Source organism: Cavia porcellus, unplaced genomic scaffold, assembly GCF_034190915.1.
Source record: "Cavia porcellus strain 051 isolate PalLab524CR breed Dunkin Hartley unplaced genomic scaffold, mCavPor4.1 scaffold_1, whole genome shotgun sequence".
Classification (NCBI taxonomy): domain Eukaryota; kingdom Metazoa; phylum Chordata; class Mammalia; order Rodentia; family Caviidae; genus Cavia; species Cavia porcellus.
In genome coordinates, this window is record NW_026947484.1 from 174901855 (window position 1) to 174973943 (window position 72089).

A 72089-nucleotide genomic window follows, 5' to 3' on the forward strand; every position below is an offset into this window, starting at 1 on the left:
GTCTTTATTTGGTGCCCACTGCTCCAGAGGCTCCTCTGTCCATACAGCAGGATACAGCAACCATCCAAACTGCAGTGTATCCTTACTCACTTTGGTAGATGAGAAAAGAGGTGCTGCCGGGGCAACACAAGATGCTGTGCTAAGATGTGTCTGAAAGAACAGCAAACATGAAGGCGAAGTTTCTGAATTAATGAATCTGTGGTAGGAGCCAACATTTACTAAACAGAGTTTAACAGGACAGAGAAGTCTTGATAACAGACCCATACGTTTGTTCTGAGAAATAAAAGAGATAATGTGTTGAAGTGCTGTGAAAAATATTAAAAAGGCAGCATACATATCACATATTTTTATAATGTTACATAAAAACAATATTAAAATTCTAATACAATAATTTACAAAATCATTTTTGTACCATGTCTCTGTTATTAGTGTAAGAACTTAAATTTTAAAACAGTGCAGGTTTTTTTTTTGTCTACTATTCAAGAGTAAAGAAAAAACCTAGATATGCAGTGGCAAGACGGTCTCTTGTACAAATTCAAACTGATTCAGAGCATCTTCTGGGATCCAAGCTTAAGAATCTTCTGAGGTCAACTCTGGGTACATGTGGGAAGAATACAGTGATCCATTAAGTGTTTTATTGGGCAGGAACAGAGTATGATGGCATTTTCTCTAATACGTTTGAAGTTCTTGACTGTGGTATTTGTGTGTAAGTACTCTGAGCATGAGATAACATGGGGGAATTGTTTAAAAAAAAACAATGTCTTTCACCTGCAATCACAATTCATTTTCAGTTTTTAATAAAATAGCATACAGAAGAAACACATTTCTGTTACATATGTAATTGTAGAACCAGCTTGCCTCCCTGGTTAGCAGCTGTGGTGTGGCAGACTGCAGCTGTCCCAGGGCAAGAACCACCAGCAACTCCTGAGATCCTCCTCATGTTGGAACTTAGGACACTGGAAAATCAAGCAACCAGCTCACCCCTCTGCTAAGCAGTAGTGAGCCTACTGCACACGGGCTGAGAATCAAACATCCCACCTCTCCTCCTCCCCTGTTAGCAAATGGGAGCCAGAGATCTGAGCATCTCTTGGGAGTTTGACCATAGGCAGTATACCAAATAAGTGGGATTCCCTTCTACCATCTCTTTGAAAGCAAATATTTTTATCATTTTCTTTGCTTTATTCTGTTTAATGGTATTGCTCTATTCAATACTCTGTTTTGATAAGTTCTATAATGTTCTGTATTTCATTTTATTTTGATATACCTGATTGAAAGAACAACTATTGTGAAGATAACGAGATATACTTGTGATACCTATTAGTGTTATCCCGGTAACCTACTGTGAAGTTCTGTACCAATTTCACTGCACTGTCTCAATTGGCTTTGTTCTGTCTTGTTCTGTTGTATTTTATTACCTTCAAAATAAGAAAACGTTTTTAAAAATTATGTTAATAAATGGGCTTGTGTTTGACAAGTCTTTTGTGAATTCAACAAGCTCAATACCATATAGTTCAGATTCATGATCATTCATGAAAAAGCACAGAAACTTTTGTAATCTGTCAGACATTATAAAGTTGGCTCAGTGATATTCTTAAAGTGTTGATTTATGCATATTAAAATATTTTAATTGTGAAAATAAATACACATATATGATAAATATTTAAACAATATACTAAAAAAAGAGGTCTCATTCCCAACCCAGACAATACTTCCATACTCCTGTGCCTGTTTAAGTTTGTTCTGGACTTTTTAAACAAAATCTATTCATATACAAATATATTTATACATACATACATATATACACACATGTGCAAAGAGACAGGTAAAAATATGTCCTTTCAGCCAAAAATAGGAACATAATGCATACATGGTTCAGTAATCCATTTTTAAACACTCACTACCAGTACATTTGCATCTTTAGCTGTTTTTTTATTTACTTTTTCTTAATTTTCTGTTTACTTTTACATTAATACAAACTATTTGCTGCTATGTAGAATCCAATTTAGACATTAATTTAAAAAAATATGGATACAATATAAAAGAGGCTTATACAAATGACCACCCTTTTCATACAAAGCAATATACAAATATGAAAATTCAATTCTAATGTGGTGCTGAAGGACACAAGACCTAAGCAACCCAAATTGCTAGTAGATACAAATTGCTTCATTATTGTATTGATTACTCAACATTTAAAGCTTTGTATTTCAACCTAAACATGTAGATCACTTATAATTTTTTTCAAGGAATATTTTCGCTGGGTGTGGAGGCACATGTCTGTACTTCTAGCACTCAGGAAACTGAGGCAGGAGGATTACCACAAATTCAAAGTCAGCATGTGCTACACAGCGACTTTAAGGCCAGCCTGACTATATAGTTAAGATCTACTTTTTGAAAATTTTTCTGTAAAGTATTTGGTCCCACATTACATTTCTTATTTCTATCCACTGCTTCTATATGAAAGTCCACTTTCAATTTCAAATGTATAACATGGTGTGACTTCTCACCATGAAGTAAAACTTGTTACAGGTTTCCTAATATTCTTTAAGTTTACAATACATGTTTCTAACATTAAACACAACAGTTTTCCATTATCAGATTTCCACAACTGATTTCATTCATGAGTTTTTTCAATGAGTTTTCATGTGCTTGATAAGTGATGCATTTTGTTTGAAGGTTTTCCCACATTCATTACATTCATAGGGTTTCTCTCCTGTGTGGGATCTCTGATGTATAACGAGTTGTGACATTGCATTGAAAGTTTTTCCACATTCATTGCATTCATACGGTTTCTCACCTGTGTGAGTTCTTTCATGTACAATGAGATGTGACTTTTGGCTAAAAGCTTTCCCACATTCATTACATTCATATGGTTTCTCCCCGGTATGAACTCTCTGATGTTGAGTAAGACCTTCAATTTGTTTAAAGGCCTTCCCACACTGATTACATTCGAAGGGATTTTCACCAGTATGGGTTCTCATATGGTAAGTAAGAGATGAGCTATGTCCAAAGGCTTTTCCACATTCATCACATTTATAAGGTTTCTCTTTTGTATGAGTTCTTTGATGTATAATGAGGTGTGACTTTTTGCTGAATGTTTTCCCACACTCATCACATTCGAAAGGTTTCTCACCTGTATGAATTCGCATATGTTTTGTCAGGGATGAACTATACTTAAAACCTTTGCCACATTCATTACATTCATATGGTATTTCACCTGTATGAGTTCTCACATGTTCAGTAAGAGATGAGTTATACCTAAAAGATTTTCCACATTCCTTACATTCATAAGGCTTTTCACCTGTATGAGATCTCACATGTTGGATAAGGTTTGAGCTGTGTCTAAAAGTTTTTCCACATTCAGTACATTCATAGGGCTTTTCCCCAGTATGAATTCTTAGGTGGTCAGTAAGGGCATGTTTATGACCATGGGCTTTGCCACATTGAACACATTCATATGGCTTTTCTCCAGTGTGAGTTCTCTGATGTACAACAAGGTGAGACTTCTGGCTAAAGGCAATTCCACATTCATTGCATTCATAGGGTTTCTCTCCTGTATGTGTTCTGTGGTGGTCAATAAGTCCTTGTTTATGGCTGAGAACCTTGCCACATTGATCACACTCATAGGGTTTCACAGAAGCTTAAGTTTTTTCAGTCTTAGTAGATGATGTCTCATGTTTCTCTCCCATTTGGATTTTGTCTTTCTTAGTACAGGATGAATGATGATCATATAATTTCTTTTGTTTCTTGCCAGTTTGAGTTTTGTCACACTTATCAGAAGTATGGTTGGATAATTTATCAAGTTTCTTTCCAGTTTGATTTTTGTCTTTCTTTGTATCAGATAAGCTATGCTTTAATGCCTTCTTGTGTTCTTTAGCAATATCAGGTTTGTTTCTTGCAGAGTTTTTTACATGACCAAGTGAGTCTACATTCTGTTTCAAATCCTTTCCATGTGAATCAAATTTAAACTTTTTCTGTGAAGGACTAAGTTTTGTACTCACATTTTTTTTCTCCAATGAAATACACTCACCGCCTTTCTTCTTAGTTGGAGTTTTCTGGAATGCACATTCCCTAATGTGTTTGTCTTGAGATTTCTCATTATTCTTTAGCTGGTCATCTTGATGAACTTCTAAAATAGAATTTAATGATATATTCTCATGAATTTTCAAACATTCATATAACTTCTTTATAAGATTTAGAAATAATTTGCTACTAGGTGGAAAGAACTATCATGAAGAAATGTCTATATCATCTTAGATTTGAGGAGACAAATGTTGCAGTAAAGCCAAGAAATAAAAATTGTTAACAGTGATTAGAATCAGGTTTGACTGCTTAAAAATATGACCCTGAAACCTTGGATCAAAGATGAAATAAACACAAGGACTACTATAGTTCGTATCTAGATCTCCCCATAAAACCTGAGGTGGTCATACGTAGGACTTTTCAGAGACTGGATCTGGAGCTAGATGTGGAGTGTGTGATGCTGTGATCAAGGGTGTTTGATTACTAAATTAATCTACTTACTGGTTTTCCATAGTTCTAGGTATGGATGGGGATGTAACTCAGCAGCACAAGTACCTGCCTGGCAAGTGCAAGGTCCTAAATTCAATTCCCAGTACCAAAAAGTCTGCATAGCTCTGGGTGTGGATAATGGAAAGCCCTAAGCTGGATGTGAGTACTATCCACCCTAAGGCCATGTAGCCTGGATAGAATATAGGGAGCAGAAAGAGGTCTGCTGCTTTTCTGCTTCACTCTTTGCTGCCTTCTACCCAGCATGAACTGTTTGTCCTCTGTGATGGCCCTCTGCCATGCCACCCTGCCTTGAAGCCAGCCAACCAAGACCTGAAACTACTACAAATTGTGAGCTATAATAAACTTTCCTCGTCTAACTTTGGGTATCCAGTATTTTTGTCTCAGCACTGAGGAAAGTAACTAAGCCAAGAATATTAATCAGAGAATAAATGAAGCTAAAAGACCTTGGGAATATAGCCAATATATTCTGAATCTCTCCTCAACCATAGATGCCCAGATCTAAAAAATACCAGTTTATGCATAATATTTAGTGCCCATGGCTTGTACTATATTACTCTACCTCTCCATATTCAGTTGTAAACACATCTGGTTCAATCCAATATATCCAATGAGACTCTTCCTCTCAAAAATGTAGCAGACTCTGATTAGGCACAGTAGCAAGAATTTGTAATCCCAGCTACTTGGGAGGGTGATAGAGAAGCATTACAAGCTTGAGACAAGCATGGGAAACTTAATGAGAAATTATGTCAAACTAAGAATTTAAAACACCTGGGGGTTTAACTAGTGGTAGAGTGTTTGCCTAGCATGTATGAGGTCCAATTCTCAATATCACCAAAATAAATTTAACTTCATTGGGTTTCCACTCACTGCTTAAATTTTAAAAATTATACACGACAAGCACTAGTAAAGCCACAAATTCACTATATGACCAAAAACTCCTCAGGGCAAAGAATGAAGCACATACACATAGAGAAGCAGAAATATAACATTTTATATGCTTAAATACACCACTTGTACTTTAATTCCCAGTGGCCTCCTAGTTCCCTGTTCCAGTTCTTTGTAAGATCTGGTTAAAATATCTCCCCTTAGATTATAAGAGAAACACTGTAGAGAGGCTACACTGACTCCATTTTGTCCCAGGTACATCCAATCAACAATGTTTTGGGAAAAAGTGCAGGCCTTGAAACATTCCCCGCACCCCAGTGTAAAACCATGAGGTCCTATAAGGACAAGAAGCAAACAAGTAATATAATCTAAGATTGTGCAATTTGAGTTTCTTTGTTCTTTATCTCAAGAAAAGCTGCTTGTCGCAAATAGATTGGAAAGTTATAACACTTTTGGGCCATGTAAAACTACACAGCTGGGAGGAAGGAAAACCTTGTGGCTTTAGTAAGTAAAGGAGTACAGCTCAAGATCAAGCTCAGAGGTAAAAAAGGTTGAGCAACACTCAGAAAGATAATGGGTTGACCCCCTAATCTAAAAACTAAAGGAGCTAGTGGAACCCAAAACATACAAAGCATCCAGAGAAGGAGAAAAGTGAGAAATTGTCTAAAAAAGGCAGGCAGAGGACATTGTTAATAGTGTATCATGATTTAAAAGTCACAGTAGTCTTATCACTCTGTTTAGTTTGAATTTATTTTGTTCCAGTCTGTCTACTCATATTAGATTTGAGGGCACAGACAGTTATCCCAAAAATAGAAGGTTATACCATGGTAACTATCCTTAATTTCCTATTAACTTAAACTGAAACCCTGTATTACTTACATTGTCTTATTATGACTGATCTTATTTGAAGCTGGTTTGTTAGACTGCTGTTTGCCTTGACTGTTTTTATCCTAATTTGGTATGCTTGATAGTATCAAGTGTAAGAATAGAGGCAACTACTCTGAAGATGACAAGATGTAAAAGATACTCATTCTGGTTTGATTATTAACTGCTTGCAAAGTCCTACAATGTCTCCAAAGTTGTGTTTTTATTAAAATAGCCATGTAACGCTAAGTTCAATTATATTATGTCTGATGATGTAGACAATTCTATTGAAAATAAAAAGAGAAAGCATAGTAATTACTATAAATCACCTAATATTGTGGTCTTATATGTCTTTTTCATTTCATTTTTTTCTAGGAATTTGTTTTGTTAGCTTGTTATGATCTGTTTTCCCTATATTACAGAAAGGAAAGATATATATGTAGAAATTCACACATGGGGAGAATTTTTAAACTATTTACAGGAACAGATTATATAATACAAGATGTAATGAACAGATACTCTGAAGAAGAAGAGACTAAGAAACCCAATGCTAATCCTGTAGCATTATGATATAAAATCTAGCAATACTATTATTCACTGTTCAGAGTGCTATTAGTCTAGTTTCTTATGTTCAATTTCAGCATACGTAAAGATGAGGACACCTTCTACAAACAGAATGAGAGACATTATGGCAGTCATTATTGACTTCCCCAATGTCAGGTCTTGACGACCTAAAAGGCCTTCATCATCCTATAATGATTTGATTAGTTCTATTATTTTCATTATGTATTCACTGTGTGTGAAGATGGGGACAACTATTTGGAAGAAAACTAGAGACAATAAGATAGACAGTGAAGATCTGCAGTGGAGTTGCTTTGAAATCTGTGTTTCTTTAAATTGTTTCCTTATGATCTGTTTTGTTCTATTTTGTTATATTTAATCTTATCCTCTTTAAAATAAAAAAAAATCAAAAAAAGTAAAAAAATTTAAAAAATCAATAAAAGCTGCCTGTTTATGCTGGCCAGGCAGCAGCCATTAGTATGTATGACATTTTATTTTCCTTTTGTTTGCAAAACTCCAACAATACACCCATGACCTAATCAGAATTCCTGTTTAAAAATGCTAACTAAAGTAAACCAGAAAAGAAAAGGTGAGTCTACTAAGGAAACTAATATATGACTGAGGAAATAAACAGAAAAAGGTGTTCCACTGCTGCTTATTCCAATGCTACTGCATTGTTGTGAAGAAGAAGAAGAAGAAGAAGAAGAAGAAGAAGAAGAAGAAGAAGAAGAAGAAGAAGAAGAAAAGGAGGAAGAGGAAGAAGAAGAATAAGAAGAATAAAAGAGGAAGAAGAAGGAGAGGAAGAGGCAGAAAAAGAAGAGGAAGAAGAAGATGCAGTAGTAGTAGCAGCAGCAGCAGTACCCTACAATTCCTCAGTTCTCTGATGACTTTACAAAATGATACAATTCACAGAAAAGAGCTCAGCAAACAAACCCCACAGCATCTGGATTTACAGTGCACATGCACTCCAACAGTTTGTCATGGAACAGTTTGTTCTCGTCTAGTCATGACCACTGCTGATTCTAAATGCTAAGTCTATCCCCACCTCAAAGTAGCTGCACACATTCTTACCCTATACATTACAGAATTACATATTTTGAATCATATTCTCAACACTATCTCCCTTCTCTAAGACCATCACCCATATTCACAGGTATAGGCAGACATATTCACAATGTATGATCCAACTTCTGGTTGAAAGCAGTTATTGAACAGTGGTAAATACCAGTCCTTAAGTGGTTCAATAATATTTTTCTTCTAAGAAATTGGGGCTGAAGGGACTGGGGATTTAGCTCAGTGGCATAAGCGCCTGCCTTGTAAGCAGGCAGTTGTGAGTTGGATCCCTGGTACCAATAAAAAAAAAGGAAGAAATTGGGGCTGAAATAACACTTGTGCTAGCTAAACATGGATATCATATGTGTAAACCTATAAATTTAAGAACTAAGGCTGCCATTTGGGGGTGGTCTTTTTTCAGTTACATGTATAGAAAAGCAGATAAAGCTTCAAAGTGAGAATTAAAAACACTAAAAGAGTCCCCACAATCTGAAAAAGCAAAGGAAAAAAAAGTGAACAGCCACTCTTGTGGTAAAGGGAAAATAGGAAAAAGTACAAATTGGACTTGATGAACAGACAGTCAGGAAATACTATCACTTTAATGATGAACATTTAAGAGATCAGCTTCTATGGAGTAGAAGGTGTTAGTAGAAGGTGTGAGTAGAAGGTGTTTAGGAGGTTTTGTGAGATGTAGCACCCTAGGAGAAAAAGTGTAACAGAATCTCCTCCTAAGTATCATGACAAGGCCAGGTTCTCCAACGCCACGGATGATGGGGAAGATGAGGGCAAATTCTTTTGAGGGTAAAAGGATCAAAACTCAAAGCCGCTCTCCCGCCCGGGGCCCAACTACCACCGCTGGGGACTGGAAGGTGAGCATCAAGCCGAGCAGAGGCCGGCCCTGCTGCCATCTCTCCCGCCCAGGGCCCAACTACCACCACTGGGGACCGAAAGGTGCGCATCCAGCCGAGCAGCGCCGGCCCTGCTGCCGCCTCTCCTGCCCGGGGCCCATACTAAGACCACTGGGGACTGGAAACCTGCGCATCCAGCCGAGCGGAGGCCAGCCCTGCTGCTGCCTATCCCGCCCAGGACCCATACCACCACCGCTGGGGACTGGAAGGTGTGCATTCAGCTGAGCAGAGGCCGGTCCTGCTGCCACCTCTCCTGCCCAGGGCCCAACTACCACCACTGGGGGCCGGAAGGTGCGCATCCAGCTGAGCGGAGGTGACTCCATCCGGCCCTGAAACTGTGCAAATTGAGGAAGCTTTAGGTCTACCTGAGAGGAGCCTGGCAAGCCTCTTTTAATCCAAGGGCTCCGCTGCCCAAGGAGGGAGCTACTATAAGAGGAATCCCAAGAGCACAGGATGTCAGAGTCAATTTACAACACAACCAGGGGAAACTCTGAAACAACACTTGAAACACAGTAATATAGGAAAATGACAAAACAAAAGACCAAAATGCAATCTCAAACACCCAACCGATCCCCCCAAGAAAGCCTAGGAGCCATGTACATAGAAGAAAATAGATGCCATATACCTGAAATACCTGAAACAATAGTAATAGAAATAAAGAAGCAGCTCCGGGAAGCTTTGAAAGAATTCAAACTAGAAATAATATATCAGGTAAAAGAAGAAATAATAAAAGAAATGAAGGAGATGCTGAACATATCTAAAGAAGACACAGATAAAAAATTGGAGGAACTAAACAAAAGGATAGAGTCTCTGGATGAAAAATATAAGAAACAAACAGAATATATAAAACAGATGCAAAGAGATATACAGGAAATCAAAAGCAACACTGAAAGTTGTAAAAGCCACCTCAATGAATGCAAAGAGAATTTCGGATCTCGAAGACAAGATTGCAGCCAGTGAACAGGAACGGAAAGATCTTTTAAAAATAACAAGAAATCAAGAAATAACAATACAACACCTGCAAGATGATGCAAAGAAAAACAACATCAGGTTGATAGGGATAAATGAAAAAGGAGACAATACAAAGGATATCAAGAGGATATTTAGAGAAGTAATTGCTGAAAACTTTCCAAACATGAAATTGGAAACTGACATCAGGATCAATGAGGCATATAGAACCACAAATAGCCATAGCCAAAATAAAACTACACCCAGACATATAATAATCACCATTCCAGAAATCGAACAAAAGAATAGAATATTAAAAGCTGTCAGAGATAAAAGACAGATCACCTATAAAGGAAAACCCATCAGAATAACAGCAGACTTCTCAACACAAACAATAAAGGCAAGAAGAGCATGGAGTGAAGTATTTCAGACCCTAAAGGAAAATGATTTCCAACCTAGACTGATGTACCCTGAAAAACTGTCCTTCAAAATTGATGGAGAAAGAAGATACTTCCACGACAAAGAACAGCTGAAGAAATTCATGATCACCAAGCCAATCCTGTGAAGAATACTGAAAGACAGTCTAGATACACTTAAGAAAAAACCACTTAACAAAGCAGACAATTAAATAGAACAGAAAGATAAAGGTGCAACAGCAGAAATATAACATGTCACTAATAAACCAATATATAACACTTATAACCATTAATGTAAATGGTCTCAATGCACTAATTAAAAGAAATACACTGGCAGAATGGATCAAGAAACAAAATCCAACCATATGCTGTCTACAAGAAACCCATCTAACCCAAAAGGATACTCACAGACTGAAAGTCAAAGGATGGAAAACAATACTTCATGCAACAGGAACCCCCCAAAAAAGCGAGGGTAGCTATTCTGTTTGCAGACAATGTGAACTTCAAACCAATAATGATCAGAAGAGACAAAGCAGGTCACTACATACTGGTTATGGGAAAACTTCAAGAGGAAGAGATAACTATCTTAAATATATATGCACCAAATTCCAAAGCACCCAGTTATATAAAACAAGTAATATCAGAAATGAAAAACCAAATTAGCAGTAATACAATTATAACAGGAGATTTTAACACACCATTGACACCAATGGACAGACAAACAGGACAGAAAATCAGCAAAGAGATAAAAGAACTGAATTACACCTGTGAACAAATGGAATTGATAGACATATACAGAGTATTCCGCCCAACAACAACAGAATACACCTTTTTCTTAGCAGTACAAGGGTCATTCTCTAAAATAGACCATATATTAACTCATAGAACATATTTAAAGAAATGCAAAAGAGTTGAAATCATCCCCTGCATGTTATCAGGTCATAGCGCTATGAAATTAGTAATTAATGATAAAAGATACTGCAAAAATCCCATAAAAACATGGAAATTGAATAACACACACTTGAGTAATCAGTGGGTCACAGAGGAAATTAAACAATACCTACAAACTAATGAAAACACATATACAACTTACCGGAATCTGTGGGTTGCAATGAAAGCTGTCCTTAGAGGGAAATTTATTGCACTGAGTTCCCACATCAGGAAAACAGAACAAATACAAATAAATAACCTGATGCTACACCTCAAACAGTAGAAAAAGAAGAGCAAGTCAAGCCCAAAGCCAAAAGAAGAGAGGAAATTATAAAAGTCAGAGCAGAAATCAATGCAATAGAGACTAAGAAAACAATACAAAGAATCAATGAATCAAAGAGTTAGTTCTTTGAAAGAATAAATAAAATTGATAAGCCCCTAGCTAACCTTATTTTAAAAAGGGAAGAAAAAGCTCAAATTCATGCAATAAGGAATGAAAAAGGTGAAATCACTACAGACCCAAGAGAAATACAGAAGATCATCAACACCTATATCAAAAACCTCTACTCTCAAAGGTTAGATAACACAGAAGAAATAGACAGATTTCTAGAAGCATATGAAGTACCAAAGCTAGGTCAAGAAGAAGTAAAACTGCTGAATAACCCAATTTCTATTCATGAAACCGAAAATGTAATTAAGTCATTACGTACAAAGAAGAGCCCAGGCCCAGATGGATTCACTGCAGAATTCTACAAGAAATACAACGAGGACCTAATGCCGACACTCCTCAAACTCTTCAATGAAATTGAAAGGGAAGCATTCCTTCCTAAGTCATTCCTGGAAGCAAATATTACTTACTCTAGTACCAAAACCTGAGAAAGACCCAACTGAAAAAGAGAACTACAGACCAGTCTCCCTAATGAACACAGATGCAAAGATCCTCAATAAAATATTGGCAAATAGGATGCAGCAATTCATCAAGAAGATTATACACCATGACCAAGTGGGATTCATTCCAGGTATGCAGGGATGGTTCAACATACGTAAATCAATAAATGTAATCCACCATATCAATAGAGTCAAAAGTAAGAATCACATGATCATTTCTATAGATGTAGAAAAAGCTTTTGATAAGGTACAACATTCATTTATGATAAGAATGTTACAGAAAATTGGAATAGATGGTTTTTACCTCAACATAATAAAGGCCATCTATGACAAATCAACAGCCACTATCATACTAAATGGCCAATAATTGAAGGCCTTTACTTTAAAATCAGGCACAAGACAAGGATGTCCCCTGTCACCGCTCCTATTTAATATAGTACTGGAAATACTAGCCAGAGCAATTAGACATGAAAGAAAAATAAAAGGTATAAAGATAGGAAAACAAGAAGTTAAATTATCTCTATTTGCAGATGATATGATACTCTACATAGAAGACCCTCAAAACTCCATTGAAAGACTCCTAGATATAATAAATAAATTCAGGAATGTGTGATCCGGCCTGCAGATCAACAAGTTCAGAACTTCTGGAGGGGAAACGGGGATTAAATAAAAGACTTCGGGGAGACAAAAGAGACGAAGGCAAGTTGATGTGATCCAATCAAGCCTCCGGTTTATTCGGAAAATGATCACACCTTTTATAGGCTAAGGGCGGGAGCTGGGACAGGAAGAGGTTAAACAGATGAATACAACAGGGTCACCGTCACATCCGGATACGTGACGTAAGCAGGAGAGGATTATGGTTAATGTAGGCAGACGCAGTGCCCATAGGAGAGACATCGAGGCAGCAATGCCTGTCACTCGGCTCCCTACATCTCCTCCCTTTTTATATTATTTAATTAAGAGTATGGCAGGCCCTGTGAGGACAGTGTCTGTCTTAGGTCAAGGACCTCATTGCATGAACCCAACCAGGCCTTACCCGTCATGGGCTTGCATAACAGCAGTTGGTCCTGTGCCTGTCTTAGGTGGCCGTTGGAATTAACATGCATGTCCTAGTTGCCCGTCTCTGAATGCCTGTCCATTGCTCCAGGGAGTTAGGCCGCATCATCATATGGGCCACTTGTGGGAATTCCTTCCCAGTAGGTTTGTTGATCTGCCATCTCCAGCTGATGATAGTGTACCTGAATGGGCTTTGCCATAAATGCGTCTATCCGGTTATTAATGAACATCATAATCCTCTGAAAAATACAAGAACTCACAGAAATGAGAAACAATAGGTCAGCTAGGGGACCCAAAAGGGGCGCTAGTAAGGGAAAAACTCCCCCCCCCCAAATCAAGGAGAAGGAGTTGACAGCCATTTGTTGGTGTCTCTGTATGAAGTCATTCTCCTACATCTTGGAGGATGCCTTGCATAACACTGGATGCAGTCTATTTGGCTGGTGTATGTTCCTCCAGACTGAGAAGCGCCTCTTCTGCAGTCATGGGGTTCTGTGCATGGCTGTCAGCAGTTGTAGTCTGTTTGGCAGGAGTTGAAATTCACCATGGGTGTGGTGTGGCTCTAGAAGGCTGACTAGGCAGCATAAGGCTCCAGGGAGATGTGTCACCTGTAAGAGAACACAGGGGATTGTGCCTCAGGAAATAACATTATTCCTGGGCGTTACATGGGGTCTTTGAAGAACTGTCTACTTGCTTTACGAGGCGTTCAGGTAGCCATCTAGCTTCTCTATCTTGTTGAGAGTAAACACACACTGAACCTCGTCCCCAGATAAGGACTGGATCAGGGCCATTCCACACATTGGTTAGTGGGTCTCTCCATAAAACAGATGCAAACCGTGTTTGAGTCTGAGTATGCCAAAACCGAGATGCTGCAGAGCAGCCTGAAGCATCCAGGGTCAGAAAATTTAAAATAAAAAGAGCATGTGAAAGGACATTTCTAGGGGACCCCTGGGTGGGGTACCATGTCTCCCTTTTTATTTTATCTATGGTGAATTTAAGAGAACGATGCGCACGTTCAACAATGCCTTGTTCCTGAGGATTATAAGGTATACCTGTGGTGTGGAGGATATTAAGGCTCTTGCAAAATTGAGCAAAGGAGGTACTGGTATAGCCAGGGCCATTATCGGTCTTGAGCTGTTGAGGACATCCCAGAACTGAGAAGGCTGACAGCATATGGGCTATAATGTGTCTAGCAGCTTCTCCAGTCTGGAGAGTGGCAAAAATGAAGCCACTATAAGTGTCAATAATGTGTTCTTTTTGGAGAGACTGATAAATGGACCCACATGAGAGGAGCTTGTTGCCAGAATACTGCTGTGGGGCAAAGCTTTGTATTAAAAATGAGAAACCGTAAAGGCTCATTGTAGTCCATAAAGGAAACAGTTTGCTGAGCAATAGCCTCTTCTACTTTAATGAGCGCTCTCCTGGCATCAGGTGTAAGCTCTCGGGGGGAAGTTGGATCTATGTCTCCCTGAAGCAGCGCATAAAGGGGCTGTAAATCACGTTTTGTTAGTTTTAAAAATGGTATGAGCCAATTAATGTCTCCCAATAGTTTTTGGAAGTCATGAAGTATTCTGAGGCCATCAAGCCTCAGTTGGGGCCTTGAAGAGAGTATTTGAGTGCCACGTAATTGAAAACCCAAGTATGTATATGGATCAGTAAGTTGTACTTTATCAGGGGCTATTTGAAGTCCAGACTCTTGTAAGGCAACCTGTAAGTCCTGGTTTTTTTGTAGAGGACTGAATTTGATTTTTTCTTTTGCATTCACGAGCCGTGTGGCCACTTTGGCCACATTTGAAACAAATGGCATCTTTTTTAGAACGAGAAAGGGATTGTGTTACTATGCAACCTTGTTGTGTTGCAGCCATGGCTAGGCCTTGATAAACTGGCCCAATATCTGTACATAAGCGTATATAACCCGAGAAGTCCTCTTTTTTGCGATGTGGTCCAATTGCAGCCTGACAATCTGAGGTTGCATTTTCATAAGCCAATTGTTTAATCAGGGCAGAGTTTGTTTTTGTGGAGCCGAAAAGACGCTCTGCCGCCTGTAAGAGGCGATCGACAAAGTCCGACAAGGGCTCCTCAGGCTTTTGTTTTATTTGGGTGAGAGATAAAGTAGGCTCACCTCCTGAGGGGAGCCGTTTCAATGCTCTAATGGCTGCCATATTAATCTGGGCAAAGAGGTCCGAATCGAACTGCATTTGGGTCTCTTTTGTGGCAAAATCTCCTGTTCCTGTAAGCATAGCGAGGGTCCAGGGGTTTGGCCGTGTGGCGTTGTCTCTGGCTATGTCCTCGCATTGATCAAAAAATTCAGATCTCCATAATAGATAATTGCCTCCGGAGAGGGTGGCTTTTGCTAAGTCTTTCCACTCATTAGGAATAATCCAACCCTGAGTCAAAGAATCTAGAACTGCAATGGTGTATGCGGCAGTCGGACCATATTGAGAGACTGCGGCCTTTAACTCTTTTAAGGCTGCCATGGTGAGAGGTGTACGTATCCTAACAGCTTGTGGTTAAGTGCCCTCTTCAACATCCCGTGGGGGAGTAAAGGCCTCTGTGACTGGGAAAGCCATTTTAGGCTGGCTGCCAGAGGCAGGCACCATTTTAAGCGCACTACAAGGTGTGCTGGAGGCAGGCTCCATCTCAGGGACACTATAAAACTGTGTAGCTCGGAGGGCCTGCAATTGAATTGAAAGATTTTGGCATTCTTTTTCTAGCTGTATCTGTTTTAAAAGATCTGCTTTTCTTTGCTCTAACTCCACTAATGTGCTAGAAGGTTGAGAGCAGATGCTGAGTGCATCATCATAGTCAGGGGACGGCCTAATAGTGGCTGGTGCTGCAACAGGGTTAGGGTGATATCTAGAGGCTTGTTGTGCTGGTTGTTCCCAGTTGACCTCCTGAGAATCAGAAAGGCTGGGGTCTAAAGGCTTATATGAATACCCAATTGGCCATGGAGGCACAGGGAGTGGCGGGCTGCCATCCTGGGACCTGCTGATCATGTCAACAGGTGGAAGTGGTGGCAGATCACCATGTACGATGACCTCTAACAGGCCATCATTCTCTGCATCTGAGAAATCAGAGGCTTCAGATTTTTCTGAGGATGGTTTTGAGGTAGATTTAATGGAGTCGCGCAAGGCAGCCTCACCTAGTGTAACTGTCTCCTCAACCTGAGGGTCTGCATGCCTCTGGGAAAGCAGCTCAGAGATTAAATTCCAATATGTAAAGGTGGTCACAGGAACCTTTTCTGGACCGAAAACTCTACAATAATCTTTTAAAGCATCTCTTACCCTATTCCACCTCTTGGTATCTATAGAACCCTCTAGGGGGAACCAAGGGCAAACCTTATGAATAAATTGAAAATACTGCAATAATTCTTTTGTTCCAACCCTTATCTCTCTTGTCTTTAATGCCTTTATAAGACCTCCGACAAACACTTTGTGTTCGCTCAATACTTGACCCATGTCTGGGAAGGGAAATGGGGTTGCCGTTCACTCACGTCGGGCAGGATGTCGGGTAGTCGTCTGCGCAGGTCTCGGTACTTAATTTAATGTCCTGTTGCTTTAAGCTTTAATCCTTGATTCAGTTTGCTCACTCCTCAGCCGAGGTCTCTGGTTCAATTCGCTTTCACTTTCAGTTTAAGCTAGCTGTCTCTCGAACGGCTCCCTTGTTAACTTCTCCGTGCCAGGAGCTCCCACGCTGGGCGCCACTTTATCCGGCCTGCAGATCAACCTATTCAGAACTCCTGGAGGGGAAACGGGGATTAAATAAAAGACATAGGGGAGAGAAAAGAGATGAAGGCAAGTTGATGTGATCCAATCAAGCCACTGGTTTATTCGGAAAATGATCACACATTTTATAGGTTAAGGGCGGGAGCTGGGACAGGAAGAGGTTAATCAGATGAATACAACAGGGTCATCGTCACATCCGGATATGTGACATAAGCAGGAGAGGATTATGGTTAATGTAGGCAGATGCAGTGCCCATAGGAGAGACATCGAGGCAGCAATGCCTGTCACTCGGCTCCCTACAAATGTGGTTGGATACCAAATCAATACTCAAAAATCAATAGTATTCTTATATAATAACAACAAAATCACAGAGAGAGAAATAAGAGAAGCCACACCCTTCACACTAGCAACCAAGAAAATGAAATATTTAGAAATTACTCTCACGAAAGAAGTGAAAGACCTATACAGGGAAAATTATAATACGTTGAAAAATGAAATTGAAGATGATCTCAGGAAACGGAAAGACATCCCTTGCTCATGGATAGGAAGAATAAATATTGTGAAAATGGCCATTCTCCCAAAACTGTTTTACAGATTCAATGCAATCCCAATAAAAATACCATCAACATACCACATAGATCTCGAGAAATAAATCCTAAAATTCATCTGGAACCAGAAGAGACCTAGAATAGCAAGGACAGTTCTAAGCAGCAAAGGAAAGGCAGGAGGCATCACAATCCCTGACTTGAAGTTATACTACAAAGCAACTGTAGTAAAATCAACATGGTACTGGAATCAAAACAGAGCCGAAGACCAATGAGATAGATTGGAAGACACAACCACAACTACAAACACACTCAACCACCTCATCTTTGATAAAGGGGCCAAACAGGTTCACTGGAAAAATGACAGTCTCTTTAATAAATGGTGTTGGAAAAACTGGCTCTCCATATGCTGAAAACTAAAACTAGACCCATGCCTGTCACCATATACTAAAATAAAATCTAAATGTATCAAAGATCTAAATATTAAAACAGAAACACTAAATCTATTGGAAGACAAATTGGGTAAAAACCTTGAAGACATAGGAGTAGGTAGAGAATTCATGAACAAGACTCAAACCACATGGGAAATACTTCCCAGAGTCAATAACTGGGATCACATCTTATTAAAAAGTTTCTATACATCGAAAGAAATCTCTAACATAGTGAAAAGAAAACCCACAAACTGGGAAAAAATCCTAGTGAACTGTCCCTCAGACAAAGGACTTCTGTCTAAAACATACAAAGAATTAAAATAAATCAGACCCCCAAAATTCAAAGACCCCATCCAAAAATTGGCATCAGAGATGAATAAACAATTTTCAGATGAAGAAATACAAACGGCAAATAAATATATGAAAAAATGTTCAGCATCACTAGTCATTAGAGAAATGCAAATTAAAAGCACACTGAGATTTCATCTCACTCCTGAAAGAATGGCCAAGATCAAGAAAACCACCAATAACAAATGTTGGAGAGGCTGTGGGGAAAAAGGAACTCTCCTGCACTGTTGGTGGGAGTATAGACTGGTGCAACCATTGTGGAGATCAGTCTGGAGATTTCTTAGAAAGCTGGGACTGGCACCATTTGACCCAGCTATTCCACTCCTAGGCATATTCCCAGAAGAACTGAAAGCATCATACCACAATGATATATGTGCACCCATGTTTATAGCAGCACAATTTGTAATAGCCAGATCTTGGAAACAACCTAAGTGTTGATCAACGGAGGAATGGATAAAAAAGTTGTGGTATTTTTATACAATGGAGTACTACTCAGCTATAAAGAATGATCACATTGAGACATTTATAAATAAATGGATGCAGCTCGAGACCATACTTATAAGTGAAATAAATCAAACTCACTGGTATAAATACCGAATAGTTTCCCTAGTGTAAGAAACGATAAGAATACATGAAAGTACATGGTAATCATGATTCCCTGTCACACTGGTTTGAAGCCATATAATGTTTTCACTCATTACTTGGAATGGTTTTAATTTGGGTGTTTTTATATTATTGTCTGTGATACTACAAATGACTATTTTGAAGAGAATAAGAGCGTAATAGCTAGCGCTGATTTAATATCATCCTGTTTTGAAGCCCCATCAAGTTTTTGTTCATTTGTTTCCATTGGTTCTAACATGTGGTACCTTACTATATGTTAATGTATGTGATAGTATAAGCAAGTTTGTTATAGACAAAGAGATAATATAGAAATTCATATTTGGTTTCTGCTAGCTGGTTCTAAATTCCCTGCAACAATTTCATTCTCTTGAATGGTCTCACACTGTCTTGATAAATTTGATGCTATAGTATACGAAGTTAGACTCAAATATTTCAAGGAAAGAGTCACTATGGTAACTACTATTAATGTCAAGCTATCTGGGGGTGAAACACAATGATGGTTAAATTTTTCGATTCTGACCGGTGTTGTTATGTTGACACGTTCTTTTTTTTTTATCTCAGTCTCCCCACCTTTTTCTTCCCTTTTTTTTAAAAAAATTAATTTATTTCTTAGTATCTTTTAACTAAGGGAAAATTAAATTAAAAATATTGCGATAGATTATAGTAAATTTTTTTGTTTCCCTATTAACCTGATTTGAACCCCTGTAGTGTTCTCCATATCTTGTTCTGACTGATTTTATTATATTCTGTTTCGCTTAATAGCATCAAGTTTGAGGGTACAGGCAACCATTTGGAAGGCAACCAGATATTCTATGATGCCCATTATTATTTCACTATTATCTTCTTTGGAATCCTGTAAGCTCTCCAATGTGGTTTTATTGGTCTTATGTACAGTTTTGTTCAATTCTTTTATACTAGCTGATATAGGCTACTCTTTTTAGGATAACAAGAGGCATAATGGTAACCATTGTTGATCACCTAGTAATCCCCCCCTTATTTTTTTTATTTTTTATCTTATTTTTTATTTATTTATTTTTTTTTCTTCATTTTATGCTATGTCCATCCTCCTGATCTAAATGACTCTGTTTTGCTTTGTCACATTGGGTTTTTCTTTGGTCTGTCTTGTTTTGTTTTTTGTTTTTTGGCCTTTTTTTCAATCTTTTTTCTTTTCCTCTTCAAAGAAAAAGTTAAAAAAAATTGTGGAAGTAATGGAAACTAAAATGCGCGATTGTTAGTGTAAAAAAGAGGAAGGAAAGTGATCTCAAGGATATAACTGCAAGTTTATTTAAATGTGTAGGAAAGGGAACCATATTGCTGAGTTTTTCTTGGATCATTGAACAGAACTGACTGCAATATCACTGTATTAATCTCCACTTTGTATGCTTTAATTTTGTAATCTGGACAGCTGTTTGTGAGTTGATAATGTGTGATCTATTAACTGGTGAACTCTTACTGTATGTTTTTTTCTCTTGAAATTCTGTGTTGCTTCTAGCCTTTTACTGTCTTGCTTCGTTTAGTTTTGTTTTTCTCTTTAAATAAAAAAAAAAAAACTCAAAGCCTTCTTGACATGTTAAAAGAATCTCTTATGATGGGTTGGGCCAGTCACAGCTGACATCTTCCCTTATCAAAAAAAGGTAGAATGCACTAAAAGAAAAATTCACATGAGGGAAAGGAAGAAAATCTGAACTAGAGAACTGATACAATAACAGGGTCACACTGGAGAGAGTAGAGTCTGGCAGTGCATTTGATTAGGGTTAGAAGCTTCTCTTGAATTTGAGATAGCAAGTGAAACATGGATTTTAAGCTAAAACAACTTTTACTTCAGAAACTAAAGTGTGGAACTCACTAGGCCCAGAAAATCATTGGAGTGAACAGAATATTCCTTTCTTAAAGTATCTCCAAAAAGTACATAAAAACCTGAACCCAGGAAAAGTTAGCAGTGATAAAGATGTCACTATGCTTTTTTCCATTGTAACACCATGCGTCAGGAAGAAAAGTCATGGTGGCCAAAACTGTAGTCATTAACAGCTGGCTCAGAAACTCCACTGGAACCTGTTGATTTGTCATTTAAAGGATAGGTCTCTCTTGTCTCAGGAAGTTCATGGGAATTTAGACAAATCAAGATCCAAGAAAATTTTAAAAGACGTGGTAGATCATATGAACATTTGTGTGATGTGAGAACTGATAAAAAACAAAACAAAAAGCAAGTGAGGAGAGTATGGTAACCTGTAGGACACAGAATAGAAGATGAGAGTAGACATTGATAAAACAGGAAAGGTGAAAGGAAACTCTTAATTCATAAATAAAGATAAAGTTTTCAATTTCTAACACCTTAACAAATACACTGTTCTAAAAGCTGTTTGATTGTTCTATAAGCAGAGCAAACAGGAGTCTATAAAGGAATTAGAGATGTTCATTATAAGTCACCAGTGTAGAATCAAGAGTTTACATTTGCATAATAAAGATCTTTTTAAGATAGACAGAAAAAAAGAACAGATAGTAAAAGACAAAACCTTAGGGACACTTCAGCCGAGTGAAAAGGAGGAAAAGATCATGAATAAGTAGTAAAGAAGCACTTAAGAGACAGGATACAGGCAGGGGATTTAGCTCAGCGGCACAAGCACCTGCTGGACAAACACAAGGTCCTGCATTCAATCCCCAGTAAGAAGGAGAGAGAGAGAGAGAGAGAGAGAGAGAGAGAGAGAGAGAGAGAGAGAGAGAGAGAGGATATGATATATTTAAAGTGGTGTAATTAGGTGGACAAGAAGCGCAGGTATGCACCAGAAGGTAAGTAGTGGTAACTTTAGTCAGAAATGTAGACAGAAGCATGGATTCTGCAGAACTTGACTCTAAGGGATAAGGAGAAAATGAACATGGCAGTGTGTTATAGACCATAGGCCTGGAGCATTTCAGAGTCAGAGGAGACAGATAGAAAGTCAGCAAGGGCAGAAGCATCATGCCAAGATACATGGAAATAAGACAGACCTAAGCATGTCTGAATATATACAGACATAACCTGATGCCTTGAGAAACTGAAATGTGGTTAGAGGAAAACTACGCATATAAAGAAAAGAGAATTTTCAAAATACCCACTGCTTTAGATAAGGTAAATAGGAATAAGATTACGAGAAGTGCTAAGAGGTCATCTGCAAGCTGAGCAATGGAGCACATGGTAAAGGAAATAATACTACATGGAGAAATCAGGCATCTGAAGGGCTGGTACTGAAGGTATAGAGCTCTGATTTCCACCTTTTTCCCTGTCACAATCTGAATGGTATAATGAATTGTATTATTGTACCCTATGGAAGGAAAATCCCTTCCAGTTCCTCCCTAATGCATGACCATTTGAATTACAGCACCCCTCTCCATGGAAAGATTATACACTCCTAGCCTGTTGAACTCAGTGGTGGCCAGATGCCTTTTGCTGACCAATAAAATGAGAGCTGGAAGGGATTTCAACCCTGTTATAAGCAGTGACTTCAAAAGCTATCATGTGGTTGGTTACATCACTCCCTTTTCCCTCTGCTATGAGACCAAAATTTGCCAAGGAGGAAATACTTTTCCAGCTTAGGTCCTCAGTAAACTGAGGAATTTGAGATTGTTCCTTAAAAAGCAAAATTGAGTCTAAGCTGACTGATAGGAATTATATAATCAAACTCCCATAATCAACACTGGCTTGCTAGTAGAGTTGACCCCACATGAGAACCTCTTATATGCCAATTCATAGAACGAAGAGATACTAGAATCTCCAAGCTTGGGAAATCTTTGTACTTTGAATTCTTCTTTCCCTATGAGATTATTATATCTTTCCACTGCTATTTCCTGGGTAAGAAAAACTTGTCTGTGGTCTTTAAGAAGAATTTAAGAATAAATAATTCTTTGAAGAATTTCAGATATCACCAAGAAACCAAAAACTTACTTCCACTGGCTCCTGTTTGCTTGGGTCTTGCTAGTTTACTTGGATGGGTTTGACTGGGTCTTTTCCTCTTCCCTGACCATGGCTTTTCGCCTTTTTCTAACTTGCTGATCATGTCTGGTTTGGGAGCTTGATACCCTGTTCATAGGAAATGGTAGAAATTTAGTGTTAGAACAATAATCTCAGAAATCAAGTCCTACTGTTTGCACTTCAGGGTCTTTTAAGAATACATAGCTCCTGAAGTTTCACAATGTAGAAGCTCATGTCCTTCAACTGAGTAGACCTTCTATTTGGAGACAGTGGTACAAATATCCTGTCCTGTACCCAAAAGAGATTAAACCTCTCTGACCCCTAAAAATCGAAGCCAAACTCATTAAAGACTTCAGGAAGAAATCAACATAATGAACACAGTTTGAACTGCAAGGGACTGTCCTTACCCGTTGAGGCTAGGTTGGTATAGTTCTCCAGCATCACATCCTTGTACAAGTCCCTTTGAGCAGGATCCAGTTTCTCCCATTCCTTCTGAGTAAAGGCCATAGTCACATCTTTGAGCGTCACTGATCCCTGTAATAACATAGTCCTGTTCAGTTTTACCCATATTCTATGAATGATTTGGACAAGATAATTTGTCTGTATCTTGACCACTCACTGCTGACTACATGGTTTATAGCAGTGGTGTGTATCAGTGGCACACACACTGCCACTAGCTGTTTGTTATCACCAAACACTCTAAAAGGTTTGCCATTGTTGGTCTATAGGATACCTATCCTCTGCCTAATGAAGTACTTTTTAAAAGAAATAAAAACTAACATATTTTCCTATTATAAATGTATTTATTTAAAAGAATAAAATCATATGAATATTAGAAGAAAGAAAGAAAGAAAGAAACAAAGAAAGAAAGAAAGAAAGACAGAAAGAAAGAAAGAGAGAGAAAGAAAGGAGGGAGGGAGAGGTGAAAGGGAGGGACAAAGTCTTTATCTTCTCTTCTATAACAATAGATAACTAAAGGCTATGAAGCAGTATCTACACTACAGAGTTTTAATGTAAAAGAATCAAGACTTTTGATTTTTATAATCAGTTGAAAAATAATTTTGCTTAGAAGCAAAAGTAAAACATCTTAGGAATGAACAGATACAGAAATTACACTACCTACATGCTTTAGATGTGAAGAAAGAGTGAGAGAGGAAAGGGGAGAGAAGCAGGGAAAGAGGAAAAAGGAAATCTTTAAAAGAAAAATTCAATCAGAATAAAATCTCAATTTAAGAAAGACTAAATATATGACAAAGCTCCGAATAGTAGTAAAGCCAGTATCATGTCTAGTTCAATCTAAGTACCTTAATAATCTGCTTATGGAACTGTCATAACAATATTGTTAAAATCAAGAAATATTATATAAAAAAAATAAAAAAGAATGTTACTGGGAGGAGTTGGAGGCAGAGGGGAAACTAAAGCATGATGAAGCTTTATAATAATGCAAGTGAGTGGAGGAGCTATTGGAGAATTTTGATACCAATAATACAGATTTAAATATGTTTATTTGACACTTAAAGATAATCTCTTACCCTTGCAGGCCACCAATCATGCATGCATCACTAATCCCTGTCAACCTCTTTAGCCATTTCTGTCACCTGTTTGTTTTAACTAAAATTAACCTGAGGACCCTGCTTCTTTGGAGTAGTCTCAAGTGGAAGTTGTCTTTTTGAATTTCCCATGATCTATGTACTTCAGGATCTGAAGATGAGGTAAATGATTACCTGAACTATTTCTCAAATCATCTTCAAAATCCCTTTAGAGTTATCACCAGACTTTAACCACTAGTTTCTCTTGATTCAATGACTTAATGTGAGTCATCATGTGGCTGTATTCATAGATTCAAGATTTATTACAGCAAAAGAATTCAGAACAAAATCAGCTAATCATCACACGATGAATTCCAGACAAAATCAGCACAAGCATTCCAGGGACCCCTCCCATTGGAGTCATATGGGATATGTTTCATTCTTCCAGAAGTGAGTTTTGGCAATACATCTAAAATGTAGTCTAAAGGCAACAGTTAAGCTAGACTTTCAGCCTGATTGGCTAAGGACTGAAAAGGACCAATTCAACAAAGCCAGCATCTCTACAGGTGACCTCCTGAGAGCACTGAACAAGGCTTTGGTTTTACTTTTATGTTGTTTCTACAGGAAAATGTCTCACTGCTGAGCAACACCAACTGAAATGATTACAGAACAGAAGCAGAGCAGTGGTTAGAGGGAATGGGAATCTCCAGCAGGACTTTCCAGGGCCATTCTACTCTGCTGACATCATAGTACAACTGTCTCTGTACATAACTATGATCATAACCACCAGCTTTCACAGGGAGCTTAGCTGTACTGTTAACCCATAGTTGCCCACTTTCACCCCAAGAGGTAGTTTCTTTCTCACTACTACTTATCCCGAGGAAATGAACCTTTCATTTGTCCAGAATGATCACCTCAAATCATCTCTTTAAGCAAATCTGAAACTACTACTTTGCCACTCTCAGCTAATGAATTTGTTTTATATTTCAAAAAGAAAATAAATTCAAACAAGAAGTACCTTGCTGTGCTATCACCAATTCCAAACCCTCATGAAGTATACCTTCCCTTCTGTTGAAATGAAAAGAATTTTTCCTTCTTCTCTCACCTAAGTCTAGTTTCTCTATTTGCACTCTCCATCCCAGCCCCAGCTGCATTCTCAAGAGGTAATTCCCTGCAATTACCTCTTTCTCTTTTATATCATCTACTTCTCCCTTTTCCTGGGATCACTTCCAGTGATGTTGAAAGTTGCGTTAATGTTATTAATTTAAAGAAAACCCTCTCTTGACTTCATTCCCCATTTAATGTGCATTGCTTTCCTTCCTTTACCAGCAAAACTCTCCATAATCATTATCTTTTCTATTTCTACCTTAGTATCTTTAACTCAATCCAATGGGATTTTATTTTCATCACCCCCCTGACAGAACTCTAATCCACTGAAATAATCTTTGAGCTACATCTTAGCAAAGTCAAGTTCTCCACGGTCATATTTTGGAACTCATAAGAGCATATGATGATTACTTTCATTATCCTGAAAAGCATTCTTCTCCAAGATTCTCTGATACCGTACCTGCACAGTTTTCCTCCTATCTCAGTGACCATACCTCATTCTCCTTCTGGCTTTTGTCCTCTGAATGCAAAAGTGACTCAGGTTTCATCCTTATACCTCTTTTGTTCCCCTATCTGCCTTCTCTTTCTACATGATGTGAGTCAATCTTGAACTATCATCTTTATCCTGCAAAATTTCAAATACAGTTCCCTAGCCCAGGCCACTCTTACGTTCTATATCATATATCTAATGGCTAGTCAACATCTCTACTTGGATATATACTGAGCAATTTGACTGGGTAAAACAGAATCACTTCATGAACCCTTCTCATTTCCTTTTACCACTCTGGTCTTCAACACTACTAACGTTTCTCAGAACATAGAATCATCATCCATCCCATTCCTGAGTCCAGAAGTCTAGATATAAAGCCTGATTCCCCTCTTCCTTTATGATCCATATCAATTATCAGTAAGTCCTACAAGCTTATACCCAGATGGATTCTGAAACTGATTTCATCTTTCCGCTACAACCTACTCTAAACCATTGTCAACTATTCCTTCTAACTACTGTTGTAAGCTTCTAACTGATTTTCTTGTACCTACTTTGACCTTTTGCAGTCCATCTTTCTCAGAGTGGGCATGGTGTTTTTTTTTTTTTTAAATATCAATCACACCAGAGGGCCTCTGCTTAAATTCCATAGTTTCTCAATACTTTCTCACTGTAATTATAGTAAAATTCAAAGTCTGATGCTAGTCACTAAGATCTGATAATCTTATCATTTTGACCTCACATCTTTCTACTTTCCCTCTGAATATGATCCAACAACATTAATCCTCCCCGTTTCTTACGCACACCAAGTTCACTCCTACCTCAAGCCCTTAGAACCTGGTATTCCTTCTACCTTCAACACTATTTCTTCAAAATTCTGCATGGCAATCTCCTTGTCGTCATTTATGTTGAGCCTAATTGTCATTTCTTTACAAAGGTTTTCCAAGACTAACTTTGCTAAAATCATACACTCCCTAATTCTAATAACTCTCTACGTTATTTCTTTTACTTTCTTCATAGTACTTACTACTGCTTGGAATTATCTTGTTTATTTTTGATTGTCCCTATTGTGAGACTGCAAAAATATAGAGGGAGAGATTATGGCTCTGTTCCTAGTGTATCCAGCACTTAAAACACTCCTTGGCACCAAATAAGTATTCATTTTACAGTATGTTCCTACAGGTTTCCAAACATTGACATCCAAATGTTCATCAACCACTAACCTTTGCAAACTTCCAGTACTTTATGGAACCCTACTACTATTTCCCAAATAGTTTTATCACAGATCAATCATTAATCTCCAGAACCCTTCAATCACTGATCCCTAACAAATCTTCCATCACTAAACACTGCAATCCCTAAATCCCCAGTCCCTTCAGGATCCTAAATCACAGAACAGTAGAGGACCTTTAATCATCAGCTCCTACTAAACCACCTCATCACTAAAAGCTCAGTGAACACCACCTAATTATCACTGATCATCTTTTCTCCCCAAATGACTTACAATTCTCTGCTATATCCACAGACATCTCAAAACTGACTCCCTAGGTTACACAAGCCACTATCCCACCCTATACCCAGGCTCCCCCATACCCATCTGAGCACACTAATCCCTGACTCTCAGCGACTCCCAATCAGACTTCCACAAACAGTACTGTCACTGACCCGCCAAGGCCTCAACCTCTGGTCTGGTCCTCTCCAGCTCTCCTTGTCCAGCCCCTTGAACTCCTCAACACTGCCCCCTTCCACAGTCCAGTCTCTAATCTCCACAGGTACCTGCAATCGCAGATTGCCACTGACATTCTAAATCCCTAAGCCTCACAGATCTTCCAACCTCTAACACATCACGAATGCCACTTCGGATCCCCCAGGTGTCCCAATCCTGACCTGTCAGTGCTTCAGCCATCACTATCTGCGCAGATCCCTCAAAATCAGCAGTCCATCCCTGACTCCACACACCCCTACCCTGGCACCGGCCCAAATCCCTCGGAACCCTGACCTCCCCAAAGACTCTCCCTCGGCGACAGCAATTCCCAAATGTTACCTTCACAAGCTACGGAAACCTGCCAATTACTGACCATCTGAGATTCAAACTGCCCCGACCCATTACTGCACTCACCGCGCCGCTGCACTCGGATTCAGATGCAGCCATCTCGGGCAGATGCCCGGCCTCGACCTTGTTGGCCGTTCCCACACTTCTGGTCCACAATCGCTGGCTCTGTCAGGATCCTGTTGCAACTGGAGGCCGATATGGCGCCCACCACCAGAGCGACCGCGGTCGTGCCGCAGCTGCAATGGCGGCTCCCACGGTGCCTGTGGGTGCGGCCATCTTGGGAGAGCTTTGCCGTACAGCTGGGGTGAGAGGAGCACTGGGAGCGGCTTCTGAGGCGGAGAGGAGTCCCTGAGGTGGTTTAGGAGCAGCGCCACACAAGCCAGCGGCGCCTGCTCAAGTTCTCGCTGCCTCAGCCTTGGCTCCTGTGTTTCGCCTTAATAATTCTGTTTAAAGAATCTAAAGTTGTTTTTCTTCATTAAGTCAGTACAGCGGGAAAACTCCGGAATCTCTGTACCTAGTGTGGACTTCAGAGAGCAATAATGATAAAAGAATTGGAGAGAAAAAGCCAGATCAGACAAACAATATTATTTTATAGGGAGAGGTTGTTAATCTATGGCATATTTGATAAATCCAGCAGCAGGTCAAGTGAATACACCACTCCTCCGTTAGAGCCCTGGTTTGGTGGGGGAGATTTCAACAGGATAACCAAGCAGCTGGAGCAAAAATAATTTACTGATATGCTCTTTCACATGTGCACTGCATTCACTGAACAATTATTTAGTAAGCTTTTAATCAAGCATGTGCTGTTGGGGTGCTGCTAGGTGCTGGCGCAGGCAGGGAGACTCAGGCAGCCTGTGTTCCCTTGCTGTGGGGCATACAGATTTTCCTGCCTGCTTTGCACCTTCTACTAGGGTGAATGAAGAGGTTAGTGGTTGCATCTACTGACTCTGTCCTCAGTCTTTTAATCTGACTGTAATTCTCACTCCTTATTCACTGAGCTCGTAAGACTCTCGTAGATGGTCTGTCTTAAGGACAGTTTCTGCCTAGTTCCCTAGTTCCTGATTTTTATGTGGTCCCAAAGATCACAGTGATGTTTTCTATTTATTTTAAAATAATCACAACGTTTTTTCCTAGTCTTCTGGCATCAGTCTAGGACCCTACAAACTGTGTTATAAATGAAATATCATAGTAAGACTTCTAATATGGCCCCCATTCTCCCTGTCCTCTGGTATTACATACCTTTTCAACAGCCCCCATTTCTTTGGTGCAGAAGAAAGCTGTGACTTGAGGAAATATCACGTCAGAGCTATAATCAGATAAACCTTTAAGAGACTTGAACTTGCTCAAAGTCACAGATTCCAAGTGTGGGAGAGTGTATGGAGGAGGCCACATTCAAGGACTGGAGTGCAGCCTCTGGCAGCTGAGTGGGTTTTTCCTGCACCTAGCAAAGCAACAAAGGATTGAGTCCTACAACTGCAAGGAAATATTATCTGCCAATGAACTGAGACAGACGGGAGCATAGCTTTCTCTAAGGAAATCTCTAGAGTAAAATACAACCCAACCAACATCTTGATTTCAATTTTGTGCAAAACGGAGCAGAGAACCCAGCAGTCTTTGCGAGCATTTACCAGAGAATGTACAGAATAAATAGATAGATACAATATAAGGAGGTTTATGATGAGGATTGTGGGGTCTGAAAAGTCCTACAATTTTTCATCTGCTATCTGGAGAACAAGGAAACCAAGTGGTATAATTCAGTGTCTGAAGGCCTTTGTGGAGGATGGAGGAGGACTGGTGTAAGTCCCAGAGTCCAAAGGCTTCAGTGTCAGAGAAAAAAAAATCAAAGTCCTAGTTTGAGAAAAAGAAAGAATTCACTCTTCCTCTGCCTTTTTTTCCTATCAGGCCCTCAAACAGATTAAATGATTCCCACTCACCATGGTAATTAAATACATGGACATTGTGTTCTCTCAGACACCTTCACAGTTACATCTAGAATTGTTTTACCAGTTCTACGGGTGTCCTTTAGTTTAATATACTGACACATAGTCAGGTGTGATGGTGCATGCCTGTAATCCCAGCACTCAGAAGGCTGAGGCTAGAAGATCGCCCTGAATTTGAGGCCAGCCCAGGTTACATAGTGAGTTTACGATCAGCCTGAACTGCATATTGAAACCTTGTCTCAAAAAGACAAAATAAGTAAATAAAATAAAATAAAAAATAAATTGGCACAAAAATTTAGCCTTATGCCAGCCATACCATGCTCAGACATTGAGTTTGTGGAAACTGTGAGCTAAGTTTGTGTTGCCTCAACTCCCTGGAATGGGTGATTATTTGCTATAGAGTATCACCATCGTTCTGGGCTTGGGCAATTGATTCTTCTGCTCACATAGAAGCCTGACTCTGTTTCTGATACTTAGCCCTGATCATATCTAAAGGCCACATGTTTAAAAAGAGGCTTCTGTTCTCTGTTTCCTTTCAGACAGGCCAGACTCTCCAGTCTTTTCTTCTTTTAACATCAATTTTCTCTTACAAGTCTAAACAGATTCCAATGTTTTTATAAATAAAATGTCATTCTAAATCTTAAGTTTTCAATGCTACTTTGAGTGTAGTAATTGACTGGCATCTGCAGACAGCCTTTAGCAGAAGAAAGGATATGGAGAAAGAAGTGGGTAGAAAGCCACAGAAAGGGTAAAGATGTTCCTTGCATTGAAGAAGAGGAAAAGCGAGGAGGACTAAAGTTGGAAAGCATAAATGAGGAGCAAAAAGAAGTGGTGGGAATAAACATAAGATGGTGACCAGAAACTTCAGTTTACTGAAGAGATTCAATCGTTAAAACAGGACAGAGTCAATCAATACATTCCTAGTTCGGGATAAAAAGAGAAGCTCTTGTGGTTTAATTGATTTGTAAAGACCATATGGATCAATATGTGGGTTGTATATTTATGTGTAAATTTTCGTATATAAGACATTTTCAAGTGAGTGAAAAATTATCAAACAAATGCCAGGAAAGCTGTATATTCTTTTTATAAAGTCTGTCACTTTGTCTGATCTCAGCCGACTCTACCAGTAATTCTAGGTACCTGAATTTCTAATTGTGGCACTGGACCATGAAGAAATTTTTTTCAGAGGAGGATGGGGTGGCGGGTGGAGATAGGCTCTCACTGAGTGGCCTAGGCTGGCCTTACACTTGTGACCCTTTTGCCTCTGCCTCCCAAGTGTTGGAATGTCAGGTATATAAGACCATGTGGAGGATTTCAAAGCCTAGGCAGAGCTCAAAGTTAGAAATTCCTATGACTACAAGGCTTTCTACATCTTGAGGACAGAGAAGGCTGACATCTGCATGCTGCAGCCTTCAAACAGACTCCAAGCATCTGTGTATTCCAAACAGCAGCAATCAGGTCACATGCAGCTCAGAAAACCCCCGAATGACCAACTTGACATAAGTCAGTTCTATGGATCCCGAACAGTCTGTCCCCAGCAAGATCCTGGAGTGTGGGCTAAAGGCACTGTCACCAAGAATTATGGTTTCCTTAGTTTTCATTTACCCCTCCTGCTCTCTCAGCACACTTCTCTCAGAGGAATGGACAAAACTAATTGTTCATCTGCTGGGAAGGTTTTTGTTTCTGTTTCTCATAAGCAGTGATAGTCAAACTTCTCATATAATGTTGTTTCCTCCCAATGGACAATGACATCTTCTGACCATGCCAGGCTTAAGGCAAGTTTTCAGCATCTCAGGACCGAGTTTAGAGAAAAAACAGAAGTCAAGTCCAGCTCTTATTGTGACTTTCACTTCTCAGGGTGAGTGGGTTTCTTACTGTGCACTGCACACTCACCTTCATCTGACTATGTTGATGAATTCTTTCTTTCCAATAAATACCAAGAGAACTACTTGACAAGTGTTTAAACGAGAAAAATAAATCCACAAACATGGTTCAGGTTCACAAACCTGGACTTACACTCCCTGTTCCTCTATACAGTGAATAGGATGCAGATACACATTGTTGTTTCTGGGGCTGGACTCACACATCTGAAGCAGTTACTTTTTCCTCTGGTTGTCCGCTAGGAGTCTCCGTAACTCCTCCAGATGGCCTGTGTTCCTTCTAACAGCCCTCTTTCCATCTGAAAAGCAAAAAAATTTTGTATGAATTGTCAAAGATGAAGTCTCACTGGCTTTCCTTCCTCTGCCAGCCAGAGAAAGGTTTGTTTTGTTTTGTGAGGTTTTCAGTGTAACTTGAAATTAAACCCAGGGCCTTCACACTGAACTATATGCCCAGCCCTGTTTTGTTTTTTTATTTTGAGACAAGGTCTCACTGAGTTATCCAGGCCTCAAACTTTTGATCCTCTTGCCCTAGGCTCCCAAGACTGCTGGGATTACAGACACAGATCATTAGCCTAGGGAGAAAAGCTTTCTGTTTCTAAGGGTGCCATGGACTTTTTGGCCCACTGGGTTAACGATTTTAGAGTTAAATTGATTAGTAACCTCAGTAACATCTGCTAAATCTCTTTTCCTGGGTCACATAAGATAACTGGGGGAACCAAACAGGGACTAGATAAGACAAAGACAACGTTTTGACAGCTGTCGCGTGGGGCAATTGAGGTTACCACATGCAGTGGCCTCAGGGATCTCAGCTGAGTAACTTTGGATCGTGTGACTGAGTTTTCATCAAAATAACATGCCAGAGGACTTGGCTGCCACTTTCAGACTTGGAAAGTGAATTTCCCATGTACAATAGACTCTACTGAAGAAACTTCATTATTATTAAATATAACCTACCAAGGACTGAAAATTATACATGCCATATTAGTTCATCCACAAAAAAAAAATAAAAACTAAAGAGTGTTTCTTAAAGCAGCTGGCACAACATACTTTGTGTAATACAGATTATGAGTAAGGTAATGTCCCAAAAATTATCAGGGAGACCCTGTTCTTGGCTACTTCTTGCTAATATGTGAACAGAGGACTGGCAGTGAGGACACTGTTCTCTCACATACTTCCTCTCTCACACATTTCCTTTCTCTGTCACCCAGTCCTACCTCACAACCAGAGCAGAACTTTGGGCCCACTTTCCAGAATGATATGAACTTCTGTGACTTTTATTCTCTATCTCTTTTATATGGGGGCAGAAAGTGAGGTGAGAAATGTGTAGAACACAGAGAAAAACAGATTTCAAAGCACAGGAAGTGCATTGAGCTAAAATTTCAACCCTAGAAAGGCTATAAAGACTAACAGAACCTCAGAATATCCACTATCAATGGAAAAGTGAAAGGTTTTACTCATCAGTTATAGCCAGCATACTTCAGTTTCTTAGTTGCCTAGGTAAGAGTGCCTGTTACAATTCCTGTTACTATTGTTTCCTAGAAACAGTTGGTTCTGTCAATGTAAGAACCAATCAAAGACAGCCAGTTAACCTGCCCCTTGCTTGAAATCCCATAAAAATCTCCCTTCCTGAGCCTTCGATGTCTAATATTATAGGAATGATCCCAATCAGTACCTGTTAATGTGAAATCAATCTGCCTCCAAATCCTCAGTGTTGTTCCAGTGTTTTTGCTTGCCATTGCGATAGGAAATAAAAGAATAGTGGAAATAACATACGTTTGTATTTCTTGATAAAATATATATTTGGATCCATTCTCTTTTTTAAAATTTTATTTAAGAATAAAAAAGAAAAAAAAAAGAAAAAGGGTACAAGTTATACAGAATTTCAGAAAAAAATAAACAGTAGGAAATCACTAGTTAATAGATTACATATTGTCATCTTAGAAATAGTTGTTCAAGTTACAAAATTAAAGCATATAGAGTGGACATTCAAACAATGAGACTGCAAACAGTTCTGTTCAATGATTTGGATCCATTTTTACTCTATGCTGCCTGAAAGATGAATAATAAAATTCATGTCAACTTCCTGAGACCCTAGGGGATGGTTGCAAGATGATCATTCAGAATATTTGAAATACTTCTTTATTCTTCTCTTCCCCCAATCCAGTGTCATAAAGAAAAAAAAAAAAACTTCCTCTCTCTCTTAAGCCTCATTACCCATGCAAGAGACCTCAGGTACGTGGACAAAACTAGGATGTAAGGTTGTGCATGATTAGTGGCCATGTGAGGAGCGCAATGAGCACTGTGGACCCTGAGGGTTCAACCCCCATCTCCCCCACTGCCGCATCTAAGAGTCAGCTCTGCTGGCTCCATTAGGCTGCTGTAATTCTTTGTAAGGCAGTAAACTTAAAAATTCACCTTTGATCCTATTAAAAAACAGTGTTAGGCTCTGACTGGGGCAGAGCCTGATGCCAGCCCCTTCTGGTGTGCAGGCAGGGAGACAAGAAGAGCCAATGTTCCTCCTCCTACCCCTGTAAGCAACTAGCTGATCTGGAGAAATACAGGCCATGATGATAGTTAATGAGGTAAAATACAACTTAATGCTTGAAGTATTCAGTGTTTCACTGACTTTGCAGGCCTAAAGCTGGTAATCTGATGAGAGGATAATAATACACAATGTAGCATCTATGTGGAATCTCCTTCTGAAGATGGTGGTCATTGTTAATTCCCTATTATCTTGTCTCAAAATCCTATATCATTTGGTTTGGTTGAGTTTTATTCTGATTTATCTTGTTTGATTTTGTTGTATCTGATGTCATAGGCAGCTGTTTCAAAGATAAGATATATTACGATAGCCACTGATAAGATTTTGTCACAATGAGAAAGATAAAGGAGAAAAGAGGCCTTTATTGCAGGCTCAGGTACAAAGAAGTGGAGATACTTTCATCAGATCTGACTGGGGGAAGAGTTTGGGAGATGTGCAAAATGCACATTAACCACCGACTTGAAGGAACATCTGCACTTGCAAAAGAGGGAACAGAAAGATTTACTCGGAGCTGAAGGTGGAGAACTTGGCTGGTTGTCGAGTCTTGGGACTGAAGAGGGCTCAGCGCACATGCAAAAGGAAAGCGGAAGGTTTATTTATGGAATAAGATGGAGAACATGTAAGTTAGTCTTAGAGAGGTAAGTTGCTTCTCTCAGCCCAATACCCAGTTGGGCACATGTCATGTTAGAGATAGCTAAGCCTCAGGCTGGCAGAATCTATCAGCCATGTTGGATTTACTATGATCTTGTTTTGAAGTCCTGTATTGCAGTCACCATTTGGTTTTTATTAGTTTTGTTCTGTTTCTCTTTTGTTTGACTTTCCTATGTCTGAAGGTCTGGTCAACTATTTTGAAGATAGCAAGAGGCATTATGGTAACCAGTGTGGATTTTCTATTACCTTGTTTTGAAATCATATGTCACGTACACTGTCTTGTTTTGATTGGCTTTATTCTGTTTTATTTTGCTTTTATTCTCTCTGAGTGAAGATACTGCTAAACAGGGTAACTGCACAACTTGTCTGTCAATGGTGGAAATGTACAGATGGCTCAATATTATGGTAAGCACCTTTGTGAGGTCGATGGTGCTACATTACGTGTCCCTACAGCCATTGATCTACAAGGACTGCCTGAGCCATAATAATGAACTGAACAAGCCAATTTATAGCAGAATCAATTGGAACAAGCCAATCAGAAATCTCACTTTTAAAGTGAACTACAGACTTATGTACTAAGTCACATAAATGGGAAAGTCCTGCGGGTACAGGCCTTATGTAGTTCGCACCTTTGACAGTCATTACTGGCAATCTGTGAAAGATCCTAAATAGCTTTGCAGCAATGACCTGTGCTGTGAGATTAGGAGTTCATTCAGTGCTCCCCATGTACAGAAAGCCACAGCACTCCAGTCATCACACCATCAGCATTGTTTCTCCAGCACTTTGTGGAACTAAGTCCTCTAAGTTACAGTTTGGTGACTGGCTGAGATGAAAAGTAGGTTTCCTGATGATCTAAAGTCCAATATAGGACTCAAAATAGGTTCACACTTCGAATTCTTTATATTGTTCCTCAAAATGATAAACTTCATGTCCCGAAAATTTTCTGTCTAGTGAGTACATACTTTAAATTACAAAAGATCACAGATAAAGCCATTACTAGCAGAATTACGAATAGCAAGGCTTGCACTGAGGGCAGGCGCTCCCTACTCTCTCCCTGCTTGTATCACAGTGAATTGCATGGGAAACCCCTGTATTTGTGGAAAACCCGTGGGTTTCACAGTTGCCAGGACAGGAAAATACCATGAGTTCCAGAAACACCCAGGGCAATAACTGCATAGTAACCATGACCCCACAAGTCTTTTTTGTTTATTAGTCAAAATTCATATGCCAATCCCTTTGACATCATTTTCTACAATGCTTCCTGTCTGTGAGGGTTTTGGGTTATTTAGGGTCTGTGGCATCTCATGGCTGTTGCTGTACAGTGCTGCTGTAGACAGCGTTGATTTCACACATCCCACCCTGTATGAGCTCCAGTTACCCTTCCAAGAAAAACAAACAAACAAAATGTTAGCCTCTTTAAATTGCTTTCAGCACTCTGGGAAAATGAGGAAGGAGGGAACTACATTTGACCCCAGCCTTGGTAAGTTTTCAATTTAGTGAGACACCATTGCAAAATAAAAACTTTACAAAATAGTCTGTGGGTGATCTCAATGAGAAGGCCCTGAGCTCAATCCTTAGTACCACAAAACAAACAAACAATCACCTTCTCACATATTACTGCAAAATTGAAAAGGCAAGCATCTGGTTTGTATTAGTTTATTTTTAACATAAATCATTGCCATGTGCAAGAGAACCAGCTCCATCAGGATTGCCTAGAAGTGGCTAAAATGCACAACTTCGGGCTCTCCCAGGCCTATTGAATTGCAAAAGCTGGGTAGGCCATGTCATCAGAAAAGAGGCCCCTATGTGATTGTGAAGGTGCAGGAGATTTGAGGACTCCAAGAAATTATATTCCATGTGGGGGAAGGAACTGCATTATAGCAGGTGACAGCCTGCAGTATCTTAAGGAGAGACACTAGAGCGAGCTATATTATTAACCTGTTATCTCCCACCTGCAAAACAAAAGAGTTCTTATTTCTGTACACTAATACATAAGAACACTTGTGAGAGGAAATTTTTGCACAATTTATATATTCACGTGTTTTATCTTAATCTCAGATTACAGGTTGGAAATGATTTACCTCTAAGGGAAAATAAACCATTACTAGCCATTCCTAGTATTTAAATACTATTAAAACATATACTTTCTTTTATTTTTATGGATATTTTAAAAAAGAAGCTTTAAAACTTGAATAAAAAGCAAAGAATTTCAATTGTATATTAAAAACCTCAGAATTTTTTCATATGCATACATATTACACCCATGTATATAGGAATTTAGCAGTATAAATTAAAAATACACTTACTGCAGGATCATTTCATATTTATCTGAAAAACATAACACAGGTGAAGAAATCCAAGGCATCCACTGCATCTCAACACTCAGGACAGAGGCAGACACACACAGAGCTTCATTCAAGTTCACGCCTGACCAGAAACCGGGGCTAATCTGGGCTTTGAGAGGGAGACTTGAAATCTCAGACCACACCTGGTTTCAGCTGTCTCCTGTCCTCTGAAAAAGCACAAACAAATAATGGTCCCTCCTCTGTTCTGGGCTCAGATGCTCAGATCGAGCACTTTCATCATCCCTGGCCCTTAGCAGTCCCTGCCCTGCCTTGTGCCTCCCACTCCCAGGGCTCCCTCCGCCCATCAAGGTCTCCATGCACAGTAAGCTGGCCTGCTTTCCAAACTGCCTGAATTTCTATTCAGCCTGGGTAACAATGTGAGAAATTCAGATGTGTGGCGTAAGACAGGTTCTAAGCTGGTATCTCTCTAAGGAAGAGTCACAGCCCATCACTGATTTGGGTTACAAGTGAGTAAGGCAGGAATTATACTGTGTGCCTGTGTGTACATGTGTGCATTTGGCTGGACTTTATCAGAGTCAGATTCCCCTCCGATATCATCTAAGCCCTTTCAAGATGATCAAGGACTCTTCATGAGTGTCCTAGAACAAGGACACATGGCCAGGAACTCCTATCAGGTCCTCACATCCTTCTGCACACTGAGCTGTGCAGTAGCACACTTCAGAAATGGGAGCTTCGTGAGGGCTTAAGGGAGTTACAGTAAGGACTGGGTCTGTGTGTGGTCACCATCATCGATCTGCCATAGTGCTGCATTCAGTAGTGACCACATTAACGACCATGCTGAAAATGCCATGAAGTGAGGGAGCCTAGCTGAGTCCAAAGAAGAAAAGCCACACTTGCCTTTGGTCCTATCCTTACTTTTTTTTTGTGAGGCACTGGGAGGTGACCCCAAGTCCTTCTTACTGACCTAGATCTGCAATACTTTAAAGTCTTTATTTTGGATAGGCTGCCCAGGTCGGTAATCAGACAGGCTGGGATGGAACTTTCCATCCTCATCCTTCCTCAGCCGCCTAGAGTGCTGGGATCATAGGTGTGCATCACTACAGCCAGCTTGCCCCATGACAGTACTCCATGGCACTCCTAGAACTCAGTAAAGCCACACTAGTATTGTCCAGAAACAGGAACTGATCGTACAAAAAATATATGCAAGGGAGGAAGCAGGTGCTAGCTGCAGACTACGTTTCAGGCCCAAGTGCCACAGAGCACAAAGGCTGATCAAAGATGGCTCTGTACCTGCTACCTCTACCATCACCAGGGCCTCCATGTTCCTTTGAAAACTGTGGCGTGAGAGCTCCAACCACAGCAATGGGATTGGCCCACTGAGAGTGGAGGATGGGGTGAGCGCTCCTGCCCTCCTGCTTGAGGAACTCAAATAGGAGCTGCTGTCTCACCCTACTCTGAACATGGTTTTATTCACTATGGACCACTCAGGGTGAGAAGCAGGGAGTTTCTGTTATTTAGCAGTTAACCAGCCTGCAGGGCTTTGTTACAGCAGTCCAAATGGACCTGGAAAGGACCCTGCTTCTTGGCCAACATCACACACCACACACTTGGATGCAGCTTCCCTTGACAGCCATTCTTCAGGGGACTGCATGTGTTGAGGCAGACTGCTGAGCAAGAAGGACACAATCTCTCTATGTTGGCTGTGCACTCCTCAGCTCCTTAGATTGGGAAACACCGGAGACAGAATGCAATCTGTCACTAACTCCACATAGAGAATGCCAACAGACATAGAGGAAGGCACCACACAGAGAGACAGAGGTGGTGAGCCCTGTTCAGGGAAGGTCCTCACAAAAAGGAGAGGCACGGGGAGAGACGGTCCAGTGAGGCTTATGCGTCAGTGTCCCCTCACTGGTGAGAAGGAAGAGAACAGAAGACCCAGGCATCAGAGCCCAGGAGGACCAGTCAGCACAACTGTCTCTGTGGATAAGATGAACTGTGACCTTCTGAGCAGAAGCCCATCAAGAATGGCTTCTCCAGTCTCTGCAAACTTCCAAGATTCTCTGAAGCAAATTCAAGGAGAAAAATCCATGCAGCGGTGATTCAGGGCCATGGCGAAGATCCTATAAAGCAAGCTCCTGGGAGTCCAGGTCTCCCTGCCACTAGTGTCCCTTTCCAGGAAGGTGATGTGGCCGCACACTTCTGACTCAGTGGTCCCCATTGGATGCTGTGACTAGCAGGAGAAGGGTCATGTCTAAGTTAGTGCCAAGACAACTGGCCAGTCTCAGGGTCAGCATCTGTGCTGGAAGCTGACAACTTTTCTGCCACCCTTGGCCTCCTGCTGTGGCATGAGTGGCTGTTCACAGCACCAGCAGTCAGTGGAGACTGGACACAGCCCTAGTGCTTGGCAGACCATCCACTGCTAGAAAGCAAAAGATCAGGAAGAGGCAATTGATTCAGATCACAGTGCACTGAGCAGTGGGGAGAACAAAAACAGCAGGCACACACATGAAACTGTAGGCAGAGACCTAGACACCAACAGTCAGAGCTGCCTCCATGGTACTAAGAAAAGACTGCAGGCTCAAATGGATGCCTCTCCCACCCCCAGCATGCTTCCCTGGAAAGTGCTTCCCACCAATACCCTGAAATCATCCTTCAGCCCACACCCTTCTACACACCCCAAAACTCTATAGCAGTGTGCACCTACATGGAGACTCCCAGGACATTCCTGCTGCCGCTGGCCTTTGAGAGAAGCTCTGCTCATCATCAGCAAAAGTTCAACAGTTTCACACACTAGCTTGGTGCACTGGGGCCAGGCATCTATCTGATTACCAGAGTAATTTTAGGACACCAGGCTCGGCACTCACAGCATGGGAAGGTTCCATATCTGCCATTCCTGGGGGGTTTCCTGCCCAGTTTCAACTCACATCACTCCACAGAGCCTCTGAAGTCTCAGTGTCATTTTTCCCTCATCCATTTCAAGGCTTTGCACTGCACCTGCTGAAAGGTTCAATAACCTCAACATTTCACATTTTCCCTAATGCATATCTACAGGGATACATGCAACACACCTTATGAAACTGCATCCTTGCACTCACACATACTCTATGAACAAAGACATCCACATAGAATTCATTTCCCACCACCCGTGTGTCCTTAGCCATCTAGGTGCTGCCTTGGGTGAGGAACAAGGCTAACTGAATCCTGAAGGCCAACAAAACAGGAATTTCCAATCAGGCTCCAAAGTAGAAAGAAGGGACGTGGCTCCTCCACAGGAACGTCTCAAATGTAGAGAAAAATTGGAGTGCAAGGGCATGGGCTCACAGGCAGGAGAAAATGGCAGCATTCATTGGAGAGAAGCAGGGTGCCACCAGCACCTCATGGTCATCCCTCTGGGGAAAGTCTGATCATTGTGCGTCCCACATTCCTTTGGGCTCTGGTAGCATCCTGTAGAAGAGAAGGATACGGTTTCTCAGTTTGTGGTATGTGGTGTGGAGTCCACAGAGAGGGCTTCTACTCCTGGTTTCTACTTTTCCACCTGGTTTCACAGGTTTGGTATCAAGTTGAGATGCCAAATAGGTGCCATGACTTCCTTTCTCCTCTCAACTTCAGAGACAGCAGGGGCAGCCAGCATGTGTGACCAAGATGTGGCCTCGGTGGAGGCATCAGGGCCAGGCATCATGAAAGCCATGCTCTGAAGGCTGGGCTGCCCGAGAGATAGAGCAGCCCCTCTGGTACAAGAGGAGCCAGAGAGACAGGAAGGTAAGATATCAGCAGATCAGGGAGGGGGCTTCCAGAAGAGTAGAGCCCTGAAGAAGGGAGATCGAGGCATTTCAGATTGGTATGCTGTGGGAAGCCCTGTAATTGGCTGCCACCTTAACATCTTTAGGCTGCACCACCTTAATGCCCTTTAGGAGTTAGGCTTGGTAATTAAGCAGCAGCTTGCATAACGTGTTTAGCCTGTCCCATTATTCAGGGACTATGCCTATGGAGCCAGTGCAGGGAAATTTGAACTGACCTATGAACCTCCCTCTTGCCACTGTTGCTAAGTTCCCTGCTGATGTCTCAGCACCAAAAATCCCTTTTCCCCAATATCCTATATATTTGCTACTCCTTCTATGAATAAACGAGACTTGATTGGAATTCCTCAACTTGTCTCCACTCTTTGGGTCTCTTGCTCCCTTCTTCATCCCCACTCCCCCTCTATGGTCTCCGTGGATTTACCAGCGGGCTGAGTCAGTATGCAGGCCCCTCTCAAGGCCCTACAGTAGCAACACTTTCTCAAGCTAGGAAAAAAACAGCAGACACCCATGTGAGGACACAGTCCCCGCCAATCTCACATCTGAGGGGATGACAGAAACTCGTGAACAAAATGCAAACAGATACTTGACCTCTGGTCCTTTGCTGGACCCAGCGCCATGATACCTGCCAAGTGTCCCTCATGTCTATAGCGAACACTGGACTGACGGTCATGTCTCCCCTCTGGATACAGTCTGGGTGGAAGGGAAGCCCCTCCCACTGACACTCCACCATAAGTGACTCTCCAGTCACCTTCAGGCATATCTAAGGGACCAGCCAGCCACCTCCAGTGAAAATGTCTCTTCAGACAAGCAAAGCTCCCTGGAAAAAGAGGCAGAGAGCACCAGAAGGTCGTTAGGTAGCTGTAACCTGCCGATTCAGACAAGACACTGAAGCTTGAAGAGTTTCCATCTTGGCCACTGTACTTGTGAATCTTCCCTCTGGGCACAGGGACAGCAACCCTGCTGAGGATGTTGTCCAGCAGGAAATTCCTCTCTGGTGGGTGACCTGAGACCTCCTCATCCTTTCTTTACAACACAGGTCAGGATCCTGTCCTTGATGCAAATGCTGGTTCTTGATGGTTGAGGAGGCCTGCCTGACTTTCCTTTGCTAGGCAAAACCATGGGAGGACCCTTTAGACACAAATGCAGATCAGGCCCCAGGTGGGACTCCTTGCCACTTGTGGAATGGCTGCAGAGCTTCAGTCCCAGTTTTGCTGGTTGCTCAGCTGCTGATCTTCATCTGCAAATGCTCCCCATGGGTCTGTTTACACTTTTACCATCATGTTCTCTAGAGAGTCATGATAATGAGCAGGAGTAACTGTGGGGAAAAAATGATTAGTAAGGGGGGTGAGCTGAAGGAGGCTAAGGTTTTCTGGTAATCAGTCAGAAATATACAGAGGACTAAGAGCCGCTGGAGCCCCCTGGTCACCTGAAGTGCACAGATCAGAGGAGCATGGGAAATGTCTAACCTGAGGCCACTTTCACTACAGGCTACTAATTTCATCTTTGTTTGGCATAGTAAAGTGGTGTGAGGTGGAGAAGGCTAACATTTCCTAAGAACGCCCCAGCAGTATGCACAGGAGGAAGAGACTCTTAAGCCCCTTGGGGATCCTTAGTGCACAGGGCAGAGGTCCTGCACGTGGTCTAATCTGAGGCTAATAAGAGTGCTTACTACAGGCTGCTAATTTCATCCCTCTTCTTTATCATTTGAAAGGTATGTGCTTCTAGTCTACCAGTTAGGCAGACTGATGGAGTGATAGATATTCACACACACGAACTACAATTTCATTTGCTGGATTTAGACTTCTCTCATCATTCTTTCGATGCTCAAATTTGCCTTGACACTTTAGCCTCCTCTGCCCCTATTTTCAGCTACACCTGAGTTCTCTCATGCTTTTCTCTACAGTCGATGTTTCCAAGTTCACCTCACTGTGGATGCAGTCTGGACAGCTCCCAAGCTTAGAATAAGCTGCTACCGCGATACTGCTGGGGTCCATAGGCATTAAACCAACCAGGCACAGGGCATTTGGCTCCCACCTTTGGGCAAAAGTCGGTTTGCAGGTGGGGGCGACGCACGCGCCCTCTACCGGTCGGCGGTGCCTCGCAAGGGAGCCTCGCGCTGAGAGGAGACTCCTGGTCTGGAAACACATCACTGCTGATGTCAAGTTTAGGAGGATCCAGATACAGTGAGGAACAACGGGACTGGCAAATTTTGGTTTCTTTTCTTTTTGTCATTAAGGAGCTGTGCTATACACAATGAAGTGGAAGCCCCTGGGAGCCGAGAGAGGGCAGGTGACCAGTGGTCCACACTGGGCAAGGTGCGCTTTTCTCTCCACAGCCGGCCGGTAGAGGGCGCGCGCGTCGCTCTCCTGCTGCAAACCCAGTGTGTGGCATTTATTACACCTGCGCAGGGTAAGTTTAATGCTCATGTGTCCCCTTGGCGTTGGGGCATTTGGAACAGGCTCATTTGTGGAAAAAACAGAAAAAGAAAAAGAGAACAACGCAGTCGTTTTGAGGTTGTGTGATGCCTCCCTGAGGCAGATCACTGGGAAGATGGCTCCCCCTGTCCCAGACTCCCTGAGAGATCAGACACTTCTGAGAATTCCCCTAGCTGTGGGGAGATCATTCCAGTTCTGACCTCCACCCTCACTCTCAATTTATGTCCAAACTGCAGACAGATATTCTTCTGGTCCGACTTGCTAATGCAGGCGCTATGGACAGGACCGCCTAGAACCTGTTTTCCAGGACCAGGGGACTTCCTGCGGTGCAGGTCTACACAGGATGTTGCTCAACTGTGAGGAGGACCAGACGCTTCAGAGACCGCCGTACATTTTAGGGGAAAGGAGAGGGAGGCTCAGGACGTCCCAATGATGAGGCGCTGGGGGAGAGCAGGAAAGAAATCAGACCTCTTGGGGACAGTGTTTTGCAGCAGGTGTGAGGAATATTCAAGAGGTGAAATCTTTACAGTTGTTCCCAAGACATCTGTGTATTCTGAAGAAACTTTCCTTTTCCAGTAGGTTTGCACTTGGTTTTAGATTTTGTTTTGTTTTGGCTTTGTTTTGGGATTGGGGGGAAGGTGTTGTTGTTGTTTTCTTTTAAAAGTAGAAAAATTTATTGGGAAAAGGAACGGGGAAAAAAGAAAAGCTCCTAAGAGACAGAAGGAGTACCCAATGCATTCTCAAGAAATCAACTTCTCAAAGGAATTTTTTAAAAATTTTATTTAAAAGGAAAAAGAGAAAAACACAAAACAAAACAAAGCGGTGTAAGGGTACAAGTAATACAGAACTACAAAAAAAAAAAAAAAACCAGTAAGAAATCACCAGTTAATAGATTACATATTATCATCTTAGAAATAGTTGCTCAAATCACAATATCAAAGAATACAAAGTGAACGTTCAAACAGTGAGACTGCAAACAGTTGTGTTCAGTGATCCAACCAAAAACATTAATATGGTCAGCTATTTAACACCCCTAAACACACTTGCTGTTGTATCCTTTAGAGCTCTTTTTTTCCCTCTCTTTTTTACAACAAAATTTACACATTTTGGGTTTTATTACTCCATAGTTCTTATTACTTTTTTGGGGGGGAGCGAATAAAGTCAAATATGGCAAAACAAAGCTGTCAGTCAAAACCAAAACTTAGCACATGATGTAAAACAGACTACAAGGTTATCAACAATGGTATCAACAATGTCTCTTGTTTCCTTAAAAAGAATTGTCGATCTCATTAGATATTATAAAGTTGAACAAAACAGTAGAGAACAAGACCAATAAAACTTAAGCATTGTAAACGTTACAGGACTTCCAAAGGAGTCAAACCAGAATGGGCATCTTAGTGAATCTTATTGCCAAAGCAATCAAACAATGAAAGCACAACTGTTGTGGACCAAGAGACATCTAAGATGGACTAACAGAGATTAGCAGTGTAATGCTCTATCCTGTGTATATACACTTAGTGTGTTTCTACATCCAAACCTAGTCAACACACCTTTGTGGAAACAGTTAAAATTATTTTTAACTAGTCTGTCTCTTTAGAGGGAACAGTTACACATGACTATCATAACATCAGTTTGGCTATTGGTTGTGACTTTGAAACTCCTATGGCTAGCAAAGCAACAATGGGAAGCTTGTATAGCTGGGTAATCCAATTAGACAAACCATCAGCCTAGGACCACCTTAAAAATGATTTTCGCTTCCACAGATGTAAAAGGTTTTTATTTCTTCTGATTTTTTTTTCAAGAGATCTGTGATAATTGACCTACAAAAAAGTTTGGACTAGTCATTTACAGTTACAAATTTAAAAACTGTCAAAATTTACTGTAATAGAACTTGGCCAAATACATCTGGATATACTCTGGTGTATTAAAAACTATCCTATGTGACTGACTGCAACATCTATAGCTGTTTTTGTTTTTGTGTTTTTGGATCTTTGGATTTCTAAAATATTTATGTCTACAATTTAAGGTGGCGTATAGACAGGTGTCACTGGAGTTAAGGGAATGCAACCACCTAGGTTTCCAGCTGATGGAAATGATGTCAAGACAGGTTTTACAAGTACAGTACAATACAATACAAATACAATAGTAGTCTGTGTACAATAACATGAGAGCATTTCATTGGTCAAGAATAATGTTAATTGTTATGATCTGGTTCTCACAAGTCATCTGAGAAATGGCAAGGTAATTAGTGGAGACATTTTGGGCTTGGGGAAAATGGTGGGATGAGACTCCCCTTGATGAATAAAGGAGTAATTGCCCTGAAACCTTTATTTCAGTCATTGTTCACTAAAGGAGCCCAATAATTTCCATAGCCTTTGACACACACATCCCAATAAACATTGTACACATACTGTGATATGTTTACATTGGTCATAATCAAAAGGTCAAGTTTCCTGTGAGTAAAACAATAAGATTTTCTTAAAAGATGCTCTTGATACAAAACTAAATTGAGACAAAGACTTTCATAAACCTGTGACACTCACTATTGTAAATTTCAAGGTGTACTAAATGCATTCAGCCTTTCAAGTGTACAGATCTTCTAAGATGTAAAACCAGGATTTTAGTGATAACTTTTGCTTTTAGACTCAGATGTCTGCCTTTCTTTTAGCTACTTGTGATAACAGATACATGTCAAGCTAGCATGCAATGATCAGTTCAGTGACAGTTTTATTAAGAAGCTTATATGATGTGTATGTTATGTATGTGTCACTACACTTAGAGATGCTCATACACTGAACAGTCCAAGCAATGTCCCACACTAAGAATTAAAAGGCTAGATATTAAAAACTTCTAAGATACATTTTGACAGGTGCATTGTCTTTGGGTGGCATCCCATTGAAGAATAAACTCATTTTAGAATTTGTGTCTTGTAATGTCTTAAGACCAGAATGAGATGCTTGACTAAAAAGGCTATTCTACCATAAGATGGACACTTAAATGTGATACCAAAATAATGTCATCATGATTCATGCTAATATACTATGTGTGAATTTTGATCTCATTTTCTCTGCAAAACAGCATAACTGTTGTCTGTTAACATTCTGTAGGGATTCAACAACTAAAAGAATCATGTTTGATAAAGAATAACAGTCCTCTGGCTATACTTTATATTTCAAATACTTAATATTCAGATGAAATTATAAATAGTTAACCTTGTTGCTCTCTTGGCCACAGTGGCCACATAGCTGATCTCTTCTTGCTGTTCAACTACTGATGTTTAGAAACTAACATTAGAAGGGTAACTGGGCCAAGAAGTAGGCAATATGCTTGCCCTTGACCTTCAAGGTCAGTAAGGACCCCAGACATGAGGGAACCTTTTCTGTGGGTCCTATAACTTTGAGGTGTCACCCAACCTCCCGAACAGAGAGATTTCTAGATCCTAAATGACAGGAATCAACAAATGTTCAGTGTGCTTTCCAAAAGAGAGTCTCCAGAGAGGGGAAACATCCAATAGGAGAAAAGGCTCCCAGGCACCTCCAACGCCATGTCCCAATCTGGAAGCTAACACTAACAGATGAGCTGGAAGACTCTGTTCATGGTTTCAAAAGTAATGCCTGAGGAGACTTAACTGACCTCACTAGTCAGCAAGAGGTTACTTTTAATTAAAACAGGTCTCACTTTAATTTGATCTTAAATACGTGACAGAAAAATATAACCAAAATATATGAAAACAATACAGAGTAATAAAAGCTAGATATAAAATGGAATTCCAATTCCTGACCCCTTCTGGAAATGTCCAGCTACACCAGGAGCTGAGTACCATTTTGGTAAATTATGGGAAAAGTACAGTGAAATTTTAAAAGCTCAGCAAGTCCTTAAATTCCTTAGTTAAAACTATCCTTTAAAAGCATCAAACTTTCTATCTTCTGAAAATAACAAGGAATCAGGAAACAACAATTCAACAACTGCAAGACGATGCAAAGAAGAATAACATAAGAATGATAGGGATTAATGAAAGAGAGGGAGACAACATAAAGGATGTCAAGCGGATATTTAGAGAAGTAATAGCTGAAAATTTCCCAAGCATGAGATCAGAAACTGACATCAAGATCAGTGAAGCATATAGAACTCCAAACACTCATAACCAAAATAAAACTACACCCAGACATATAATAATCACCATCCCAGAAATCCAACACAAGAATAGATTACTAAAAGCTGTCAGAGAGAAAAGACAGATCACTTATAAAGGAAAACCTATCAGAATCACAGCAGACTTCTCAGCACAAACGATAAAGTCAAGAAGAGCATGGAGTGAAGTATTCCAGATCCTAAAGCAAAATGATTTCCAACCGAGACTGATATATCCTGCAAAACTATCATTCAAAATAGATGGTGAAATATGATACTTCCATGACAAAGAACAGGTGAAGAACTTCATGAACACCAAACCAACCCTGCAAAAAATATTGAGAGACAGTTTAGATACACAAAGGAAAAAACAACTAAGCAAAGCAAATAATTAAACAAAACAGAAAAATAAAGATGCAACAGCAGAGAGATAATATGTCAACAGTAAACCAGCATTTAACAGTAATAATCATTAATGTAAATGGTCTCAATGCACCAATCAAAAGAGACAGACTAGCAGAATGGATCAAGAAACAAAATCCAACCATATGCTGTTTACAGGAAACCCATCTAACCCAGAAGGATACTCACAAACTGAAAGTCAAGAATGGAAAACAATACTTCATGCAGGAGGAATCCAAAAAAAGGCAGGAGTAGCCATTCTGTTAGCAGACAACATGAACTTTAAATCAACAATGACCATAAAGGACAAAGAAGGTCACTACATACTCGTAAGGGGAAAACTCCAAGAGGAAGAGATAACTATCTTAAATATATATGCACGAAACTCCAGAGCACCCAGCACAACTATTAACAGAAATGAAAACTCAAATTATCAGTAACACAATTGTAACAGGAGACATTAATAGGCCATTGACACCGAGGGACAGATCAACCAGACAGAAAATGAGCAAAGAAATAACAGAACTGAATCATACCTGTGAACAAATGGGTTTGATAGACATATACAGGATGTTCCACCCAACAACATCAGAATACACATTCTTCTCAGCAGTACATGGATCATTTTCTAAAATAGACCATATATTAGCTCACAGAACATATTTAAACAAGTGCAAAAGAGCTGAAATCATCCTCAGGTTGAGGAGACAGTTGCACTAGGTGAGGCTGCCTTGCGCGACTTCCTTAAATCTACCTCAAAACCGTCCTCAGAAAAATCTGAAGCCTCTGATTTCTCAGATGCAGAGAGTGATGGCTTGTTAGAGGTCCTCATACATGGTGATCTGCCACCACTTCCACCTGTTGACATGATCAGCAGGTCCCAGGATGGCAGCCCACCACTCGCTGTACCTCCATGGCAAATTGGGGATTCATATAAGCCTTTAGAAACAACCTTAACTCTGAAAAGCTTGCAGCCGCACGGCAGCTGGTGCAGGACCAGTTAAATGCAGGCCACATTGTTCCTAGTAATTCCCCTTGGAACACACCTATCTTTGTTATCCGGAAAAGGTCAGGGAAGTGGAGGCTGCTACAAGACCTTAGGGCGATAAATAAGACAATGGTCTTAATGGGGCCTCTACAGCCTGGCCTCCCCTCACTCAGTGCCATTCCTTTAGGATTGTTTAAAATTGTCATAGATCTTAAAGATTGCTTTTTCTCTATTCCTTTACACTTCATGACTTCCAAAAACTATTGGGAGATATTAATTGGCTCATACCATTTTTAAAACTAACTAAACATGATTCACAGCCCCTTTATGCGCTGCTTCGGGGAGACATAGATCCAACTTCCCCCGAGAGCTTACACCTGATGCCAGGAGAGCACTTAGTAAAGTAGAAGAGGCTATTGCTCAACAAACTGTTTCCTTTATGGACTACAATGAGCCTTTACAGTTTCTCATTTTTAATACAAAGCTTTGCCCTACAGCAGTGTTCTGGCAACAAGCTCCCCTCATGTGGGCCCATTTACCAGTCTCTCCAAAAAGAACACTTTTGCCTTATTTCCAAGCTGTCTCAGACCTAATAATCCAGGGTAGAAAGCAGGGAAAATGTTACTTTGGCAAAGAACCAGATATTATCATTCAACCTTTTACAAAAGACCAAATAGATTGGCTACTTCAGAGTACTGAAGTGTGGCCTATTGCCTTAGCTTCCTATTCAGGGACTATTGACAATCATTACCCTCCAAATAAGCTAGTTGACTTTGCTAATCGTCACTAATTTATATTCCCTAAAGTCACAGCTTCACAACCCCTTCCGGGTGCCCTGGTTTTATTCACTGATGGCTCATCCTCCGGAAGGGCTGCTTATGTATCTCAAGACAATGTTTCTACCCTCCAGGCAGATACTTCCTCTGCACAATTAGCAGAGTTAGAAGCTATTCTTGCAGCTTTTGCTGCTTACTCTGACCAACCATTTAATTTGTATACTGACAGTGCTTATCTTGCTCAGTCTGTTCCATTATTAGAGACTGTTGCTACTAGATGTCATGCTTCCCCAGCTGCAAATCTGTTCAAACAATTACAATGCTTCATACGGCTTCGCCGTCATAAGTTCTTTATCGGTCATCTGCGAGCTCATTCCAACCTCCCAGGGCCTCTTGTCCAAGGAAATCATTTGGCTGATGTTGCTGTACGAGCACAGGTTTTTATGGCTCAGGACTCCAAGGTGTCTGAGGCCCAACAAGCCCACCAGTTACACCACCTGAATGCTCACACCCTCCGCCTTCTCTACAAAATTACCAGTGAGCAAGCCAGACAAATTGTAAAAAATTGCCCATCTTGTGCTATCCACTCACCTGTTCAACACCTAGAAGTCAACCCTAGAGGTTTAATTCCTAATGCCTTATGGCAAATGGATGTTACCCATTTCAATGAGTTTGGCAATCTAAAATATGTACATGTCATTATTGACACTTATAGTGGCTTCATTTTTGCCACTCTCCAGACTGGAGAAGCTGCTAAACACATTATAGCCCATATGCTGTCAGCCTTCTCAGTTCTGGGATGTCCTCAACAGCTTAAGACCGATAATGGCCCTGGCTATACCAGCACCTCCTTTGCTCAATTTTGTAAAAGCCTTAATATCCTCCACACTACAGGTATACCTTATAATCCTCAGGGACAAGGCATTGTTGAACATGCGCATCGTTCTCTAAAATTCACCATAGATAAAATAAAAAGGGAGACATGGTACCCCACCCAGGTGTCCCCTAGAAATGTCCTTTCACATGCTCTTTTTATTTTAAATTTTCTGACCCTGGATGCTTCAGGCTGCTCCGCACCATCTCGGTTTTGGCATACTCGGACTCAAACACGGTTTGCATCTGTTTTATGGAGAGACCCACTAACCAATGTGTGGAATGGCCCTGATCCAGTCCTTATCTGGGGACGAGGTTCAGTGTGTGTTTACTCTCAACAAGATAGAGAAGCTAGATGGCTACCTGAATGCCTCGTAAAGCAAGTAGACAGTTCTTCAAAGACCCCTTGTAAGGCCCAGGAATAATGTTATTTCCTGAGGCACAATCCCCTGTGTTCTCTTACAGATGACACATCTCCCTGGAGCCTTATGCTGCTTAACCAGCCTTCTTGAGCCACACCACACCCATGGTGGATTTTGACCCCTGCCAAACAGACTGCAACTGCTGACAGCCATGCACGGAACCCCATGACTGCGGAAGAGGCTCTTCTCGGTCTGGAGGAACATACACCAGCCAAATAGACTGCATCCAGTGTTATTCAAGGCATGCTCCAAGACACAGGAGAATGACTTCATACAGAGACACCAACAAATGGCTGTCAACCCCTTCTCCTTGATTTTGGGGGGGCGAGTTTTTCCCTTACCTAGTCCCCCTTTTGGGTCCCCTAGCTGACCTATTGTTTCTCATTTCTGTGAGTCTTGTATTTTTCAGAGGATTATGATGTTCATTAATAACTGGATAGACGCATTTATGGCAAAGCCCATTCAGGTACACTATCATCAGCTGGAGTTGGCAGATCAACAAACCTACAGGGAAGGAATTCCCACGAGTGGCCCATATGATGATGCGGCCTGACTGCCCTGGGGCAATGGACAGGCAGTCAGAGACGGGCAACTAGGACATGCATGTTAATTCCAATGGCCACCTAAGACAGGCACAGGACCAACTGCTGTTCTGCAAGCCCATGACGGGTAAGGCCTGGTTGGGTTCATGCAATGAGGTCCTTGACCTAAGACAGACGCTGTCCTCACAGGGCCTGCCATACTCTTAATTAAATAATATAAAAAGGGAGGAGATGTAGGGAGCCGAGTGACAGGCATTGCTGCCTCGATGTCTCTCTCTCTCTCTCCTATGGGCACTGCGTCTGCCTACATTAACCATAATCCTCTCCTGCTTACGTCACTTATCCGGATGTGATGGTAACCCTGTTGTATTCATCTGTTTAACCTCTTCCTGTCCCAGCTCCCGCCCTTAGCCTATAAAAGATGTGATTATTTTCTCAATAAACCAGAGACTTGATTGGGTTAACATCAACTTGCCTTCGTCTCTTTTTGTCTCCCCCATGTCTTTTATTTAATCCCCGTTTCCCCTCCAGGAGTTCTGAACTTGTTGATCTGCAGGCCGGATCATCATACCACAGTGATTTATGTGCACCTATGTTTATAGCAGCACAATTTGTAATCGCCAGATCTTGGAAACAACCCAGGTGTCCAACAACTGAGGAATGGATAAAAAAGTTGTGGTATTTCTATACAATGGAGAATTATTCAGCTATAAAGAAGGATCACATTGAGATATTTATCAAAAAATGGGCGCAGCTTGAGACCATACTCATAAGTGAAACAAATCAATCTCACATGTATGAATACCAAACAGTTTCCCTAATGTAAGTAATGATTCAAATATATAAAAATATGTGATAATCATGAATCCCTATTATGTGGCCTTGAAGCCTTATAAAATTTTCACTTATTAATTAGAAAGGCTTTATTCTGGGCTTCTTGATATGGACATATTTGAAGCTATAGTATATGAAGTTTTATCCAAATATTTCAAGGAAAAAGACAGACACTATGATAACTACTATACTTTAAAAAAATTATTTAGTTATTTCTTATGTTTATTTTAATTAAGGGAAAAATTTAAAAAATTAGGATATATAATAGTAACTATTTTCAATTTCCCATTAACTTGTTCTGAAGTCCTGTAATACTCCCACGATCTTGTTTTGACTGATTAGACTCTGTTCCATTCTGTGCGATAGTATCAAGTCAGAGGATATAGGCAACTACTTTGAAGGCAATAAGATTCACTAAGATGCCCATTCTGGTTTGACTATTGTCTCCTTTGGAAGTCCTGTAATGTTTAAAATGCCTAAATTTTATTGGTCTTGTTCTCTACTGTTTTGTCCAACTTTATAATATCTAATGAGATAGACAAATCTTTTTAAGGAAACAAGAGACAACGTTAATAACCATTGTTAATAACCTTGTACTCTGTTCTACATCATGTGCTATGTCTATCCTTGGTTTTGACTGACAGCTTTGTTTTGCCATATTTGACTTTATTCTCTCCCCCCAAAAAAACAGTAATAAGAACCAAGGAGTAATAAAATCCAAAATGTGTAAATTTTGTTGTAAAATAGAAAGGAAGGAAAAAAAAGAGCTCTAACGGATATAAAAGCAAGTGTGTTTAGGGGTGTTAAATAGCTGACTATATTAATGTTTTTGGATCATTGAACACAGCTGTTTGCAGTCTCTCTGTTTGAATGTCTACTTTGTATTCTTTGATACTGTGATTTGAGCAACTATTTCCAAGATGATAATATGTAATCTATTAACAGGTGATTTCTTACTGTTATGTTTTTTTTTGTAGTTCTGTATTATGTGTAACCTTAAAAAAAAGAAGTTAAATTATCATTGTTTGCAGATGACATGATACTCTACATAGAAGACCCCCTAAACTCCATTGAAAGATTCTTAGATACAATAAATAAATTCAGTAATGTGGCTGGATACAAAATCAATACTCAGAAATCAATAGCATTCCTATACACGAACAACAAAATCACAGAGACGGAAATAAGAGAAACTGGACTATTCACATTAGCAAGCAAAAAAATTGAAATATTTAGGAATTACTCTTATGAAAGAAGTGAAAGACTTATACAGTGAAAATTATAATAAACTGAAAAAAGAAATTGAAGATGATCTCAGAAAATGGAAAGACATCCCTTGCTCATGGATAGGAAGAACAAACATTGTGAAAATGGCCATTCTCCCAAAACTGTTATACAGATTCAATGCAATCCCAATAAAAATACCGTAAACATACCTTATAGATCTAGAGAAATCACTCCTAAATTTCATCTGGAACCAGAAGAGACCTAGAATAGCAAAGGCAATTCTAAGCAGCAAAGACAAAGTAGGAGGCATCACAATCCCTGACTTGAAGTTATACTACAAAGCAACAGTAGTAAAATCAACATGGTATTGGAATCAAAACAGAGCCGAAGATCAATGGAATAGATTAGAAGATACAACCACAACTACAAACACACTCAACCACCTTATCTTTGATAAAGGAGCCAAGCAGGTTCAATGGAAGAACGACAGTCTCTTTAATAAATGGTGCTGGAAAAACTGGCTCTCCATTTGCCGAAAACTAAAGCTAGACCCATGTCTATCACCATGTACTAAATTAAAATCTAAATGGGTCAAAGATCTGAATATTAAAACAGAAACACTAAATCTATTGGAAGAAAAATTGGGTAGAAACCTTGAAGACATAGGAGTAGGTAGAGAATTCTTGAACAGGACTCAAACCGCACAGGAAATACTTCCCAGAATCAATAACTGGGACCACTTCTTATTAAAAAGTTTCTGCATGTCAAAAGAAATCTCCAGCATAGTGAAAAGAAAACCCACAAACTGGGAAAAGATTTTAGTGAACTCTCTCTCAGACAAGGGCCTCTTGTCTAAAACATATAAAGAATTAAAAAAGACTCAGACCCCCAAAATTCAAAGATTCAATCCAAAAATGGGCATCTGAGATGAATACGCACTTCTCAGAGGAAGAAATGCAAATGTCAAATAAATACATGAAAAAATGTTCATCATCATTGGTCATTAGAGAAATGCAAATTAAAACCACACTGAGATACTATCTCACTCCTGAAAGAATGGCCAGGATCAAGAAAACCAACAACAACAAATGCTGGAGAGGCTGTGGGGAAAAAGGAACTCTCCTACACTGTTTGTGGGAGTGTAGACTTGTGCAGCCTTTGTGGAGGTCAGTCTGGAGATTTCTCAAAAAGCTGGGATTGGAAATCCCATTTATTCCAGCTATTCCACTTCTAGGCATATTCCCAGAAGAACTGAAAGCATCATACCACAGTGATTTATGTGCACCTATGTTTATAGCAGCACAATTTGTAATCGCCATATCTTGGAAACAACACAAGTGTCCATCAACTGAGTAATGGATAAAATGTAGTGGTATTTCTATACAATGGAGTATTATTCAGGTATAAAGAAGGATCACATTGAGATATCTATCAAAAAATGGGCGCAGCTTGAGACCATACTCATAAGTGAAATAAATCAACCTGGCATGTGTGAATACCGAATAGTTTCCCTAATGTAAGTAATGATTCAAATATATAAAAATGTGGTAATCATGATTGCCCATTATGTGGACTTGAAGCCTTATAAAGTTTTCACTTATTAATTGGAAAGGCTTTATTCTGGGCTTCTTGATATGGAAATATTTGAAGCTATAGTATATGAAATTTTATTCAAATATTTCAAGGAAAAAGACAGACACTATGGTAACTACTATTAAGTCGGGTTATTTGGTGGTGAAGCACTAGGTTGCTGAAACAGTCATGCTTTGACCTGTATTGTTATACTGTTATGTCCTGTTTTATCTCAATCTATCCCTTATTCATTAAAAAATTATTTAGTTATTTCTTATGTTTTTTTAATTAAGGGGAAAAATTTAAAAAATTAGCAGGATATATAATAGTAAGTTTTTTTAATTTTCTATTAACTTGTTTTGAAGTCCTATAATACTCCCACGATCTTGTTTTGACTGACTAGACTCTGTTCCACTCTGTATGATAGTATCAAGTTTGAGGTTGTAGGCAACTACTTTGAAGGCAATAAGATTCACTAAGATGCCCATTCTGGTTTGACTATTGTCTCCTTTGGAAGTCCTGTAATGTTTAAAATGCTTAAGTTTTATTGGTCTTCTTCTCTACTGTTTTGTTCAACTTTATAATATCTAATGAGATCGACAATTCTTTTTAAGGAAACAAGAGACAACGTTGATAACCATTGTTGATAACCTTGTAGTCTGTTTTACATCATGTGCTAAGTTTTGGTTTTGACTGACAGCTTTGTTTTGCCATATTTGACTTTATTCGTTCCCTCCCAAAAAAGTAATAAGAACTAAGGAGTAATAAAACCCAAAATGTGTAAATTTTGTTGTAAAAAAGAGAGAGAAAAAAAGAGCTCTAAAGGATACAACAGCAAGTGTGTTTAGGGGTGTTAAATAGCTGACCATATTAATGTTTTTGGTTGGATCACTGAACACAACTATTTGCAGTCTCACTGTTTGAATGTCCACTTTGTATTCTTTGATATTGTGATTTGAGCAACTATTTCTAAGATGATAATATGTAATCTATTAACTGGTGATTTCTTAGTGTTTTTTTTTTTTTGTAGTTCTGTATTACTTGTACCCTTACACCGTTTTGTTTTGTTTTGTGTTTTTCTCTTTTTCCTTTTAAATAAAATTTTTAAAAAATTCCTTTGAGAAGTTGATTTCTTGAGAATGCATTGAGTACTCCTTCTGTCTCTTAGGAGCTTTTCTTTTTTCCCCGTTCCTTTTCCCAATAAATTTTTCTACTTTTAAAAGAAAACAACAACAACACCTTCCCCCCAATCCCAAAACAAAGCCAAAACAAAACAAAATCTAAAACCAAGTGCAAACCTACTGGAAAAGGAAAGTTTCTTCAGAATACACAGATGTCTTGGGAACAACTGTAAAGATTTCACCTCTTGAATATTCCTCACACCTGCTGCAAAACACTGTCCCCAAGAGGTCTGATTTCTTTCCTGCTCTCCCCCAGCGCCTCATCATTGGGACGTCCTGAGCCTCCCTCTCCTTTCCCCTAAAATGTACGGCGGTCTCTGAAGCGTCTGGTCCTCCTCACAGTTGAGCAACATCCTGTGTAGACCTGCACCGCAGGAAGTCCCCTGGTCCTGGAAAACAGGTTCTAGGCGGTCCTGTCCATAGCGCCTGCATTAGCAAGTCGGACCAGAAGAATATCTGTCTGCAGTTTGGACATAAATTGAGAGTGAGGGTGGAGGTCAGAACTGGAATGATCTCCCCACAGCTAGGGGAATTCTCAGAAGTGTCTGATCTCTCAGGGGGTCTGGGACAGGTGGAGCCATCTTCCCAGGGACCTGCCTCAGGGAGGCATCACACAACCTCAAAACGACTGCGTTGTTCTCTTTTTCTTTTTCTGTTTTTTCCACAAATGAGCCTGTTCCAAATGCCCCAACGCCAAGGGGACACATGAGCATTAAACTTACCCTGCGCAGGTGTAATAAATGCCACACACTGGGTTTGCAGCAGGAGAGCGACGCGCGCGCCCTCTACCGGCCGGCTGTGGAGAGAAAAGCGCACCTTGCCCAGTGTGGACCACTGGTCACCTGCCCTCTCTCGGCTCCCAGGGGCTTCCACTTCATTGTGTATAGCACAGCTCCTTAATGACAAAAAGAAAAGAAACCAAAATTTGCCAGTCCCGTTGTTCCTCACTGTATCTGGATCCTCCTAAACTTGACATCAGCAGTGATGTGTTTCCAGACCAGGAGTCTCCTCTCAGCGCGAGGCTCCCTTGCGAGGCACCGCCGACCGGTAGAGGGCGCGTGCGTCGCCCCCACCTGCAAACCGACTTTTGCCCAAAGGTGGGAGCCAAATGCCCTGTGCCTGGTTGGTTTAATGCCTATGGACCCCAGCAGTATCGCGGTAGCAGCTTATTCTAAGCTTGGGAGCTGTCCAGACTGCATCCACAGTGAGGTGAACTTGGAAACATCGACTGTAGAGAAAAGCATGAGAGAACTCAGGTGTAGCTGAAAATAGGGGCAGAGGAGGCTAAAGTGTCAAGGCAAATTTGAGCATCGAAAGAATGATGAGAGAAGTCTAAATCCAGCAAATGAAATTGTAGTTCGTGTGTGTGAATATCTATCACTCCATCAGTCTGCCTAACTGGTAGACTAGAAGCACATACCTTTCAAATGATAAAGAAGAGGGATGAAATTAGCAGCCTGTAGTAAGCACTCTTATTAGCCTCAGATTAGACCACGTGCAGGACCTCTGCCCTGTGCACTAAGGATCCCCAAGGGGCTTAAGAGTCTCTTCCTCCTGTGCATACTGCTGGGGCGTTCTTAGGAAATGTTAGCCTTCTCCACCTCACACCACTTTACTATGCCAAACAAAGATGAAATTAGTAGCCTGTAGTGAAAGTGGCCTCAGGTTAGACATTTCCCATGCTCCTCTGATCTGTGCACTTCAGGTGACCAGGGGGCTCCAGCGGCTCTTAGTCCTCTGTATATTTCTGACTGATTACCAGAAAACCTTAGCCTCCTTCAGCTCACCCCCCTTACTAATCATTTTTTCCCCACAGTTACTCCTGCTCATTATCATGACTCTCTAGAGAACATGATGGTAAAAGTGTAAACAGACCCATGGGGAGCATTTGCAGATGAAGATCAGCAGCTGAGCAACCAGCAAAACTGGGACTGAAGCTCTGCAGCCATTCCACAAGTGGCAAGGAGTCCCACCTGGGGCCTGATCTGCATTTGTGTCTAAAGGGTCCTCCCATGGTTTTGCCTAGCAAAGGAAAGTCAGGCAGGCCTCCTCAACCATCAAGAACCAGCATTTGCATCAAGGACAGGATCCTGACCTGTGTTGTAAAGAAAGGATGAGGAGGTCTCAGGTCACCCACCAGAGAGGAATTTCCTGCTGGACAACATCCTCAGCAGGGTTGCTGTCCCTGTGCCCAGAGGGAAGATTCACAAGTACAGTGGCCAAGATGGAAACTCTTCAAGCTTCAGTGTCTTGTCTGAATCGGCAGGTTACAACTACCTAACGACCTTCTGGTGCTCTCTGCCTCTTTTTCCAGGGAGCTTTGCTTGTCTGAAGAGACATTTTCACTGGAGGTGGCTGGCTGGTCCCTTAGATATGCCTGAAGGTGACTGGAGAGTCACTTATGGTGGAGTGTCAGTGGGAGGGGCTTCCCTTCCACCCAGACTGTATCCAGAGGGGAGACATGACCGTCAGTCCAGTGTTCGCTATAGACATGAGGGACACTTGGCAGGTATCATGGCGCTGGGTCCAGCAAAGGACCAGAGGTCAAGTATCTGTTTGCATTTTGTTCACGAGTTTCTGTCATCCCCTCAGATGTGAGATTGGCGGGGACTGTGTCCTCACATGGGTGTCTGCTGTTTTTTTCCTAGCTTGAGAAAGTGTTGCTACTGTAGGGCCTTGAGAGGGGCCTGCATACTGACTCAGCCCGCTGGTAAATCCACGGAGACCATAGAGGGGGAGTGGGGATGAAGAAGGGAGCAAGAGACCCAAAGAGTGGAGACAAGTTGAGGAATTCCAATCAAGTCTCGTTTATTCATAGAAGGAGTAGCAAATATATAGGATATTGGGGAAAAGGGATTTTTGGTGCTGAGACATCAGCAGGGAACTTAGCAACAGTGGCAAGAGGGAGGTTCATAGGTCAGTTCAAATTTCCCTGCACTGGCTCCATAGGCATAGTCCCTGAATAATGGGACAGGCTAAACACGTTATGCAAGCTGCTGCTTAATTACCAAGCCTAACTCCTAAAGGGCATTAAGGTGGTGCAGCCTAAAGATGTTAAGGTGGCAGCCAATTACAGGGCTTCCCACAGCATACCAATCTGAAATGCCTCGATCTCCCTTCTTCAGGGCTCTACTCTTCTGGAAGCCCCCTCCCTGATCTGCTGATATCTTACCTTCCTGTCTCTCTGGCTCCTCTTGTACCAGAGGGGCTGCTCTATCTCTCGGGCAGCCCAGCCTTCAGAGCATGGCTTTCATGATGCCTGGCCCTGATGCCTCCACCGAGGCCACATCTTGGTCACACATGCTGGCTGCCCCTGCTGTCTCTGAAGTTGAGAGGAGAAAGGAAGTCATGGCACCTATTTGGCATCTCAACTTGATACCAAACCTGTGAAACCAGGTGGAAAAGTAGAAACCAGGAGTAGAAGCCCTCTCTGTGGACTCCACACCACATACCACAAACTGAGAAACCGTATCCTTCTCTTCTACAGGATGCTACCAGAGCCCAAAGGAATGTGGGACGCACAATGATCAGACTTTCCCCAGAGGGATGACCATGAGGTGCTGGTGGCACCCTGCTTCTCTCCAATGAATGCTGCCATTTTCTCCTGCCTGTGAGCCCATGCCCTTGCACTCCAATTTTTCTCTACATTTGAGACGTTCCTGTGGAGGAGCCACGTCCCTTCTTTCTACTTTGGAGCCTGATTGGAAATTCCTGTTTTGTTGGCCTTCAGGATTCAGTTAGCCTTGTTCCTCACCCAAGGCAGCACCTAGATGGCTAAGGACACACGGGTGGTGGGAAATGAATTCTATGTGGATGTCTTTGTTCATAGAGTATGTGTGAGTGCAAGGATGCAGTTTCATAAGGTGTGTTGCATGTATCCCTGTAGATATGCATTAGGGAAAATGTGAAATGTTGAGGTTATTGAACCTTTCAGCAGGTGCAGTGCAAAGCCTTGAAATGGATGAGGGAAAAATGACACTGAGACTTCAGAGGCTCTGTGGAGTGATGTGAGTTGAAACTGGGCAGGAAACCCCCCAGGAATGGCAGATATGGAACCTTCCCATGCTGTGAGTGCCGAGCCTGGTGTCCTAAAATTACTCTGGTAATCAGATAGATGCCTGGCCCCAGTGCACCAAGCTAGTGTGTGAAACTGTTGAACTTTTGCTGATGATGAGCAGAGCTTCTCTCAAAGGCCAGCGGCAGCAGGAATGTCCTGGGAGTCTCCATGTAGGTGCACACTGCTATAGAGTTTTGGGGTGTGTAGAAGGGTGTGGGCTGAAGGATGATTTCAGGGTATTGGTGGGAAGCACTTTCCAGGGAAGCATGCTGGGGGTGGGAGAGGCATCCATTTGAGCCTGCAGTCTTTTCTTAGTACCATGGAGGCAGCTCTGACTGTTGGTGTCTAGGTCTCTGCCTACAGTTTCATGTGTGTGCCTGCTGTTTTTGTTCTCCCCACTGCTCAGTGCACTGTGATCTGAATCAATTGCCTCTTCCTGATCTTTTGCTTTCTAGCAGTGGATGGTCTGCCAAGCACTAGGGCTGTGTCCAGTCTCCACTGACTGCTGGTGCTGTGAACAGCCACTCATGCCACAGCAGGAGGCCAAGGGTGGCAGAAAAGTTGTCAGCTTCCAGCACAGATGCTGACCCTGAGACTGGCCAGTTGTCTTGGCACTAACTTAGACATGACCCTTCTCCTGCTAGTCACAGCATCCAATGGGGACCACTGAGTCAGAAGTGTGCGGCCACATCACCTTCCTGGAAAGGGACACTAGTGGCAGGGAGACCTGGACTCCCAGGAGCTTGCTTTATAGGATCTTCGCCATGGCCCTGAATCACCGCTGCATGGATTTTTCTCCTTGAATTTGCTTCAGAGAATCTTGGAAGTTTGCAGAGACTGGAGAAGCCATTCTTGATGGGCTTCTGCTCAGAAGGTCACAGTTCATCTTATCCACAGAGACAGTTGTGCTGACTGGTCCTCCTGGGCTCTGATGCCTGGGTCTTCTGTTCTCTTCCTTCTCACCAGTGAGGGGACACTGACGCATAAGCCTCACTGGACCGTCTCTCCCCGTGCCTCTCCTTTTTGTGAGGACCTTCCCTGAACAGGGCTCACCACCTCTGTCTCTCTGTGTGGTGCCTTCCTCTATGTCTGTTGGCATTCTCTATGTGGAGTTAGTGACAGATTGCATTCTGTCTCCGGTGTTTCCCAATCTAAGGAGCTGAGGAGTGCACAGCCAACATAGAGAGATTGTGTCCTTCTTGCTCAGCAGTCTGCCTCAACACATGCAGTCCCCTGAAGAATGGCTGTCAAGGGAAGCTGCATCCAAGTGTGTGGTGTGTGATGTTGGCCAAGAAGCAGGGTCCTTTCCAGGTCCATTTGGACTGCTGTAACAAAGCCCTGCAGGCTGGTTAACTGCTAAATAACAGAAACTCCCTGCTTCTCACCCTGAGTGGTCCATAGTGAATAAAACCATGTTCAGAGTAGGGTGAGACAGCAGCTCCTATTTGAGTTCCTCAAGCAGGAGGGCAGGAGCGCTCACCCCATCCTCCACTCTCAGTGGGCCAATCCCATTGCTGTGGTTGGAGCTCTCACGCCACAGTTTTCAAAGGAACATGGAGGCCCTGGTGATGGTAGAGGTAGCAGGTACAGAGCCATCTTTGATCAGCCTTTGTGCTCTGTGGCACTTGGGCCTGAAACGTAGTCTGCAGCTAGCACCTGCTTCCTCCCTTGCATATATTTTTTGTACGATCAGTTCCTGTTTCTGGACAATACTAGTGTGGCTTTACTGAGTTCTAGGAGTGCCATGGAGTACTGTCATGGGGCAAGCTGGCTGTAGTGATGCACACCTATGATCCCAGCACTCTAGGCGGCTGAGGAAGGATGAGGATGGAAAGTTCCATCCCAGCCTGTCTGATTACCGACCTGGGCAGCCTATCCAAAATAAAGACTTTAAAGTATTGCAGATCTAGGTCAGTAAGAAGGACTTGGGGTCACCTCCCAGTGCCTCACAAAAAAAAAGTAAGGATAGGACCAAAGGCAAGTGTGGCTTTTCTTCTTTGGACTCAGCTAGGCTCCCTCACTTCATGGCATTTTCAGCATGGTCGTTAATGTGGTCACTACTGAATGCAGCACTATGGCAGATCGATGATGGTGACCACACACAGACCCAGTCCTTACTGTAACTCCCTTAAGCCCTCACGAAGCTCCCATTTCTGAAGTGTGCTACTGCACAGCTCAGTGTGCAGAAGGATGTGAGGACCTGATAGGAGTTCCTGGCCATGTGTCCTTGTTCTAGGACACTCATGAAGAGTCCTTGATCATCTTGAAAGGGCTTAGATGATATCGGAGGGGAATCTGACTCTGATAAAGTCCAGCCAAATGCACACATGTACACACAGGCACACAGTATAATTCCTGCCTTACTCACTTGTAACCCAAATCAGTGATGGGCTGTGACTCTTCCTTAGAGAGATACCAGCTTAGAACCTGTCTTACGCCACACATCTGAATTTCTCACATTGTTACCCAGGCTGAATAGAAATTCAGGCAGTTTGGAAAGCAGGCCAGCTTACTGTGCATGGAGACCTTGATGGGCGGAGGGAGCCCTGGGAGTGGGAGGCACAAGGCAGGGCAAGGACTGCTAAGGGCCAGGGATGATGAAAGTGTTCGATCTGAGCATCTGAGCCCAGAACAGAGGAGGGACCATTATTTGTTTGTGCTTTTTCAGAGGACAGGAGACAGCTGAAACCAGGTGTGGTCTGAGATTTCAAGTCTCCCTCTCAAAGCCCAGATTAGCCCCGGTTTCTGGTCAGGCGTGAACTTGAATGAAGCTCTGTGTGTGTCTGCCTCTGTCCTGAGTGTTGAGATGCAGTGGATGCCTTGGATTTCTTCACCTGTGTTATGTTTTTCAGATAAATATGAAATGATCCTGCAGTAAGTGTATTTTTAATTTATACTGCTAAATTCCTATATACATGGGTGTAATATGTATGCATATGAAAAAATTCTGAGGTTTTTAATATACAATTGAAATTCTTTGCTTTTTATTCAAGTTTTAAAGCTTCTTTTTTAAAATATCCATAAAAATAAAAGAAAGTATATGTTTTAATAGTATTTAAATACTAGGAATGGCTAGTAATGGTTTATTTTCCCTTAGAGGTAAATCATTTCCAACCTGTAATCTGAGATTAAGATAAAACACGTGAATATATAAATTGTGCAAAAATTTCCTCTCACAAGTGTTCTTATGTATTAGTGTACAGAAATAAGAACTCTTTTGTTTTGCAGGTGGGAGATAACAGGTTAATAATATAGCTCGCTCTAGTGTCTCTCCTTAAGATACTGCAGGCTGTCACCTGCTATAATGCAGTTCCTTCCCCCACATGGAATATAATTTCTTGGAGTCCTCAAATCTCCTGCACCTTCACAATCACATAGGGGCCTCTTTTCTGATGACATGGCCTACCCAGCTTTTGCAATTCAATAGGCCTGGGAGAGCCCGAAGTTGTGCATTTTAGCCACTTCTAGGCAATCCTGATGGAGCTGGTTCTCTTGCACATGGCAATGATTTATGTTAAAAATAAACTAATACAAACCAGATGCTTGCCTTTTCAATTTTGCAGTAATATGTGAGAAGGTGATTGTTTGTTTGTTTTGTGGTACTAAGGATTGAGCTCAGGGCCTTCTCATTGAGATCACCCACAGACTATTTTGTAAAGTTTTTATTTTGCAATGGTGTCTCACTAAATTGAAAACTTACCAAGGCTGGGGTCAAATGTAGTTCCCTCCTTCCTCATTTTCCCAGAGTGCTGAAAGCAATTTAAAGAGGCTAACATTTTGTTTGTTTGTTTTTCTTGGAAGGGTAACTGGAGCTCATACAGGGTGGGATGTGTGAAATCAACGCTGTCTACAGCAGCACTGTACAGCAACAGCCATGAGATGCCACAGACCCTAAATAACCCAAAACCCTCACAGACAGGAAGCATTGTAGAAAATGATGTCAAAGGGATTGGCATATGAATTTTGACTAATAAACAAAAAAGACTTGTGGGGTCATGGTTACTATGCAGTTATTGCCCTGGGTGTTTCTGGAACTCATGGTATTTTCCTGTCCTGGCAACTGTGAAACCCACGGGTTTTCCACAAATACAGGGGTTTCCCATGCAATTCACTGTGATACAAGCAGGGAGAGAGTAGGGAGCGCCTGCCCTCAGTGCAAGCCTTGCTATTCGTAATTCTGCTAGTAATGGCTTTATCTGTGATCTTTTGTAATTTAAAGTATGTACTCACTAGACAGAAAATTTTCGGGACATGAAGTTTATCATTTTGAGGAACAATATAAAGAATTCGAAGTGTGAACCTATTTTGAGTCCTATATTGGACTTTAGATCATCAGGAAACCTACTTTTCATCTCAGCCAGTCACCAAACTGTAACTTAGAGGACTTAGTTCCACAAAGTGCTGGAGAAACAATGCTGATGGTGTGATGACTGGAGTGCTGTGGCTTTCTGTACATGGGGAGCACTGAATGAACTCCTAATCTCACAGCACAGGTCATTGCTGCAAAGCTATTTAGGATCTTTCACAGATTGCCAGTAATGACTGTCAAAGGTGCGAACTACATAAGGCCTGTACCCGCAGGACTTTCCCATTTATGTGACTTAGTACATAAGTCTGTAGTTCACTTTAAAAGTGAGATTTCTGATTGGCTTGTTCCAATTGATTCTGCTATAAATTGGCTTGTTCAGTTCATTATTATGGCTCAGGCAGTCCTTGTAGATCAATGGCTGTAGGGACACGTAATGTAGCACCATCGACCTCACAAAGGTGCTTACCATAATATTGAGCCATCTGTACATTTCCACCATTGACAGACAAGTTGTGCAGTTACCCTGTTTAGCAGTATCTTCACTCAGAGAGAATAAAAGCAAAATAAAACAGAATAAAGCCAATCAAAACAAGACAGTGTACGTGACATATGATTTCAAAACAAGGTAATAGAAAATCCACACTGGTTACCATAATGCCTCTTGCTATCTTCAAAATAGTTGACCAGACCTTCAGACATAGGAAAGTCAAACAAAAGAGAAACAGAACAAAACTAATAAAAACCAAATGGTGACTGCAATACAGGACTTCAAAACAAGATCATAGTAAATCCAACATGGCTGATAGATTCTGCCAGCCTGAGGCTTAGCTATCTCTAACATGACATGTGCCCAACTGGGTATTGGGCTGAGAGAAGCAACTTACCTCTCTAAGACTAACTTACATGTTCTCCATCTTATTCCATAAATAAACCTTCCGCTTTCCTTTTGCATGTGCGCTGAGCCCTCTTCAGTCCCAAGACTCGACAACCAGCCAAGTTCTCCACCTTCAGCTCCGAGTAAATCTTTCTGTTCCCTCTTTTGCAAGTGCAGATGTTCCTTCAAGTCGGTGGTTAATGTGCATTTTGCACATCTCCCAAACTCTTCCCCCAGTCAGATCTGATGAAAGTATCTCCACTTCTTTGTACCTGAGCCTGCAATAAAGGCCTCTTTTCTCCTTTATCTTTCTCATTGTGACAAAATCTTATCAGTGGCTATCGTAATATATCTTATCTTTGAAACAGCTGCCTATGACATCAGATACAACAAAATCAAACAAGATAAATCAGAATAAAACTCAACCAAACCAAATGATATAGGATTTTGAGACAAGATAATAGGGAATTAACAATGACCACCATCTTCAGAAGGAGATTCCACATAGATGCTACATTGTGTATTATTATCCTCTCATCAGATTACCAGCTTTAGGCCTGCAAAGTCAGTGAAACACTGAATACTTCAAGCATTAAGTTGTATTTTACCTCATTAACTATCATCATGGCCTGTATTTCTCCAGATCAGCTAGTTGCTTACAGGGGTAGGAGGAGGAACATTGGCTCTTCTTGTCTCCCTGCCTGCACACCAGAAGGGGCTGGCATCAGGCTCTGCCCCAGTCAGAGCCTAACACTGTTTTTTAATAGGATCAAAGGTGAATTTTTAAGTTTACTGCCTTACAAAGAATTACAGCAGCCTAATGGAGCCAGCAGAGCTGACTCTTAGATGCGGCAGTGGGGGAGATGGGGGTTGAACCCTCAGGGTCCACAGTGCTCATTGCGCTCCTCACATGGCCACTAATCATGCACAACCTTACATCCTAGTTTTGTCCACGTACCTGAGGTCTCTTGCATGGGTAATGAGGCTTAAGAGAGAGAGGAAGTTTTTTTTTTTTTCTTTATGACACTGGATTGGGGGAAGAGAAGAATAAAGAAGTATTTCAAATATTCTGAATGATCATCTTGCAACCATCCCCTAGGGTCTCAGGAAGTTGACATGAATTTTATTATTCATCTTTCAGGCAGCATAGAGTAAAAATGGATCCAAATCATTGAACAGAACTGTTTGCAGTCTCATTGTTTGAATGTCCACTCTATATGCTTTAATTTTGTAACTTGAACAACTATTTCTAAGATGACAATATGTAATCTATTAACTAGTGATTTCCTACTGTTTATTTTTTTCTGAAATTCTGTATAACTTGTACCCTTTTTCTTTTTTTTTTCTTTTTTATTCTTAAATAAAATTTTAAAAAAGAGAATGGATCCAAATATATATTTTATCAAGAAATACAAACGTATGTTATTTCCACTATTCTTTTATTTCCTATCGCAATGGCAAGCAAAAACACTGGAACAACACTGAGGATTTGGAGGCAGATTGATTTCACATTAACAGGTACTGATTGGGATCATTCCTATAATATTAGACATCGAAGGCTCAGGAAGGGAGATTTTTATGGGATTTCAAGCAAGGGGCAGGTTAACTGGCTGTCTTTGATTGGTTCTTACATTGACAGAACCAACTGTTTCTAGGAAACAATAGTAACAGGAATTGTAACAGGCACTCTTACCTAGGCAACTAAGAAACTGAAGTATGCTGGCTATAACTGATGAGTAAAACCTTTCACTTTTCCATTGATAGTGGATATTCTGAGGTTCTGTTAGTCTTTATAGCCTTTCTAGGGTTGAAATTTTAGCTCAATGCACTTCCTGTGCTTTGAAATCTGTTTTTCTCTGTGTTCTACACATTTCTCACCTCACTTTCTGCCCCCATATAAAAGAGATAGAGAATAAAAGTCACAGAAGTTCATATCATTCTGGAAAGTGGGCCCAAAGTTCTGCTCTGGTTGTGAGGTAGGACTGGGTGACAGAGAAAGGAAATGTGTGAGAGAGGAAGTATGTGAGAGAACAGTGTCCTCACTGCCAGTCCTCTGTTCACATATTAGCAAGAAGTAGCCAAGAACAGGGTCTCCCTGATAATTTTTGGGACATTACCTTACTCATAATCTGTATTACACAAAGTATGTTGTGCCAGCTGCTTTAAGAAACACTCTTTAGTTTTTATTTTTTTTTTGTGGATGAACTAATATGGCATGTATAATTTTCAGTCCTTGGTAGGTTATATTTAATAATAATGAAGTTTCTTCAGTAGAGTCTATTGTACATGGGAAATTCACTTTCCAAGTCTGAAAGTGGCAGCCAAGTCCTCTGGCATGTTATTTTGATGAAAACTCAGTCACACGATCCAAAGTTACTCAGCTGAGATCCCTGAGGCCACTGCATGTGGTAACCTCAATTGCCCCACGCGACAGCTGTCAAAACGTTGTCTTTGTCTTATCTAGTCCCTGTTTGGTTCCCCCAGTTATCTTATGTGACCCAGGAAAAGAGATTTAGCAGATGTTACTGAGGTTACTAATCAATTTAACTCTAAAATCGTTAACCCAGTGGGCCAAAAAGTCCATGGCACCCTTAGAAACAGAAAGCTTTTCTCCCTAGGCTAATGATCTGTGTCTGTAATCCCAGCAGTCTTGGGAGCCTAGGGCAAGAGGATCAAAAGTTTGAGGCCTGGATAACTCAGTGAGACCTTGTCTCAAAATAAAAAAACAAAACAGGGCTGGGCATATAGTTCAGTGTGAAGGCCCTGGGTTTAATTTCAAGTTACACTGAAAACCTCACAAAACAAAACAAACCTTTCTCTGGCTGGCAGAGGAAGGAAAGCCAGTGAGACTTCATCTTTGACAATTCATACAAAATTTTTTTGCTTTTCAGATGGAAAGAGGGCTGTTAGAAGGAACACAGGCCATCTGGAGGAGTTACGGAGACTCCTAGCGGACAACCAGAGGAAAAAGTAACTGCTTCAGATGTGTGAGTCCAGCCCCAGAAACAACAATGTGTATCTGCATCCTATTCACTGTATAGAGGAACAGGGAGTGTAAGTCCAGGTTTGTGAACCTGAACCATGTTTGTGGATTTATTTTTCTCGTTTAAACACTTGTCAAGTAGTTCTCTTGGTATTTATTGGAAAGAAAGAATTCATCAACATAGTCAGATGAAGGTGAGTGTGCAGTGCACAGTAAGAAACCCACTCACCCTGAGAAGTGAAAGTCACAATAAGAGCTGGACTTGACTTCTGTTTTTTCTCTAAACTCGGTCCTGAGATGCTGAAAACTTGCCTTAAGCCTGGCATGGTCAGAAGATGTCATTGTCCATTGGGAGGAAACAACATTATATGAGAAGTTTGACTATCACTGCTTATGAGAAACAGAAACAAAAACCTTCCCAGCAGATGAACAATTAGTTTTGTCCATTCCTCTGAGAGAAGTGTGCTGAGAGAGCAGGAGGGGTAAATGAAAACTAAGGAAACCATAATTCTTGGTGACAGTGCCTTTAGCCCACACTCCAGGATCTTGCTGGGGACAGACTGTTCGGGATCCATAGAACTGACTTATGTCAAGTTGGTCATTCGGGGGTTTTCTGAGCTGCATGTGACCTGATTGCTGCTGTTTGGAATACACAGATGCTTGGAGTCTGTTTGAAGGCTGCAGCATGCAGATGTCAGCCTTCTCTGTCCTCAAGATGTAGAAAGCCTTGTAGTCATAGGAATTTCTAACTTTGAGCTCTGCCTAGGCTTTGAAATCCTCCACATGGTCTTATATACCTGACATTCCAACACTTGGGAGGCAGAGGCAAAAGGGTCACAAGTGTAAGGCCAGCCTAGGCCACTCAGTGAGAGCCTATCTCCACCCGCCACCCCATCCTCCTCTGAAAAAAATTTCTTCATGGTCCAGTGCCACAATTAGAAATTCAGGTACCTAGAATTACTGGTAGAGTCGGCTGAGATCAGACAAAGTGACAGACTTTATAAAAAGAATATACAGCTTTCCTGGCATTTGTTTGATAATTTTTCACTCACTTGAAAATGTCTTATATACGAAAATTTACACATAAATATACAACCCACATATTGATCCATATGGTCTTTACAAATCAATTAAACCACAAGAGCTTCTCTTTTTATCCCGAACTAGGAATGTATTGATTGACTCTGTCCTGTTTTAACGATTGAATCTCTTCAGTAAACTGAAGTTTCTGGTCACCATCTTATGTTTATTCCCACCACTTCTTTTTGCTCCTCATTTATGCTTTCCAACTTTAGTCCTCCTCGCTTTTCCTCTTCTTCAATGCAAGGAACATCTTTACCCTTTCTGTGGCTTTCTACCCACTTCTTTCTCCATATCCTTTCTTCTGCTAAAGGCTGTCTGCAGATGCCAGTCAATTACTACACTCAAAGTAGCATTGAAAACTTAAGATTTAGAATGACATTTTATTTATAAAAACATTGGAATCTGTTTAGACTTGTAAGAGAAAATTGATGTTAAAAGAAGAAAAGACTGGAGAGTCTGGCCTGTCTGAAAGGAAACAGAGAACAGAAGCCTCTTTTTAAACATGTGGCCTTTAGATATGATCAGGGCTAAGTATCAGAAACAGAGTCAGGCTTCTATGTGAGCAGAAGAATCAATTGCCCAAGCCCAGAACGATGGTGATACTCTATAGCAAATAATCACCCATTCCAGGGAGTTGAGGCAACACAAACTTAGCTCACAGTTTCCACAAACTCAATGTCTGAGCATGGTATGGCTGGCATAAGGCTAAATTTTTGTGCCAATTTATTTTTTATTTTATTTTATTTACTTATTTTGTCTTTTTGAGACAAGGTTTCAATATGCAGTTCAGGCTGATCGTAAACTCACTATGTAACCTGGGCTGGCCTCAAATTCAGGGCGATCTTCTAGCCTCAGCCTTCTGAGTGCTGGGATTACAGGCATGCACCATCACACCTGACTATGTGTCAGTATATTAAACTAAAGGACACCCGTAGAACTGGTAAAACAATTCTAGATGTAACTGTGAAGGTGTCTGAGAGAACACAATGTCCATGTATTTAATTACCATGGTGAGTGGGAATCATTTAATCTGTTTGAGGGCCTGATAGGAAAAAAAGGCAGAGGAAGAGTGAATTCTTTCTTTTTCTCAAACTAGGACTTTGATTTTTTTTTCTCTGACACTGAAGCCTTTGGACTCTGGGACTTACACCAGTCCTCCTCCATCCTCCACAAAGGCCTTCAGACACTGAATTATACCACTTGGTTTCCTTGTTCTCCAGATAGCAGATGAAAAATTGTAGGACTTTTCAGACCCCACAATCCTCATCATAAACCTCCTTATATTGTATCTATCTATTTATTCTGTACATTCTCTGGTAAATGCTCGCAAAGACTGCTGGGTTCTCTGCTCCGTTTTGCACAAAATTGAAATCAAGATGTTGGTTGGGTTGTATTTTACTCTAGAGATTTCCTTAGAGAAAGCTATGCTCCCGTCTGTCTCAGTTCATTGGCAGATAATATTTCCTTGCAGTTGTAGGACTCAATCCTTTGTTGCTTTGCTAGGTGCAGGAAAAACCCACTCAGCTGCCAGAGGCTGCACTCCAGTCCTTGAATGTGGCCTCCTCCATACACTCTCCCACACTTGGAATCTGTGACTTTGAGCAAGTTCAAGTCTCTTAAAGGTTTATCTGATTATAGCTCTGACGTGATATTTCCTCAAGTCACAGCTTTCTTCTGCACCAAAGAAATGGGGGCTGTTGAAAAGGTATGTAATACCAGAGGACAGGGAGAATGGGGGCCATATTAGAAGTCTTACTATGATATTTCATTTATAACACAGTTTGTAGGGTCCTAGACTGATGCCAGAAGACTAGGAAAAAACGTTGTGATTATTTTAAAATAAATAGAAAACATCACTGTGATCTTTGGGACCACATAAAAATCAGGAACTAGGGAACTAGGCAGAAACTGTCCTTAAGACAGACCATCTACGAGAGTCTTACGAGCTCAGTGAATAAGGAGTGAGAATTACAGTCAGATTAAAAGACTGAGGACAGAGTCAGTAGATGCAACCACTAACCTCTTCATTCACCCTAGTAGAAGGTGCAAAGCAGGCAGGAAAATCTGTATGCCCCACAGCAAGGGAACACAGGCTGCCTGAGTCTCCCTGCCTGCGCCAGCACCTAGCAGCACCCCAACAGCACATGCTTGATTAAAAACTTACTAAATAATTGTTCAGTGAATGCAGTGCACATGTGAAAGAGCATATCAGTAAATTATTTTTGCTCCAGCTGCTTGGTTATCCTGTTGAAATCTCCCCCACCAAACCAGGGCTCTAACGGAGGAGTGGTGTATTCACTTGACCTGCTGCTGGATTTATCAAATATGCCATAGATTAACAACCTCTCCCTATAAAATAATATTGTTTGTCTGATCTGGCTTTTTCTCTCCAATTCTTTTATCATTATTGCTCTCTGAAGTCCACACTAGGTACAGAGATTCCGGAG

The 72089-nt window shown here is 41.0% G+C and overlaps 1 protein-coding gene across 5 annotated transcripts; it reads right to left on the reverse strand.

The window, feature by feature from the left end:
- Nucleotides 1–774: 774 nt before the first annotated feature.
- Nucleotides 775–28107, reverse strand: LOC100721399 (zinc finger protein 37 homolog). Of its 5 annotated transcripts, none has more exons than XR_010051412.1 (5): nt 27901–28107; nt 23066–23192; nt 22632–22766; nt 13023–16778; nt 775–4129 (listed from the first exon to the last, which is right to left on the reverse strand). XR_010051412.1 is itself a non-coding variant. In XM_063260616.1 (4 exons), the coding sequence occupies exon 4, from the start codon at nt 16495–16497 to the stop codon at nt 15550–15552; it is 948 nt and encodes a 315-aa protein (XP_063116686.1). In that variant the 5' UTR covers nt 16498–16778; nt 22632–22766; nt 23066–23192; nt 27901–28107; the 3' UTR covers nt 12695–15549. The 5 variants fall into 4 exon arrangements, 3 of the variants coding, with proteins under 3 accessions (XP_063116686.1, XP_003463873.3, XP_063116695.1); XR_010051414.1 differs by lacking the exon at nt 775–4129 and having other exon boundaries at nt 12695–13647; nt 16533–16778; XM_063260616.1 differs by lacking the exon at nt 775–4129 and having other exon boundaries at nt 12695–16778.
- Between the last annotated feature and the right edge of the window lie 43982 nt (nt 28108–72089).

Coding starts and splice junctions, on each gene's coding strand:
- LOC100721399 (XM_063260616.1), bottom strand. CDS start 16,497: ATGGGTCAAGTATTGAGCGAACACAAAGTGTTTGTCGGAGGTCTTATA.